This window comes from Micrasema longulum, unplaced genomic scaffold (assembly GCF_059751315.1).
Source record: "Micrasema longulum isolate JH-2025_06_02 unplaced genomic scaffold, ASM5975131v1 h1tg000116l, whole genome shotgun sequence".
Taxonomy (NCBI): Eukaryota; Metazoa; Arthropoda; class Insecta; order Trichoptera; family Brachycentridae; genus Micrasema; species Micrasema longulum.
Window position 1 is genome coordinate 88,476 of NW_028277322.1, and position 60,534 is coordinate 149,009.

At 34.0% G+C, this 60,534-nt stretch overlaps 3 protein-coding genes and 1 long non-coding RNA gene across 6 annotated transcripts; all 4 read left to right on the forward strand.

The window, feature by feature from the left end:
- The first annotated feature begins 10,999 nt into the window (after nucleotides 1-10,999).
- Nucleotides 11,000-17,160, forward strand: LOC148284478 (uncharacterized). Of its 2 annotated transcripts, XM_088239574.1 has the most exons (3): nucleotides 11,000-11,109; nucleotides 13,795-14,091; nucleotides 15,981-16,174. In XM_088239574.1, exons 2-3 carry the CDS (start codon nucleotides 13,830-13,832, stop codon nucleotides 16,028-16,030), a joined length of 312 nt encoding a protein of 103 aa, XP_088095700.1. In that variant the 5' UTR covers nucleotides 11,000-11,109; nucleotides 13,795-13,829; the 3' UTR covers nucleotides 16,031-16,174. The 2 variants fall into 2 exon arrangements, 1 of the variants encoding a protein (XP_088095700.1); XR_015824777.1 differs by lacking the exons at nucleotides 11,000-11,109; nucleotides 15,981-16,174 and adding an exon at nucleotides 17,022-17,160 and having other exon boundaries at nucleotides 13,954-14,091.
- Nucleotides 17,161-23,382: 6,222 nt separating this feature from the next.
- Nucleotides 23,383-32,803, forward strand: LOC148284479 (uncharacterized). The gene is made up of 3 exons (XR_015824779.1): nucleotides 23,383-23,512; nucleotides 29,480-29,776; nucleotides 31,422-32,803. It is a non-coding gene; the product is annotated as an uncharacterized LOC148284479 (long non-coding RNA).
- A 10,644-nt stretch (nucleotides 32,804-43,447) lies between these two features.
- On the forward strand, nucleotides 43,448-50,311 carry LOC148284480 (uncharacterized). 2 transcript variants are annotated; one of them, XR_015824731.1, is made up of 3 exons: nucleotides 43,448-43,568; nucleotides 45,759-46,025; nucleotides 49,052-50,311. XR_015824731.1 is itself a non-coding variant. In XM_088239442.1 (3 exons), the coding sequence occupies exons 2-3, from the start codon at nucleotides 45,794-45,796 to the stop codon at nucleotides 46,777-46,779; spliced, it is 321 nt and encodes a 106-aa protein (XP_088095568.1). In that variant the 5' UTR covers nucleotides 43,460-43,568; nucleotides 45,759-45,793; the 3' UTR covers nucleotides 46,780-47,921. The 2 variants fall into 2 exon arrangements, 1 of the variants encoding a protein (XP_088095568.1); XM_088239442.1 differs by lacking the exon at nucleotides 49,052-50,311 and adding an exon at nucleotides 46,691-47,921 and having other exon boundaries at nucleotides 43,460-43,568.
- Nucleotides 50,312-53,900: 3,589 nt separating this feature from the next.
- LOC148284481 (uncharacterized) lies at nucleotides 53,901-59,488 on the forward strand. Its single transcript, XM_088239458.1, has 3 exons — nucleotides 53,901-54,009; nucleotides 54,871-55,128; nucleotides 58,230-59,488. The coding sequence occupies exons 2-3, from the start codon at nucleotides 54,906-54,908 to the stop codon at nucleotides 59,129-59,131; spliced, it is 1,125 nt and encodes a 374-aa protein (XP_088095584.1). The 5' UTR covers nucleotides 53,901-54,009; nucleotides 54,871-54,905; the 3' UTR covers nucleotides 59,132-59,488.
- Nucleotides 59,489-60,534: the final 1,046 nt, after the last annotated feature.

Below are 60,534 nucleotides of genomic sequence, written 5' to 3' on the forward strand. Positions count from 1 at the left end.
AAAAAATAATAATACTAAACAAAAAAATAACTAACTAACTAACCATCACGCCATTTCCCCGGAGGGGTAGGCAGAGAGGATAGAACGCCACACCACTCTGTCCTGGCACACTTCCTTTGCTTCCTTCACATTCATACATCTTCTCATGCACGCACGTCGATTATTCCGACTTTTCACATGACCACTTTCAAGAATTTGTTGTACTTGATCATGCCATGTCTTTCTCGGCCTTCCTCGACTTCTACAACCAGACACATTCGCATCATAAATCTTTTTAGCCGTTCTTTCATCATTCATTCGCTCCACATGACCGAACCATCGCAAAAGACCTTTCTTAATTTTGTCGATAATGCTTAACTCAGCCTTGCATTCTGCTCTAATTTCGACATTAGGGCACCTATCATACATTGTTTTTCCGCACATTCGCCTGAGGAATCGCATTTCAACAGCACTCAGTCTACTTTCGTCCCTTTTTTTCCAACTCCATGCTTCGCTTCCATACATTAGGGTTGGTACCAGAACTCCATTATGAACTGCTAATTTAGCCTCTTGCGATAGACACTTATTTGCTACGACAGACTTTAAGGCACCATTAACTCTGTTACCGGCACTAACCCTCCTTTCAATATCCTTGTCCATATTTCCATCTCTAGTAAACATACTACCCAGATATACAAATTCTTCGACCTGTTTCAAACTATCTCCATTTACTACAATCTTACATTCAGTCATAGTTACATTTCTTTCAAAGACCATGACGTTCGACTTTTGCACATTCATTAGCAAATCACTCTCCTTGCACACTTCGTAAACCTTTGTAACCGAGGATTGCAGTTCCTCTTCGCTGTCAGCTAGGAGGACTGCGTCATCGGCGTACAGAAGGCAACTGACAGTTAGATTACTCAAAATATAGAACAATAAAAACCCTTGATTTCAGAGTCTCGAGTCATTTTCAATATCGAGTCTCGGGATGTTAGTACATAAATTTTAGTCCAGCAGTGTGACTCTGAACGCTTTCTGGGGAGTAAACCAGCGGCGGTTTCGGTATAATTTTTTTAGTGAGACTACAATATCATGTTACACCCCAATACTGCTAGATTTTAATAATTAATATTGATCAGTACGTTACTATATTAAAAAAATATGGTAATAAGAATAAGCCTGGGTACATCTTTTGAGTTTTATGGAGTTATTCAAGGTATTCGCACTCAAATCAGACTCATCATTTGAATGCATGATGGTCAAAACATTCCCCCAAGATCAAAACTCACTCACGCTTTGACGTTCGGCGAGTATGTTCTCTCTTAGCTTTTGAGGCTCGTTTACTTTCCGCCTAACCGATGAGAATGTACTCTAAATTAAACCTTTTGTACATTGAAAAAATACGTTTTTTGTTTGCAGCACGTATTGTCAGTAGAAATGCGACTAAATTAATAGACTTGTTGAAGTTGTTGTGTGCATTGTCTGTGCGTTACAAAAAACTGTCTTTGGGACAAAGGAATAGGGTTGGTTTTACGTTGATATGTTTTTATATTAAAGCTTTTTAATCAACGTGCCGCGTGAACGAGTGGAGTTGGAGTAAACAACGCGTTACTAGCACATAATAAAATGTCGGCCTCGTGGTGTAATGATCAGCGCGTTTGCCTGCCACGCAAGAGGTCTCGGGTTTGATTCCCGACATAGTTGACATGAAATATTGATTGAAAAGGGTGTTTTTACACTAGAATATATTTTTACACCATGTTGAAGGTATGATGTCCTTAACTTCCGATTGTGATCGCGGTCCACGACCAAGATACTATGCGGATCGTGGCGTAAGACTTTGTATCCATTGTAGAAATCTGCTTTATAAGCTAATCGAGCCCATATTTTATTTACAAAGCAATGTTGTGATTCAAACCAAGTAAACATGCCTAATATAGTTAAGTGGCCATTTGTCAATATGGTACTGGCAGATTACATTGTGAAAACGCTGAAAGAATTTGTTTGGCAACTCTATCACAAAGTCTAGACATTCAAATTCTCGTCGATCTGACTCGTTAATTCATCGATTTTTTGATCCACAGCAAAATTATTACGAGAGCGAAGTCAATAGTGATTCTAAAACGGTTAAATTTGATGGAAAATAATATAATACGAAAATACATGCGATTAAGGACAACGGATATTTCACTAAGTTTGTATCCTTTGTCCTTTGTCCTTAATCATATGCATGTTTTTATTCATTGTCCTTAATCGTATGTATGTTCGTATTTGCTGTCCTTAATAGCATCAATTATTGTATCATGTGTCCTAATTCACATATATGTTTGTATTATTTGTCCTTAATATTATGTTTGTTCGAATTCGCTGTACTTAATATCATGTATGTTTGTATCCTTTGTCCTTAGTCGTATGTATGTTCGTATTCGCTGTCCTTAATAGGATATATGTTTGTATTCTTTGTCTGTAATCGTATGTATTTTTGTATCATTTGTCCTTAATCGTACCTATGTTTGTATTAGCTGTTCTAAATAGCATGTATGCTTGTATTTTTTGTCCTCAATCACATGTATGTTCATGTTCGTATTTGCCATCTTCAACAGCATGTATGTTTGTATACTTCGTCCATAATCTGCAAATTAAAATATTATCAAAGTAGCGACATTATCGAGTCTTTTTTTTAATCAAAAACTTTGTTCCAAAAACGAAAAAAATTCTAATATACGAAGCCTATGTAAAAAATAAAATATGTTATATGCAACTACTACGGGGAACAGGAAATCAAAATGACATAAACAGACTACAAAGACAGTAAAATAAAATATTAAAGTTAGTATATGACCTACTCCTATCTAACAACAACTAAATTGCTTTTTAAACAAACTAAATAATTAAATGTAACTGAACTCTTTAAACTAGAATCCTTCAAATTTATTCATAAATTAGCCGCTGATGTAATGGTAGACGAAGAATTAAAACTTGAAAAAAAACTGTAGTAAACATGAACACAATACGAGAAAATCAGAAAAATATCATATACAACCTTCTAAAACGAGAAAAAGACAATCGAGACAAATAAACCATGGACTAAAATTATACAATAAACTACCAGACAAAACTAAACAAAAGACTCAGACAACCTTTACAAAAGATGTTAAAAATATAATTATGAACAGTAGAATGTGAATTTTAAAAGTACAAATATTTTGTTGAATGTATGCAACCCGTAAGGGTTTATCAATGAAAAAATTAAATTTATTTCAACAGAGAGGGAAAAAGTTTTCGAGAAGAAATTTGGAAGTCTAGGCATTTACAGGGCTTATGACCTGTCATTGGCTGGTTTAAGTGGCCACTTTACACACTGTGTAACATTCACCATTCTGCCCATGTTTGAACATCCACATTTCCTCAACTCTTCCATCTGTTGACTTTTGTGAAGTGAAAGAGCTGAAACCTTTATCACGCGGGTGAGATTCATCCGGCTGAACCAAATCACCTACTAGGCAACGCCTGGAAACAATTTTCCAATTTTTATACTTCTTCTTTTACCAGGTAGTAATTCAACAATGTTTGATTATGTCCAAATGCTTGCAGACTGGCTGGATTTCCTCCCTAGGGAGTTGTTCATATGTAAATTTAAATATGAACAACTCCCTAGGGAGGAAATCCAGCCAGTCTGCAAGCATTTGGACATAATCAAACATTAATTAAAAATTTTTTAAAAAAATAATTTGTTTGCAGTCGAAAATGTGTTCGCACTTAGGACCCTAAGATATTAAAAGATAGACTGCGTGCATAATATAAATCTCTTATATATAATACTTTTTAAATGGAACACGCCATTATTTTGTTAGTTTAACATGAATACGAACATCTTCATACATATGCTGGTTTGACAAATGGAATATATGTATGTTTTTCAACATTTGTGCCAATATTATTCCAAAATATACCCTCATGTATCGTCAATCGTTGCTCGCTTGCATCACAACTGATGACGCACGCAGCGTCTTATAATATTCTGCATTTGCCGTAACGTCTTCATCGTTCCTTATTCCGCACCCGGCGATGCATGGGGCACCGCATTTCTAAACCAAACATTACATAAAAGCGAGGCGATCGGTCTAACGCTTCAAGTGAAATACGGCAATTCAAAAAACCTTTACAATCTCGTTAGTCAGAATTTACCTGAGAGTAGTCATCGAGTCAAAAACACTCGTCTAGAGTTCTGGCTCTATTTCACTGTATCAACTGTATTCTTCATCGGCTGGAAAATAATTTTGAGAAAGGAGAAGTGAATCTCACCCTTATCAATAAAGGTAATGTATGTATGCGTAGAATTATAATATACAGAAGGAACGTAGAATAATATTTGAATACGACTGTGTCCAAACATTCTTCTCTTCCGACAGATGGAAAAATAATTTAATTTTTCAGAAATGCATTTGCTGCTTACACACGCATTTGCTAATTACACATAAAATGTGATCCCATCCTGTTTCTTTAAGATCCCAACATTATTTCTACACTTTAAAACGTGGCTAGTGTCTCAGACTCACGGATCAAAGGTCCGTGCTTCGAATCCCAGTCCACCTCGACTTGGTTTCCATTTTCTGACGGTGAGTTATTTACATCTCGGGGCGTCAAATGAAATATTTGGGTAAATCATACGTACGCAAATATATCTTTTTACCCTAAAAAAAAACGACACAAAACGGCATAGTTGAATTCAAATCGGGAGTTGCGTACTGAGCGACGTCTACAACGAAACTTATGGGTCGAAACGTAAAACTACTCTTTTAAGAGTAGTTAAGTCGCCTTCTGTTTGACGCGCGTGTGCGGTTTCTGGACTATTTTTAATTCTATGACAACAGGTGTACAATATGATAACCCTCCGAGTTGACTTATATCGACAAACATCGATAAATCTTCTATCGTCTTTGTCATACAAATAATTGTAGTTATTTTCTGTGCGCTGTTTGCTTGTTTCGATGACTTCCAATGAAAAAATAAGCATTTTATGCAAATTTTTATTTGCATTGAAAACATTAAATTTCGAAGCTATCTTTATATTGGAATAACTAAACAAGATATTGTTGAAATAATATTATTATTATTATTATTGAGTTTGTCAAAATTTTTGTAGACAAGGACTAAATTCAACTCCCTGGGAAGCTGTTAATATTTACATAAAACAACAGAGATTTACGTTTTAGAGAAAGTAATATAGAAGTCTAGGCATTTACAGGGCTTATGACTATGGCTGGTTTAAGTGACCACTTTACACACGGTGTAACATTCACCACTCTGCCCATATTTGATACGTTGTCTTGCCCGAACGTCGGCTTGACTTGTAAAAATACTTTTCATTGATAATTAGGTACCTAGGTATTTGTTTATGATTAAATTCCATAAGTAATAATTATTAATATTCAAATATTGAATCTAAGTAGGTACCTATTGTCCTTAAAATATAGCTTGATTAGAATGACATTTGTCAGAAAAAGTGACGACATAACTTTGTAGTAACGTCTAAGGAGTGATTTATTGACACACGGAAAATCGTTCGTATTTGGCGTGTTAATTAATTTTTTTAATACAATGCTTGACATATTATGGGAATTTTTCGGGATAGATCTTCCGGCTTTTCGTAGATTTCTTCGCGACTAAACAGTGTGGGATGAAGTTGGATTGGCATGGTTTAGCTCAACGTTTTTGATCTTTCGTTTTTTTAAATATATTGTATACTATTATTGTTTTGCCCTTGTTTGTCTTTGCTAAATAGTTTTATGTTCTTTTTGTTCAGTTTCTTACATTTATGTTTCTTCATGTAACTGTTGTAATTGGCTTAGGCCGTATATATATAATAAATAAATAAATCAAAATAAATATATAAAATCAGCTTTAAAACTAAAAAAAAACTAAAATAAACCTACAATAAAATAAATAAAATAACTTTGTTTTTAACCACTATTTAGTGGTTAAAAACTATATATATATTTATTTTATGTTTTATATTTATTTATGTTTTATATAAAATTAACCTAATTATTAACGACGTTCTTACAAGGTTGCATTATTTAGCAAAAACGTTAGAGATGGGACAAATTAATAATTGTAAATTGATCGAATAAAAAAATAATTAACTTGATCTTGTTCATGAAAAAAGTACAAATGTCTTATTTTTTGGTGAATAATTGTCTTACACACTATAATAGGCTTGTTTTTGCGTTTTTATATCAATTTTCGGAAACAGAGTTTCATGTTTGCGTGAAAAAATTGATAAAATCGATTTGATCGGTACATGATCAGTGATCAGTAATTTCTCCATTGACATTCGTTTGGCAGCTGTCATTTTAACTCATGTGTGGCTATGCGGTAACGGATGTCTACCTCGGGTAAAAAACATTTAATAACTCTCTTATTTTTTTAAATAACCAACTCATATTTTTTGTAATCCTTATATGGACTTTTTTACACAAAAATAAGGAAACATTTTTATAAAAAATGCACGGGCTTTTTCTATAAAAAACAATTTCTTCATTTTGTAAAATAAATTAAAACAAACGAAAGAGATGCCAGTATTATAAGTGGTTTATTAAATTTTATAAGAAAGAGCACGAGAATATAGCATATCAGAAGACCGACAAGGACACTATTCGTTAGGGGCGGAGCTTGAGTGACCGAGAAAACAATACCGAAAGAGCACGATACAGAATTATACCACTTGTGGGACAGAGAACACATCAGTCGCGTGAAGTTTTTTGTAGTATACTGTGCTGACGCTGTATTTAACACACCGTGTTCCCGAAATGTTTCTACAATTTATTCACAATTTATCTGATTTAAATTATTTTTTGACAATTCTTGATGGAATTTCATTGTAATGATGTAATATTTACATACATTTACATATAAGTTATTAATCAAAAATACTTGGTACACTTCCACTCATTTCCACACTTAAGATAATATTTTGATTTCTATAAATCATCCTTACATTGTATAATATTCACCAGTCTGAAGATGTCCATTAGAGGATGAAAGCGCTAATTGGTCAAACAAATAAGTGGAAGTGTACCCAAGGAAGTGTGCAAAGTTATTTCATTTAAAGTGTTCAAAAAATTTGTTCCTAACTAGTTTTAAAAAACGTGTTTACGTTGTCATTTTTGTGTATGTTTAATTATGATTTGATTATATCACGTATTACGTACTATTATTTTATTTCTTACAAGTTTTTTTTGCTATTTTTTTAGGTTTTATTTCAATATTATTCTAAGAATATGTTTTAACAGCGTTTTTATTTATTCTAATAAAATCTAGTATTTATTTGCAATAAAAATTTGATATTCTTTTTTGCATTCAAATAAGAGTTGTATTAGCATAGCATACTTTCTAGTCTCCCGGTTGATCTATTTCCGCTAAATTCAGTCGTAAGTGTAATTCGGAATTCAGTCGACAACCAGACGCGGGCGGCAGCGCTTGATGGCGGGATTTTAAAAGGAATGAACACAATTTCTAACTTTATTTTGCATAAATATGCTTTAATTTTATATTTTTTATGTAATATCTTTAAATAAAGATCATTTTTAACACATACCATTGTAAATAATTTGGTATTTTAGCTTACATTTCAAAATATCTCGACTTATGCTTGTGGTCACATTGTGTTACACCACCGGCTGCAAAGGGATTATTCAGCACAGTCTTTTAAGAGTTAATCAAGCTAAATTTTAAGAACTATAGGTACTTCTTAATGATTAAATTCCATAAGTTAAAATTATTTCAATATGCAATCTAAGAGGTGCCTAGGCATTTGTTTATGGTTGAATTCCAAAACATAAAATAATTAATTTTCAAATATAGAATTGTTTTTTCCAATGTCAAACTTTGTGATATCTGTGAATTTTGTGTAAGAATCCGTTTTTCAAAAATGTATCAAATGTCAGTTTAAATTATTTAAGCATTACTTTAGTTTAGAAGTTAATATGTAGAAATTAAGAAATTGTAACGAAATGGATCAATTCAGTATCCATTAAAAATAATTGATTTTTGTAAACATTAAAATACAAACTTGTTTAATATGCTAAAAAAACATCATTCTCCGAATTTTTCGGAATATGCATTTTAGTCAAATGCCTGGAAGTTTGATGAAAAACACATTCGCTCCCAACTTTTTCTTGATGAACAAATTGATAATACAAATTATTTACAGGCCTAAGTCGCGTAAGTTAGATTATTTTGCAAAAAAAAACATGTAAATTGGTCCACTAGTTATTGAGTCTATAAAGGACAAACATACATACATTTATTTGTATATATACCTATAATTCTTAAAATTTACCTTGATTAAAATGACAGCTGCCAAACCAATGTCAATAGTGATGGGAAATTACCGATCATTGTATAAAATAATCATGTACCGAGCAAATCGATTTTATCATTTTTTTCATGCAAACATGAAACTCTGTTTCCGAAAATTGATATGAAAACGCAAAAAAACCTATTATAGTGTTTAAATTTATTTCAACAGAGAGGGAAAAAGTTTTCGAGAAGGGAATATGAAAGTCTAGGCATTGAAATAAATTTAAATACGAACAACTCCCTAGGGAGGAAATCCAGCCAGTCTGCAAGCATTTGGACATAATCAAACTATTATAGTGCGTTTAAGCATTCGCCAAAAAATAAGACATTTATACTTTTTTCATGAACAACATCAAATTATTTATTTTTTTATTCGATCAATTTATACTGATCACTTTGTCCCATAGAGATGGGTTAGAGAAAAGGTTAGAGAACCTTTTTTTAAAATGGTGTAACCTTGTAAAAACGTCGTAAATAATTAGGTTTATTTTGGTTTTTTTTTAGTTTTAAAGCTGATTTTATTTTATTCCATTTATTTATATGTCAAGAATTGTATTTAAAAAAATTAACATGCCAAATACGAGCGATTTTCCGTGTGTCAATATAAATCACTCCTTAGACGTTACTACAAAGTTATGTCGTCACTTTTGTCGACAACTGTCATTCTAATCAAGTTATATTTTAAGGACTATAGGTACCTTATCATCAATGAAAAGTATTTTTACAAGGTAACAGCAGGCAAGCCGACGTTCGGGCAGGACCACGTATCAAATATGGGCAGAATAATGAATGTTACACAGTGTGTAAAGTGGTCACTTAATCCAGCCAATGACAGGTCATAACCCCTGTAGAAGTCTAGACTTCTATATTACCTTCTCTAAAACGTTCTTCATCTCTGTTGCAAAATGTAAATTTTAACAGCTTCCCAGGCATTTTTTTATTATATAAATAAAACACGAGTGATACTTTAATCCACAAATTTGAAATATCCAGTGACCGGTTTAAAAATAACTTTATTTAATTTACTTACATATAACTTTGAATTATGTATCCTTACCTCTGTTCTGTATAAATACATTTAACTTTTTAATAAAGATAGCAGTCTCGAAGATGTCGCGAAAGCGATGAAACCGGTCGCTGGATATTCCAAATTTGTGGATTAAAGTATCACTCGTGTTTTATTTATATAATAAATTACAATGAGCTTCCCAGGCAGTTGAATCCAGTCCTTGTCTACAAAAGTTTTGACAAACTCAAGATATTATTGATATAAAAAACAGAAAAGTTATGCCAATGTAAAGATAGCTTCAAAATTTAATGTGTTCATAAATATATAGATAAAAGATACGGCAAAATTGTCTTTAAAAAACTTACAATAAAACGTTTTTTCCGTCATCTCAACATTTCGTCATTTCTAATTACTATTTTTTTTCCATTAACGAAAATTTTCAACCCATTTTTTTCTTTTTAAATTCTTTAAGGATGTCAAACAATTTATTTTTAGTAAATTTCTTGACAGTTTCTGAAGAATCTACAGGAAATATGATAAAAATGGCTTTATTTGGAGTCTTAAATAAAAAAATGTCGGATGTAGATAAAAGATTTTATTATAGAAGACAATAATCTGAATTTTATTTCCATAAACAAAATACAGCTGCTCAAGATTATGCATGTCAACAAAAACACAAATCTCTGACAAATTCAAAAACAAATATAACTTCCAAATAATTTATAAAGTATTTTTTATTTTTTTAATTTCAAATGGCAGATCTAATATTTATATGAATTGTGGTACAATCGTTTTTTTTTCAATTAATAAAAAAAATAATTACAAAAATCCAAGCTGATATATTATAACGTTTCAGAGATCGGCCGCTAGATTGTATATATGAAATGCCGTGTAAATTAATACGTGTAAATTAATAATTAAAAAATCATGTTACAAATGGCAGAAAAAATATTTGTATGAATTCCGGTAAAACAGTTTTTTTTTCAATTTATAAAAATTATAATATCAAAAATCATAAGTTAGATATTTTAATTTTTCACAAATCGGCCGCTAGACATCAAAATAAATTCTAGTAAAAATGTTTTTTTTTTCAATTAAAAAAACAAACGAAAATCTTAGCTTATTTATATTAACGTTTCACAGACCGATCGCTTGATTGTATATATGAAACGCCTAGCGATCGGATGCCACAAACGTGTAATATTTAAAAAAAAATATATTTGTGTTCTTAAAGTTATTCTGAGTGACAGATTATTATTTTTTCATTTAATTTTCTGAGTAAATATTTATGTTTTTATGATTTATCCAAATTATTTATTTATCAAAAAATGAGAACCAAGTTGTGGTAGAGCGTGGTGCGACGCTCGGATCTTTGATCCTTGGGTCCGCGATATTAGCCGCGGGACCACAACCCGGTTCGTTATTATATTAAGATTACTCCTAACAGCAAAAAATAAATTGTGACGCTCAAAAGGGTGAAATTTCACAGTGCCCGAAATTCCAATAATTTAAATGAGGTCCGCCTGCTGGTTAATGTTGAATGTCAAATGCGGAGACAATCCGGTAGGCTCCGTCATAATTTTATACTCTATGTTTAACAGAGCGTTTTGTCTTGGTCTAATCTGTGATTTTATCTGTGGTTCTACTGTCATGTGCTGAGAGGTACGCGTCTCCGTTCAGTAGAAAATAAATACATAAATTATAGTATTGTCGGACGAGTGATCGTATATTTCACATACAAACCACCGCAAAAAGTAAGTAACAAATAACAAAATAGATTTCTAGCACCGCAAAAGGCCAGTGCCTCGATTATGAACGCTATATTCATCTGTATATAGCGAGACGGTATAATTAACTTCTGTACTATCTGTATCTACCTCGGCATATTCTACCTACTTGTCATATCGACATCATATGATCGAAACAAGCCAATGGAATGACCGCGAACAATTAGTCCGCGTTCCTTACGTCATTAACATTTAATATAATTCTCATTTATATTTTAAATAGGCTTCTGTAGTAAAAAGTGCTCACTTCAAAGCTCCAATAAATCCCAATTTAAGCAAAAAATGCTCGCTTGAACATGAATTTTGCATGACTTTTGGAAATTACATAGACGGTACGCTAAACGATTGTCTGTATGTATCTACCGATCGACTACAAAGCCGGCTCCTATAACGTCTCGATACATACACTCGAAAGATATAATAACTATTTTTTTTTTAGAGTGCTAACTATCTGACCCATATAACCTGTGTCTGACGCCTAGATACTCTTATTTGTTAATAAAAGAGAACCTAGCGACATTATTTTCACATCTAGGCGTTCGTTAAATTAAAGTGACGGTTACAGTCTGTCAATAAAGAGTAGAAACAAGGGAAGGCGCCACTGTTGTTTAAATGGCAATACTAAAAATAGAACACTTCTTCATGGACCAGGTAATTTATCAACAATATGTTGATGTGTAAAAATTGAAAAAAATACATTTTCAGGCGTTGCCTTAGTATGTAGGTGAAATAATTCAATTAGATGAATCTCACCCGCATAAATAAAGGTTTCAGCTCTTTAACTTCACAAACATCAACAGATGAAAAAAATGAAGGAATATATATGTTCAAATATAGGCAGAATGGTGAATGTTACACAGTGTGTAAAGTGGCCACTTAAACCAGCCATTGAAAGGTCATAAGCCCTGTAGATGCCTAGACTTCTATATTGCCTTCTTTTAAATGTTCTTCATCTCTGTTGTAATATGTTAATATAAACAGCTCCCCAGGGAGTTGAATCCAGTCCTTGTCTACAAAAATTTGGACAAACTCGAAATATTGTTGTTAAGCAAGTTCATTATTGTTCATTGTGATCGCTCAAATGCTTAGCATGTTTTTAACCACGTCGATAGTTATTTGTGATTGAGCTACTAGGTCGATTATCAAAAGCTGGCGCGTTCGCAAAACTTACACGAACGTATTGTGTAGTATCTGAATAAGCGTATGGTATGCACGACATACGCATTATGAAAATAATATGTCTGTTTCGCGCTCAGACGCGCTTACGAGCATGCGCAAGAGAAATACTACTATTGCTTTGAATGTTGCTAATGATATGGTAATAAAATATATACAGGATGCTTCTGCGTTCGTCTGAATTTTGTTGCGATTCTTAGTAGTAAAATGTAATAATATATATTAAATGTGTAGCCATGGATTAAAAACACTGGTTTATAAATGTATTTTTTCATTTAATCTAATCATGTGTAAGTCGATTATCTAAAGCTGGCGCGTTCGCAAAACTTACTCTAGCACATTTTTAATGTACAGAATATTGAATTAAAAACTTTCATTTTTATTTCAAGTTAGATGTGCCATGTTTTTTTTTAATCCCTTTTGGAAGAGCAACAAAAAAAACAATAAATTAAGATTTTTTTAAATTAAATAACGTGTTGCTCCCAAGAAAAATCTGCCCAAAATAGCTGCAGAAAACTATCTTTTTTAATAGGTTATTTGAAAATGAAGAACACCAAATATTTTTATAAATAATAAATGTACTTGTGTGAAAATAGACTAATATTTTTAATTTTCTTAACCCATTATATTTTTTCTATATATAACCCTCTAATAGAACACGGATTTTTTTAATAAGAAAGCATATTTGGGTACAATTTAATATAAAAAAATAATAAGTTTTTTTTATTTATTTATTTATGACAAAATACAAGGTTTTTAAACTTTACATATTACATTTTATTACATATTTTATTAGTACGAAATATTCCCAATCAGCAAAAGTGCTGGTATGAGGGGATATTATATATAATAACACAATAGTTTAAATAAAAATTCAATAAAATAACATCACATTTCACTCGTCACACGGGCTGCAAGAACTGCTTTATTTCAGTATTTTTTAAGTACGTACATGTTTTGTATATTTTTTAGATTATTAGAAAGTGAATTGTAAAAAAATATTGCTGTATACAAAAAACTGTTTCTTTTTCTGCTGGTCCCAGGTTAATAAAAGGTTTAAAATCAAGGTTTTTAAAATCAACATCCTGTAGACTTGAAGCGTAAAGCTAGGGTTTCCTAGGACAGCGGTGCCCGTATTTTAACGGCCGTAGTGAACGGTGATGCAGTGGACAGCCGTCGTAAAGGTGACTAGAGTGTGGTTTTCTAGGAAAACGGTGTTATCAACACCATTGAACACCGTTTTCCAAGGAAACCACTCTCTAATCACCTTTACGACGGCTGTCCACTGCATCACCGTTCACTGCGGCCGTTAAAATATGGGCACCGCTGTCCTAGGAAACCTTAGCTTTAGACTAATCATCTTACCTCAATGACACAAAAAAATCGAAATGTGTAACAATGCAATGCGCCATTAGTTGCGCACTCTCTTAAATTATTGATTTTATTTGTCATGTAAATATTTTTTATAATTTCCAGGATCTTTATGATCTTCAGATCTTATTGTAAGAACTATGGAATTCGCTGCAGTTAATATTAAGGCCGAACCGGAGACTGGCGATGCAGAAGGAGATATTCTCCGCACTGAGGAAGGGGCGCCGTGTCGCCATACGAGCGAGGAGCCGGGTGTCGCCACCGCGAAGGCCGAACCGGGGACCAGTGCCGACCTGCCCAGGATAACCAGTGATATCGTCATCTTCACGGAGATAGATATTGACATTCCTGACATTAAACAAGAATGTTTGGATTCCTCTCGTCACAATGCAATTGCCCCGAGTAAGTAATACTGCTTCCCACATTATCTACTCGGTGTATTCGTCTTTGGACTGTGGTTGATGGTTCGCAGAGGAACAAAACTCCTTTTGTATCAATCGTTGCCAAAATTGATGCGGCAGCGGAATTATATTGTTCATGCTATTTTTCGAAAATTTGAAGTTTATTAAAGTCAGCCATAGAATTAAGAATACTCCAGAAGGAGCGTAGAATCATATTTGAATACATCGAACCGTATCCAAAAATCTCCCACTATGCCCCACTTTCACCGCGCGCATTCGTGATGTCGCCGCGTAATGTTGCACGATGGGAAAAAATATAATCATAACACAAATGTAAGGTTAAAAAAAGCAATCTGATAATTTCTCTAAAATTTTATTGTGCACGCGGAAATATTGATTGACACAACAGAGTAGATAAGTAAAGGGTCATTTAATAAGAGTTATTGAATAAATGAACTTTGAACTTAAAATATAAAACAAATTTCATTTTACATAAAACGTATATTTTTATATCATGTGATATAATATTTTATGTTTTAAAGATAATGTCTGTCAAATGTCCACCGCAGAGTTGTTTAATCCGAGGTCCAATTTTCATTAGTTCTCTCATTAGATGAGCAAAGTAGGGAAAAAAGTTTACTACTCTGGCAACACTAACGAAATGTCCATTTTGATTTCTTCTACAATCTGACAGATGGAAAAATAATGCCATTTTTAAGTAATTCATTTGATGACAGACACATGAAATGTGATAGCATCCTGTTTCTTTAAGATCCTAGTAGTATTTCTACACTTTAAAAGGACACAACACGGCATAGTTGAATTCAAATCAGGAGTTGCGAGTTTCTTGGTAGACGTCGCTCAGTAGAGCGACGTCTACCAAGAAACTAATGGGTCAAAACGTAAACCTACTTATTTCTGAGTAGTTAAGTCGCCTTCTGTTTGATGCTCGTATGCGGTTTCTGGAATATTCTTAATTCTATGGTCACAGCCATGGGTTTTGAATAGGCACGCGTTTGTGATTAGTGACTTTCCTAAGACTACTACAAACAAACCGTCACGACGTTTCCCTGTAAAGCTAGGGTTTCCTAGGACAGCGGTGCCCGTATCTTAACGGCCGTAGTGAACGGTGATGCGGTGGACAGCCGTCGTAACAGTGACTAGAAAATGATTTTCTAGGAAAACGGTGTTAAATGGTGTTGATAACACTGATTTCCTAGGAAACCACTCTCTAGTCCCCGATACAACTGCTGTATACCGCATCACCGTTCACTACGGCCGTTAAGATACGGGCACCGCTGTCCTAGGAAACCCTAGCTTAAGAGTAAGCAAAGAGAACGCTTTATTACACTGCCTTTGCATGTATGTATCGCTTCCTTTACATACATACATCTTCTCATGCACGCGCTAATCATTATCTTCGGGTATCAGCTGGATTTGGTCATGCCGTGTTTTCCTCGTTTTTGCTCGATTTCTGCATCCATCAACATTCGCGTCGGAAATCTTTTTAGTCGTTCTTTCACTGTTCATTCGCTCAATATGCCCAAATCAACGCATACGTAACACATTTCTTGATTTAGTCGGTGATGCTTATCCCGGTCTAACATGATTAAAAGCAAAAAATTTTTTTTTTTAATTAAAAGCACGATGTAGACTCTACTAAACGTTGGTAAATGAATGTGCCAATAGCGCTGGCGGCTGCTCGTGGCAAGCGCATAGAAGGACGCTATTGGTCGCTGTGGAGATCCGTCGTGTTGTCGGGCTTACCTCATGGGCGCTGGCGAAACGCTTGTCATCGCGTCCACAATTTGGTTGCGCTTTCAGACGCTACAAGCTGCCGGAAACAGTACACGTAGTAATTAATGCACGCGTTTCTTCGTATTTTTACAGTTTGTTGGGGCCATGTGGCCTTGCGGAGCGGTGCGGTGAAAAGGAACTAACAGACCGGTTTGGATCTCAGTAGAAAGTTATAAGAATCTCCTGCCTTCCGGATCTATCTTGTGGTTTTGACTGGAGGCTGGAGATGGCCCTGGGACACTTCACTTCTTACTTTATTCGTGGTGGTTTTGCGTAATGCTGTAGCGGGAGCTTTACGCTGTGCGGAGCGGTAAGCGGCGGCGATCTAGATGACTCGGTGCTCAATTTTTAACTAAACTATTACTGGGCGGTGAGGGACAGGTACAGGTGCGAGTGGGATTATTATGTCGATGTGGGTAATATAAATATAAATAAAATTATACATAAAAATAAATAAGTATAATATCGGCGCAATCACAGTTTTATTCAGACTCTATGGCAGTAAAATATGTATCGATTTACAAAAGCCATGTTGCCTATCCCACACCACCGTACAGTACCTGTTTATCTTCCTGTTATTAGACATTAAGGAGCACATTTGATCTAAATAATCAACACCGCGTTTCGTTTGATTGTAAAATAATATCAAGTCTGATTGACTTGATTGATCGCGGCATCTTCAACACGTGACGATAAGCTAAGATAGCTTAGATTTTTAGTGTCCCATCCTACGTGAGTGTGGTTTTGTAAATAATGATTTCTCCAGAAAACCACACTCACGAAGGATGGAACACTAAAAATAAAATAAAATACTTAAACTCATTAAAATAGCATTATATCAACTCATTAGTTTACCCAAAGAAAATTTGTTGAAAATGATCCTCAAGATAAAAATATCTTTATTTAATTTACTTACATATAACTTTGAATTATCTATCCTTACCTCTGTTTTGTATAAATACATTTAACTCTTTAATAAAGATCAGTCTCGAAGATGTCGCGAAAGAGATGAAACCGGTCACTGGATATTCAAAATTTGTGGATTAAAGTATCACTCGTGTTTTATTTATATAATAAATTACAATGAACTTCCATCAAGAATTTTCACTAACAAAGTTAAATGTTTTGTTTTAGGTTTACAATCCGGTTTAGAGTGTCAAAACAAATGTCCAAAGAAGAAAAAATTGACATTGCACTTATTACTTCATAACGGTGAGAAACCCTTCCCGTGCTCAGAGTGCAAATTCAAATGTTCTCGAAAAAGTGCTTTAAAATCTCACATGTTAACTCATACCGATGAAAAACCATTCTCATGTTTGGAGTGCAAATTTAAATGTTCTCGGAAAGGTGCTTTGAAATCTCACATGTTAACGCATACCGATGAAAAACCATTCTCATGCTCAGAGTGCCAATTTAAATGTTCTCGGAAAGGTGTTTTAAAATCTCACGTATTTACTCATACCGGTGAAAAACCATTTTCATGTTTGGAGTGCAAGTTTAAATGTTCTCGAAAAAGTGCTTTAAAATCTCACATGTTGACTCATACGGGTGAGAAATCATTCGCATGCTCAGAGTGCCAATTTAAATGTTCCAGGAAAGGTGTATTCAAATCTCACGTGTTAACTCATACCGGCGAGAAACGATTCTCGTGCTCAGAGTGCCAATTTAAATGTTCTCAGAAAGGTGTTTTAAAATCTCACGTATTTACTCATACGGGTGAGAAACCATTCTCATGCTCAGAGTGCCAATTCAAATGTTCCTATAAAGGTAATTTAAAATCTCACATGTTAACGCATACCAATGAGAAACCATTCTTATGCTCAGAGTGCCAATTCAAATGTTCGTATAAACGAAATTTAATATCTCACATGTTAACGCACACCGGTGAGAAGCCATTGTTGTGCTCAAAGTGCAAATTCAAATGTTCTCACAAAAGTACTTTAAAATCTCACATGTTAACACATACCGGTGAGAAACCATTCTCATGCTTAAAGTGCCAATTTAAATGTTCTCAGAAAGGTGCCTTAAAATCTCACATGTTTACTCATACTGGTGAGAAACCATTCTCATGTTTAGAGTGTCAATATAAATGTTCTTATAAATGTAGTTTAAAAGCTCACATGTTAACTCATACGGGCGTAAAACCATTCTCTTGCTCAGATTGCCAGTTTAGATGTTCTCAGAAAGGTACTTTAAAATTACATATGTTAACACATACGGGTGAGAAACCATTTTCATGCTTAGAGTGCCAATTCAAATGTTCACAGAAAGGTGCTTTAAAATCCCACATGTTAACACATATCGGTGAGAACCCATTATCATGCTCAAAGTGCAAATTTAAATGTTCACAGAAAGGTGCTTTAAAATCCCACATGTTCACACATATTGGTAAGAAACCATTCACATGCTCAGAGTGCTTATATAAATGTTCTTATAAATGTAGTTTAAAAGCTCACATGTTAACTCATACAGGCGAGAAACCATTCTCTTGCTCAGATTGCCAGTTTAGATGTTCTCAGAAAGGTACATTAAAATTACATATGTCAACACATACGGGTGAGAAACCATTCTCATGCTTAGAGTGCCAATTTAAATGTTCCTATAAAGGTAATTTAAAATCTCATATGCTAACTCATACCGGTGAGAAACCATTCTCATGCTTAGAGTGCCAATTTAAATGTTCGCAGAAACGTACTTTGAAATTTCACATTTTAACTCATAAGGATGAGAAAACGTTTCATGTGTAGTAAAATACTTGTAAGTAAATAAATAAAGGTTAATTTAAAATCTCACATGATAACTCATTCTCATAATTTGTGATTAATATTATTATAAGGATCTTTAAATCAGGGAAGGGTACGAGATGAGTAGGTAAACGCTAGGAGGTAAACTGCAAAGTCTGTAACGATTGCAGTTAGGCCTTAACCAATCTTGGTGGGCGACTCTGCAGTTTCCGAGGGTACACCGACCAGTGGGAGGAGACGTCAAGGAGAGGATAAAATACCCCGCGAAACCAGCAGGAGTCATTCGGATATCTTGTTAGAGAGATTCAACGCAAATGAGGGTGACTTGCAAGGAAAAAGACGCCCAGGAAAAAGGAAGCATCGCCCTGGATGCCCAAAAGCGCCACATCCCATGCGCCTACTCCGATGCGTTTCTCTCACATCCTAAGTATGTAGTTTAAGTCTAATTTTTAGTTAGGTTAGTCACTGTTTAATGTATTTATAAATGTTTTTTTTAATATAGCTTAAATAGTCACAGCTTATTTCTCTTATCAATCTATTCCCCCCCCCCGCCTTATTTAATTTAAACTGAATGTAAATTAGCTGGGGCCCAATTAAGTCGGACTTTCTGTACTAAACAGCTGGACCAGTCTGAGTGGCCTTTATCCCCGAGGCTGGAGATAAAGGCCACTCAATGCAATGGCGATGGAAGCAATGTTATGCCTAAATCATCTACATATTATAACGAATAAATTTAAGTAGGTGCTTCGTCACATATTTTTATTTGGGTCACACCGGCGTTTTCTATGAAGCGCGAAAGAGCGCGTCATTCTTTTTTCTGTTCTATGGTTTTGAAAGAGCGGGTCGGACGTGGTCCGAGATAAGGAACCGGAATCCGGTAAAGCTAGGGTTTCCTAGGACAGCAGTGCCCGTATCTTAACGGCCGTAGTGAATGGTGATGCGGTGGAACGCCGTCGTAACGGTGACTAGAGAGTGGTTTTATTTTTCAAGGATGTTATCAACACCGTTTTAGTAGGAAACCACTCTCTTGTCACCGTTACGACGGCTGTCCACCGCATCACCGTTCACTACGGCCGTTAAGATACGGGCACCGCTGTCCTAGGAAACTCTAGCTTAAGTGCATAAATATAACGTTTGATATGTTCCATTAAAATACAGACGGGTGTCAAAACAATAAATCTTATTTTAGAAATCGGGTTGCAAACAGAACAACCAGTGTGTAATAAAATCTGAACGCGAAGTTTGTCCTTTTTTCTTTTGTCGAGCGGAAACAAAGGGAGACGTTCACATTGGTTGTCGCTGAAAATAATTATAAGAGGCACATCCGCACTTAAAGACTCCAGTCGAACCCTAATATAAGTGGCGTTATAAAAAAACCCTTTTCTAAACAATGTTTTTTAAAGTTCTATTCTTCAATATTTGGGGAACAATTATAAACATTGCCTTAAACACCAATAAATGTAGAAAGTCACAGGACATTAAAACGGAGAAATTACGCTAAAGAATGGTCGCATGTAGAAAGTCTCGAAACATTATGATTTAGGATCCTGTCATTGTTCGGAGAAAACGAAGAGACACTTTTAACTGCTTCTATATTTTGGTAAACAAAAATTCCGAATCCTAATCAATGCGTGCATCACATTCGAAAATTAAATTATACCATAATTAATATTATGTTAATAAAATTTGTATAAAACCACTCACCGACTTATCTGTCTACCGGTTTCGAGACGTAACCCGTCTCTTCGTCAGGACAACAACACTACACCAACATGCAAATACCACTACACACCTTCACCATAGTAGATTTGCAAATATATAAAATCGGCATGCAGGTAAGACACATGCTTCACTACGCCACCACCGAGGGTTGATGACTTAAGAAGCTAATATTTCAAAAGGATCGGAAATCGGAAAAGGAGGAAAAAGGGAGGGGGAGGGTTTATTTTTAAATATTTTTTTAATAATTTATTATTGTACTAAGTGCGTAAAGCGCTATTGTCACGTTATTCTCAATCATTGAAAATTATTCTCGTGGACAATCACTAATAGAAAAAAAAGTGCGAAGGTTTTCACGGATTCACGAAAATTCACATTTCACCACCCACCCGCTCTAGGGTGCAGACCGTGCGGTAAGAAACATGTACAGAACAGGGACAATATTATCATTAAATTAAGTATGAGGCGGCGATATATTTACTAATGCGGATAATATCCCTAAGTCTATAGGCCTCGGTATAACGAAAACCACCACAAGAGGATCTAAAAATATAAGACTGGAAAAGAAATCAAAAGCAATGTCCCAGAACTGCCGCATGTACGAGGGAATAAAACTATTTGAAGAAATGCCAGAAAGCATAAAAAATGAAATTAATGTAAATATATTTAAAATTAAATGTAAAAAGTATATATGTGAAAAATATTAGGTAGTAAATAGTGTAAATAGTGAATATAATTAATGAAAATGTACATATGAAACAGTTAATATTATAAATTAGGATACTAAGTGTATAATGGTGATAAATAATGTTAGAATAAGTATAGATGTAAATATTGTGTTGTAAATATATATTAGACTATGTAATACATAGAACTAAATAAATAAATAATAATAAAAAAAGGTAACAAATAATGTCTTTATTGAGGAGGTGGCATTTTGTGTTACATTATACCGAAATTTCTCTTCTAGCTAGTTATTTAGGAGGCCCCAGGAAGGGCCACTGTGTTTTGAAGGAAAACAGAATAAGTTTCATATTGAGACTGCGGCCGTACGCTCCAGATCCTGTTTTGGAAAGGAAGAAGATCTTAGTGATCATGGCAAGTGGGGGAATTATTTTTAACCCCCTCATATACCAAAAATGAGTATCCTCTAATTTTTTATAGTATTTGCACTTTCTAGAGCATATAAGACATGCTCAACGGATGCAATCCCGGTTCTAACGGGCTTGTTTCTTTTAGATCTGGAGGTTCAGCGACGATCTGCAAATTTCCACCTAAAAAGAAGGCGTTCCTCTGTTATTGGTGGCGTCCGTCTACTCTCAACTGAAGGAATATCTCAATCGAATATGAAAAAAATGACTTTAAATGCTCTTCTTAATGCTTGACAATCGCGATGGGAATCTTCCCCTTCAGGGAGGGTTACCTTTCTTTTTTCCCTTCAATCCGTCGGCGCTTAGAATCTTCTTGGCTTATCCCCGATCACTGGACTACGCAGTTTTTATCAGGTCATGGTAAATTTAATCAAAAATTATTTGTTTTTAATATTTTTGACTCCCCTTCGTGCTGCTGCGGATATCCTAACCAATCTTCTGAACACATCCTGTGGTCTTATCCCTTACCCCTTCTCTATGATTACCTAATGGAGCTTCTCGCTACTATCCGTGGCCCTGTTATAGGTCCTGTCGGATTTACAGATCTGGTGGCTTCTAAAAAGAATTTCGAGGCTTTTAAAAAGTTTTGTAATCATTTTGGCGAATTGATCATGTCCAATCAATTTAATCCCAGTCAGTGAAGAATTCACTTCCCTCTCTTCTCTATCCAATGAAGTACATATTATGTACATCTGGATTACTTTCTTTCAGCACAAATATACTAAGGCTACCAGATTACAGAGAGCTCCTTGGGGTAGCTTTTCTCGTTTGACAACGAGCAAATTTTCCGTGTATGTGGGCACCGCCAAGGAGACTTATGTCCTCAGATGTGGTGGGCAAGCAGTATATGCGCGCTCGTTGAATGCAACTCTGATGTAAATAAACAAACTCAAGTAACAAGTAACAATGTATACGTTTTCGTAGCATTACTTAAAAAAATATTTGGATGCCCAATTTAAAAAAATGCCTTTGTCCATTTTTGTAGTTCTGGGATATTTCAAGTTTAAGTGTTTCTTTTGTTCCTGAAATACAGAATTTCGGAAAATACGTATTGTAAAGTTTTTCTTCTTCTTTATTTTAAGATAAAAAAAAAATACAAAATTGTTACATGTTTAGTTACAAAACTATTGCTTGGATTTTTTTTTAAATTTGTTTTTTAATGAATGAGTTGCATATTTTTTGCCTTGCTTATTATGTACAAGGTAATAAGTAAGTAAGTAACTGCAAAAGGTATATTCTTTCTAATTTTTAACTAAAGTGTGAGGATCTGGTGGTGGAAACTCATATAGGAGAAGCCGGACTATTGACAGGTATAAGCAGATCTTCCGTTCAAAAAAAGTGGACTTAAGCCTAAGTTCAGGACTTGAGGATTTTTCAAAAGTATTTAAAAGACTAAGGGATTTTTTTAAAGGAAAAAACACTTGGATTAAGATATTTTTAGGACTTACGGATTTTTTAAATCGAAATAATATTCATTAAATCATTTTTCAAATCCAAAATTCGATATGGGTATTCTTTAATCAAAGTTAATTAGGTAAATGAATAGTTCACAAAATGCTCCACACGGCAGTGCTGCCAACTCAAAACCGATAAAATTAGACTTAGGCATTTTTTTTAATTGGGCATCTATTTTACTTCATAGAGCGCGTCCATGTATTAATATGTCAGTCAATGCAATATTGTCATTTGTATTGTATTGTTCATATGTAAATGGACCGTTAGCTAGATGTATGTTTTTAGGTTAACAGTTTTTATACTGTAACAATGGGTATAACAATTATTATGCAGCTTTTAAATGCTCAATTTAAATAAAAATCAGGAAGGTCCCGTCTTAAATTTATGGTCTGTGTTTTTATCCGAGCGTACCATTTTGCCTAATCTGTGATTTTGTCTGTGGTTCTACTGTCAAGCATCAAGTGGCTCGCGTTCCTGTCCCGTGGATAAAAAATACGTACATTACAGAATCGTTGGACAAGCAAACGTTTATTTCACATACAAATCGCTGCAAAAAGTAAGTAACAAATATATATATTATACACGTAGCACCAAAAAACCCGCTCCTCGCGCCCCAGGGTGTGCAGCGTTGGACACGGCATATTAAAGCCGCCGTAAGTTACATATTATTCCTCTTCTTATTACAGGAATAAAGTTATAAGGCGATATTAATTGGAAGTCAATTATATTCGGCCAGTCGGATCTTTAAAGCACACCTTGGCCTTAATGCTATTACGTTAATTCCACGGGTCGATTGTTTTCCACGGATAATTCGACTTATGTGTGCGGGCGGATGGAAAATAAAGTCGTGTGCCTGAATAAATGCCAAAACTGTGTTTTGGACTCGATAGCAACTCTAAAGAAGAATGAAATCGAGTGGTGAACAGTCGGTCTCTCAGAGTAGTGATTGGCGCGTTTGCTTAATATGCTTTTGGTCCTGGGGCCTTATGGTGGACTCGTTCGGCACTAGAATCGTATGCGACTTCCGTAATTCGACGAGTGACAGCATTCTTGAACCACCCATACGAATGCAGTCGATTGAAAACCAATCGACTTTATCTCGAGTGCCACAAAGCACTCGACATTGACAATCGATTGCGACATCGTTACTTCAGCTGTCAAAATTCCTTCTTGTTAAACGCTCGGCATTCATGTTTGAATGACGAGTAGGTATTTTGGGGGCAACTTATAAACCTGGGCACATCGATACATGACAGGAAAAATTTTATTGTCTTTGAATTTCATAGAGTTTTAACCATCGAAAAAAAGGAAGATTGGAAATTCGATCAACTGAGAGCTGAAATTAGATGTGTATTATTTTCATAGATTGTCTATTACAGGAAAATTCTTCTTCTTTCTTTCTACAGAAAAATACATCCGAAAAATACGCATTTTTATTTTTTGTAAAAAAAAATATATAGTAAATTAAAAGAACTAATAAAATAAAATATACATGAACAATAATATTATGGAAAATACAAAAATAACATGTAATACTTTTAAAAATGTATTATTAGGTGTTACAAATATAATCTATAAACGGGATAGCGATTAAAAATAATTGAAAAAAATAGCGATTAATACATTAACATATTAAAATAAGAATTATACATAAACACGTTCAAATTATAAGTATAAATACACAAAAATAAGAATTATACAAATACAAAAAATATATTATAACTAGGCGGCTACCTACACTGATATATTTCGAAACACCGCGCATCTCGGCTTCGCCGTGAATTTCTTATAAAACAATTTCGTCACGTGACAAAGTTGCCCCTGAGTAGCGCCTGCTAACGTCACTTAGCAAAAACATCCTCGTTTTTATTACAATATTTCGGCTACGCCATGAATTTCTTAACGTCACAAAGTCGCCCCTGAGTAGCGCCTGCTAACGTCACTTAACAAAAACATCCTAGTTTTTATTACAATATTTCGGCTACGCCATGAATTTCTTATAAATAAATTTAGTTACGTCACAAAGTCATTTCCTGAGAAGCGGCTTCTGACATAAATTAACGAAAATATCGTCATTTCATTTTTATCATTCTTATTGTGCTTTTTCTGATGCGCAACAAATAAAAAAAAATACAGCGCTCCATATTGTAACCCAACCTAATCAAATAGTTCTTAAATAAAACCTTTTGAATAAAATAAATAAATTGGTTGTAAATCGTCGATTTCATCTAATCTTTGAAACGTATTTAAAAATAAATATAATATATCAACAAATAGTAAAATATGAAAATACCGAACGTGGTTTTATTATTGAATTACTCTGCACAATTTATGGTCATTATTAAGTTTTTTGTCTATTGGAAATGTTAACTAGTGTTGTAGTGGTCAAACTGACATTTGGAAAACAAAGTGACCAACATATAAATATTTAATTCTATGGTGACCAATCAAACTTATGTACGAATTTCAAAAGTGATAATTTTATTTAACAAACCAAATAACGGATTCTATTCAATTGGAACTGTAAAAGATGGTTATGATTATTAAAAATATTTTTCGGCACTGTACACATTTTGGAAATCATTTTCGATTAAATATCACGGTAAATAATTATTTTGTTCTAAAAATATAAGATTAGGTACGTCTTTAATTACGATCTAGAAATTAAACGTCAAAGTTTTCGCCTTTGAAAAATTGTAATCGACCCGTGTCAAAATACAAATAATAACATAATATCGCTAATAGTAATTAAACCTCGATGTGCTAAAGATACGAATGGCCAAATTATATTATTTATTATTATTAGAATCATTGACATGACATGTATTTCAACCATAGCTACATTCACATTGCTTTATGTCTAAATAAGATGCATGCGAGTTCAACTGTTATGTTTTTCTATGGTTATGCCCACTGCCATCTGTCATGTATCAAAGTGCCCAGGTTTATAAGTAACGCCCAACAAATATAACTGTACTTATTTTCAATCCATTATCAAATGAAGTTTCACTAGAAACATGGTTTTAAAATTATTTTATCGCTTGTCAATGTCGAAATACGTTTTTGTTTTTTTTTAAAAGTTTTATTGATTTTAACAAATCAGTAACGTATATAATTGTATTTTTGCTCCCGCAAAGCCGAAGCTTGTCTGCGGGTTACATTACATTTTTTTTTTAATTTATAAATAAGTACATAGTTTAATAATAAATGAAGAATAAAATATATTTATAAGCACACTTAAATTTCACTTGCAGTTTTTAATATTTTTTTTGACTATTTTTTAAAAATGAATTTAGGTTTTTTCCCCACGATTTTCAGCTGGTATTAAATTGTACAGTTTTGGTACTACACTTCCCATTGTTCTATCTCCATAGTAGTTCCTGTGCCGATACTTGTCGGGTCACGATCTGGTGGGTTACTTTGGATTTATTTATCTATTATTTAGTTATTAATTTACATGCCCTACGGGCTTTTACATATATTAGAAATTACATTCAAGTGCAGCAGTGAAACATAAGTATGTAAATTAAGATAAAATTAAAGATAACATAAGAAAAACTAAAAGATACAATAATAAGTTAAAATCAGGAAATGCAACAACATAGGTATATGGGTACATAGAAAAATATTTAATAAATTTACATATGAAAACATACACACATACATAAACATGTATATGCATACATACACACACATATACATACATGCATGTACATATATATACATACACATACATGCACATACATATGCATACATATAAGTTTGTACATTATTATATAGATACATGAGAAAAAAAATAGTAAATAAAGAACAATATTAAGAAATTTTAAACAAATGAATTTATAACCTTTTGAATACTTAACCTATATTTATATAAAGACAAACGAAATATATCAAGTTCACCATACTCGTTACCTAGCCGCTGGCCGGTGTAGTCTAGGTGAATTGTAACAATAATTGTGACTGCTGGGAGATTCAAAAAATTACGTTAGCTGCCGAGTATTTCGAACAGGTACTTTTAAGCTGATAATACTAGTTAATTCCGGGACGTCCAATACGCCATTTGCTTACGCAGTACGCCACTGCAATCGAGGAAATGATCTGTCACTATCTTATACTGACACTGTTTGTTAATTGGCAAAACGTTAACAAAATCAAATAATATTTTATTGTTGTCTTTTGCCTCAATCTTTATTTTTACAGGTACGATAATTTTTAAGATTTGTACCTGTAAGTTCAAGACTCTGTCGGTATAAGATTTGAAACTTAGTTCCCATATTCTTAATCCATATTGAATTATTGGGTCAACTAGCCCTAAGTAAACTAGTCTCAGCACTGGGTATGGTGGGTATGGTTTTAAATGGTACATGTTAAGTAAGCAACCTATTAGCTTATTGTAAACTGTTTATACCCGTTCTTCCCAATCAAAAGTCTAAAGAATCTATAATAATACCTAAATACTTATATTTTGATACATGATCCATTTTTGTGCATATATATTATATACAATATGATATATTTCTTATAACATGTAGATGTGTGTTATGTCAAGGCAAATAATAATTATCAATGTTGCAGTGTCTCAGTAAAACATTTTCTTTTCCTTTTTTCATAATATTCCGTAAATAAAATATTCAACAGAAGAAGTCCGACGAGAAACAATAAAATTTTACGTGCGGCAGCAGAGCCATAGGCCATAGATAAATTCGGATTTGTTAGTGTTGACACTTTCTCATTTGTCTTTGTAATTAAATTGACGGGGGTGTTTTTAAGAAAAGCATTATGACAAAGCAATCGAGATGCCGCATCGACTATTGTCGAGCGGGTGACAGAATGTCACATCTTTCTAGCATAAGGAAGGTCGTCAAGAAATACTGGTAAAAGGTTTCTGGATTTGCGCCTGACCTTTCCTTCACGTAACAGATATTATATTGATTTATTAACGGACATTGTTTATGTAGACAATTTATAGCTATTCAATTTAAAACATTAAAGAAAACAGAACTGATGTATTGACAAACATAAGGGACATCGAGTCAAAATCTGAACTATCTATTTAGTGCTCGCTTAAATCCTTGTAAACTTAAACCAAAAAAGTTCAGATCTTGTCTTCAGTTAAAAATACGATAAAGACGGGTCGGGTCATTGGTGAATTAAGGCCATAGCTTGTTCTATGCTGATCGGTGAACAGTACTTCATTGTTTCTTAACCTACGAGTCGGAATATTGAATTTTACTTGTCCCAGTAATGATGGAACATCGATTATCCTATTTAGTATGCCGAACATGTATATGGAATCAATTTAACGTTTTTATAGACTAGAAATATATAACATGGACTCTTTATCAGCATAAGAATAATAACCTCTCTCTAGTCCAAGCATCCACGCTACTTGTGTAGTGTGTTAAGTGGCCACTTAAACCAGCCAATTACAGGTCATAAACCCTGTAGATGACTAGACTTCTATATAACCTTCTCCAAAATGTTCTTCATCTCTGTTGTAATATGTTAATGACATAAAGTGTCAAAAGCTTTTGAAAAATCGATAAAAATTACAGTGACATGATGCAAAATATTTAATTTGTTTAAATTCATTTCAGCAGAGAGAGAAAACGTTTTTGAGAAGGGAATATGGAAGTCTAGGCATTTACAGGGCTTATGATCTGTCATTGGCTGGTTTAAGTGGCCACTTTACACACTGTGTAACATTCACTATTCTGCCCATGTTTTAACATCCACATTTCCTCAACTCTTCCATCTGTTGACTTCTGTGAAGTAAAAGAGCAGAAACCTTTATCACGTGGGTGAGATTCATCCGGCTGAACCAAATCACCTGCTTGGCAGCGCTTAAAAACAATTTTCCACTTTTTTATAATTCTTCTTTTACCAGGTAGTTTATTCAACAATGTTTTTAGTATGTCCAAATGCTTGCAGACTGGCTGGATTTCCTCCCTAGGGAGTTATTCATATTTATTCATACTTAAACCAGCCAATGACAGGTCATAAGTTATGTAAATGCATAGACTTCCGTATTCCCTTCTGAAAAATATTTTCCCTCTCTGTTAAAATGAATTTAAATATGAATAACTCCCTAGGGAGTAAATCCAGCCAGTCTGAAAGCATTTAGACATACTCAAACGTTGTTGATTTAATTTGTTATTTATGAAATCTGCGAAATCCTGCAAAAAGTCGCCGCAAATCTTTTTTTTAAAAACCGCATTGATAAGGATCTTTGAAGTTAAACTTTAAAAATAAATGAACACGTATTTTTCTAAAATTTTTGACGATTAGATTTATTTTACTATCGACATAAATAATTTTTATTATTTCCAGGTTATTTACTTTCAAATTTAATTGTTATCCCTGGACTGGCACTAAAAATTGTATGACTGATCATCATACCACAATAAAACAAAAAAATCAAGATGTGTAACAATGCAATGCACCATTTGTTGCGGACCTTTCCGCACTCCCTTGAATTATTGATTTTATTTGTTCTGTAAATATTTTTTATAATTTCTAGGATCCATATAATCTTCGGATTTAATTATAAAAACCATGGAATTCGCTGAAGTGCATATTAAGGCCGAACCGGAGACTGGCGATGCAGAAGGAGATATTCTCCGCACTGAGGAAGGGGCGCCGTGTCGCCATATGAGCGAGGAGCCGGGTGTCGCCACCGTGAAGGCCGAACCGGGGACCAGTGCCGACCTGCCCAGGATAACCAGTGATATCGTCATCTTCACGGAGATAGATATTGACATTCCTGACATTAAACAAGAATGTTTGGATTCCTCTCGTCACAATGCAATTGCCCCGAGTAAGTAATACTGCTTCACACATTATCTACTCGGTGTATTCGTCTTTGGACTGTGGATGATGAATCGCAGAGAAACAAACTCCTTTTGTATCAATCGTTAACTAAATTTGTTGCAACAGAGGGGGAAAATATTTTTGAAAAGGGTATATGGAAGTCGAGGCATTTACACGGCTTATGACCTGTCATTGGCTGGTTTAAGTGACCACTTTACACACTGTTACACAACATTAAATATTTTCATTACCTGCATACATTAAAACGCATGGCGTGTTGGTTTTATATTTGTGTGCAACAACTTTGGCGAAGATGTATAGTGGGTTTTGCGTATTGCTTTAATTGGTGTCGTGACGAAGAGACAAGTACCTCTCGAAACCGGTAGACATTGAAAAGTCGGTAAATGGTTATATACAAGTATTTAATAACATTTATCCATAGTGCATTTTTGTTTTTCTGATACTTTACCAATAATTTCAATGGAATTCTACAAACTAAGTGTATTCACAATAAACATGTAAGCAAATGTGTTTAGGTATCTGCCTGTCATTTAGTTTGATCCGAAACGTTTTATCTCAATTATTTTTAAGCTTTGACAAAGGGACAGTCGTGTCCATAAGCCGGTCGGGATATTAAATAATTTATTTATTTCATTAGGTAAACAAACAGTATGTACAAAAATATTGCCAATTTTTTTGTATATTAGTGTAAGAAACTCACGCACACACCAAAAAAATTGTTTACGCTTAATACAATAATTTTAATTATGTTCAATACAATAAATATAAAAGAAACGAAAAGAAAAAATATATATATAATAATAAAGTTAAATATCTGCTTCTCCCAAAATTTCTATAATTTTTGACCTAAATTTACATACATTGTCACAAAAAATGTCAGCCTCAATAAATCAAATATTATATTGGTCGCATATTCTAGGTATTGTAGATTGTTTAAAATAGTTCGTTGACGCGTTTTCAGTGTAAAACAGAAGATTTTGTCTTGTCGGTCTAGATGGCACACGGAATGGAAGTCTTTCAAGTAGGTTAGGAGAATCAATTTTATTATTTATTAATTTGAATAAAAATAACTGGTCTAACATTATGTTTCGATTTTTAAGAGAGTTTATTATTTGGTACTGCATACTTTCAGCATGATTAGAGAAGTTAATGTTTAACCGGTAGTCGCCATGCTTAATTTTTGTTTGTTGGACCCTTTCTAGCCTATAAATACGTAGGTACATTATAGTAAGGTGACCAAATAGGAGTATAGTATTCTAGCTGGGGACGAACAAATGTTTTGTAGAGCGTTTCATATGTCTCTGCGTGTTTTAATGGTTTCGATACCCGCATAATAAGTCCGACCATTTTATATGTTTTTTTAGAACCGATTCAATATAAATATTAAACATTAGTTTCGTATCAATAATAACACCTAAGTCGCGAATTTGACTATCTGTTATAGAGATCGGGTTAATTTAAATTTAATTTTAGATACTTAACAGAACCTTAAAACGTAATTGTGTTTTTTTTAAATTCCATTTAGTCCATTTTTCAACAAAGCTCGTTTTATCCTAGAAAAACGTTTCGATTTCTTTTTTTTTCACGTGTTTTTTATAAGATTTACATTTAAATATTCTTTTTTTTTTCAGGTTCAAAAGCAGAACGGAAATATTTCACCTGTTCACTGTGCCAATATAAATGTCGACGAAAGAGCAAATTGGCATTGCACGTGTTAATTCATACCGGTGAGAAGTCATTCACGTGCTCAAAGTGCCAATTTAAATGTTCACAAAAGCGTTATTTGAAATCTCACTTATTAACTCATACCGGTGAGAAACCATTGTCATGCTCAGAGTGCCAATTAAAATTTTCGTTTAAAAGTAGATTAACATCTCACATGTTGTCTCATACCGGTGAGAAACCATTCTCATGCTCAGAGTGCCAATATAAATGTTCAAGTAAATCGAATTTAAAATCACACCTGTTAATTCATGGCGGTAATAAACCATTCTCCTGCTCAGATTGCCAATTTAAATGCTCATATAGAAGTAAGTTAAAAGAACACCTGTTTACTCATACCGGTGAGAAACCATTCTCATGCTCAGAGTGCCAATTTAAATGCTCACGGAGAAGGAAGTTAAAATATCACCTGTTAATTCATACCGGTGAGAAACCATTCTCATGCTCAGAGTGCCAATATAAATGTTCAAGTAAATCGAATTTAAAATCACACCTGTTAATTCATGGCGGTAATAAACCATTCTCCTGCTCAGATTGCCAATTTAAATGCTCATATAGAAGTAAGTTAAAAGAGCACCTGTTTACTCATACCGGTGAGAAACCATTCTCATGCTCAGAGTGCCAATTAAAATTTTCGTTTAAAAGTAGATTAACATCTCACATGTTGTCTCATACCGGTGAGAAACCATTCTCATGCTCCGAGTGCCAATATAAATGTTCAAGTAAATCGAATTTAAATTCACACCTGTTAATTCATAGCGGTAATAAACCATTCTCCTGCTCAGATTGCCAATTTAAATGCTCACGGAGAGGTAAGTTGAAATCTCACTTGCTTACTCATACCGGTGAGAAACAATTCTCATGCTCAGAGTGCCAATTTAAATGTTCACAGAAATGTCATTTAAAATCTCACATGTTAAAGCATACCTATGAGAAACCATTGTCAGGCTCAGAGTCACAATCTGAATTTTCTAAGAAAGGTGCCTTAAAATCTTACATGTCAACTCGTACGGGTGCGAAACCATTCTCATGCTCAGAGTGCCAATTTAAATGTTTTTATAAAGTTACTTTAAAATCTCACATGTCAACTCATAACGCTGAGAAACCATTCTCATGCTAAGACTGCCAATAGGCATTCTCATGCATAGACTGCCATTCGTTTAAATATAAATGTTTAAATAAGAATTCTTGAAAAACCTGAATTAATGCTTTATAAGTTTCGTTTTACATCGAAAAACAACAGCAATACAAAAAAATATACACAGCATTATTATTAAATTATTAAAAAAAACATTATTAAAAAAACATTTTAAAGAGCCAAGTCAGTTTTCCACATAAATACAATTATAAAAATCCAGTTCAGTTAGATTTTAATACATTTAGTAGTGCAAGTGTGCGAGTTTTTGTCTGTAAGGATGTGTGAGTAAGTGAGTGAAGTGCGGTTTTGGTAGGTATGTGAATATGTGTGTGAATGTATACGGGTGTGAGGGTGGGTTTATAGACAGGGTGACTGTGAGTTTAATATAAGTGAAAAGAAACATCTTTCATTTATTACTTACACATGAGGTGTCTTCACAATAACAATTTCTCAAACAAACAAACCATCACGCCGTTTCGCCGTAAGGGTAGGCAGAGAGGATAGAACGCCACAACACTCTATCTTTGCATACAGATCTTGCTTCCTCTACATTCATACATCTTCTCATGCACGCGCGCCGATTATTCCGACTTTTGACATGTCCGTCTTTAAGTATTTGTTGGATTTGGTCATGCCATGTCTTTCTCGGTCTTCCTCTATTTCTGCATCCATCAACATTCGCATTGTAAATATTCTTAGCCGTTCTCTCGCTGTCCATTCGTTCTACATGTCCAAACCAGCGCAGAGCTCCTTTCTTGATTTTGTCGATAATTTATTTTATTTATTTATTAACGGACATTGTCCATGTATACAATTTATAAGGTTTAAATATTACAATACAAGAATAGTTTAAAACATTTAAAGAAAAAAGAAAGAAGCATTGACAAACATAAGGGACATCGAGACAAGATCTGGACTATTTATTTAGTGCTCGTTTAAATCGTTGTAAACTTAAACCAAAAAAGTCCAGATCCTGTCTTGAGTTAACAATACGACAAAGGCGGGTCATTGGAGAATTTAGGCCATAGTTTGTTCTATGCTGATCGATGAACAGTACTTCATTGTTTCTCAATCTACGAGTCGGGATATTGAATTTTACTTGTCCCAGTAATGATGGAACATCGATTATACCATTTAGTATGCCGAACATATATATGGAGTCAATATTAGTTCTACGTTTTTGTAGACTAGAAATATTTAACATTGACTCTATTTCAGCATAAGAATAATTATCTCTCTCTAGTCCAAGCATCCACGCTATTTTTCGAAGCAAGCGATGTTGGACTGATTCAATGTGATTAATGCGATTGACATAGAATGGAGACCAAACCACTGAGGCATATTCAAGAAGAGGGCGAACAGTTGAGCAATAAAGAGTTTTGATTGTACGGACATTAGTAAAATCAGAGGATATTCTGTTAATGAAGCCAAGTAATTTCAGTGATTTATTTACTGTATTATCTATATGCTCGTTGTGTGTCAGTTTATAGTCCAAAACAACTCCTTAATCTCTGATGGACTTGACTACATTAATTTTGGAGTTTTCTAATAGGTACTCGAAGGAAATTGGTTGTTTTGTTCTATAAAATGACATTATTTTGCATTTTTTAATATTTAGTTCTAATTTATTGACTTTACACCATCGGTTAAAAGAGTTAATGTCTGATTGAAGAAGAAAGCAGTCTTGTAAAGTTTGAATTATTTTGAGAATTTTGTTGTCGTCCGCGAAGAGCCAAAAACGAGAGTAAGAGAATGATTTAGCAACATCATTAATAAACAAATTGAAAAGCAGGGGTGCCAAATGAGCACCCTGAGGTACACCCGATGTAACATCAATACTGGTTGATAAATAGTTATTTATCCGAACATTTTGTGTCCTACTAGTTAGATACGATTTAATAAATGATAGTAATGGATCTCTTATTCCCAAGGCATGTAATTTATACATGAGAATTTTATGATCTACTTTGTCAAATGCCTTAGAAAAATCTGTATAAAGAACATCAATCTGCTGACCATTTTCGAGTGCTTTGACAATAACCTGGGTATAATCTACCAGGTTAGAGGTGGTTGATCTGGCAGATCTAAATCCATGCTGTTCATCGATCAGTATATTCTTAAACATGGGCGTGATTTTGCTAGCAATTATAGCTTCAAACATTTTAGGGATACAAGATAATGTTGAAATAGGCCTATAATTGCTAATATCAGATTTATCGCCTGATTTAAAAATAGGCCTTATATAACTTATCTTCCATAAGGATGGAAACTCACCAGATGATAGAGAGAGATTAAACATGAATGAAATTGGTTTAGAGAGACTGAAGCTACAATTTTTTAATAATAAATCTGGAATACCATCAGGCCCAGTGGTCTTTTTACTAGTTAATTTGTTCATAGAACGAAAAACATCATTATTAGAAATCGTGCAACTGTTTAAATCTATAGTATTTGAATATTGTAAAGGGATAGCGCAGCATGAGGAATTATTATTTGCAAAAACGGATGAAAAATGAGTTGCAAAAAGATTTGCAATGTCGGCACCATTAGTTGCTCGTCCGTCATTGAGGAACATAATTGACGGTATATGGTGATCGCTACGCTTATCCGAAACAAATCTCCAAAACTTTTTCGGGTCATCGTTTATCATCTGCTCAGTATTGCTAATAAAGACACTGTAACAGATTCTTGTCTCTGCTTTTACCATTTCTCTCAATTGGGAAAATATTTGGTAATTTATTAGGTTGCCAGTTGATTTATATAATTTGTGATTTCTTTTGTTTTCAAATATTAAGTTTTTTAAATACGGACTGAACCATTTTGGAAACTTTGGTCGGATAAAGTTAGCTTTGGGGATGAACATATTTATTGCTTCATTCAAACATTGGTTGAAGTTAATTACAGCCTCATTAATATCAGTATAAGAAAAAATAGTGCTCCAGTCATAGGACAAGAAATATAGGTTTAACCCATCATAATCACCTTTATCAAACTTGTAATGCGCATTATCGTTAGGCTTAAGTGGGTCAATATTAAAGGCATGCGTAACATTTAAATCCAGTGGTGGATGATACTTGTCGATGGGCAACAAAGGATCAATAGATTCTAATACAGAAATGTTAGGTATAGTACTGAAAATCAAATCTAAACAGTATCCTGAACAATTTTTTACGAAATTTAATTGATACATGTTCATGTAAGCAAATGAATTTACTACCACCGCTGTTTGAGGGGTATTGGGGCTTTATGTTTTAACTCCACTTCCATCATTAATCCAAGATACTTTAGGCAAATTATAATCTCCACATATCAGCACAGAAGCTGCATCAGTGGAAACTCGCTCTACCAATTCTGTGTGGGCCTTGTAAGTATCAATAGACGAAGAAGGTGGAATATAAACACAACCAATGATCATTTTTTTGGAACCAACTGAAACACATAATATAATTTGATCTGCAATATTGCTAGAAGACTCAACGGTGTAACAAGAATACAATTTATTTACACATATCATGACACCACCGCCTCGTCTTTTATTTGAAGATACTGAACGATCGCAACGAAATATATTATACTCAGCTAGTCCTAGTTCGGTTGACATGATATTGTCAGATAGCCAGGTTTCCGTAAAAAATAGAAAATCGTATTTACATCCTGTAGAAAGATTACATCTCAAGGTATTTAACTTAGTGTTTATGCCTCGAATGTTTTGATAGTAAATAGAGAAACTACGTTCGAGATTCCGACGTTTTAACTTTGGACTAAAAAATTTATCCGTGACAATTCTTTTGTTTCGGCAGATTGACGGGCAGGACAATCTCTAGTTCCCGTTACGTGGGTGGCGGGTTTCTTAAAGAATTTGCACGTGGCACATATCGGAGACTTGTCAGGGTTGGGGCAGGCATCACGGTTATGTCCGAGTTTGGCACAGTGGGAACAAGTAGGTGAGTCAGCAGTGCATCGAGATGCTATGTGGCCATAAAGTTGGCAATGACCACATCTCAAGTAATCGACCCAGTCTCTGACTTTGTGTAGCTTCCAATCAATGGCCAACTTGGAGAAAGAAATTAAGGAATGTCGCACAGAGGGAGGAACTCTAAATATAAATGTACATGTCCCTGTTCGAGGGCCAGATTTATGTGACATTGTGACTTGTTTCTTTAGATCCTCGAGCGGTATACCTGTCTCATCATGAGTCTGCAGATGTATCGCATTAATGACGTCATCGGGGGAGGTGTTTTGTTCCAATCCATGGATGGCAATGCGTGGGAGCCTATAAGTCGCCACCGTTGCTTTTAATCCAGCACCAGATATTTCAGGGTTATTAGCAAGCTTTAAAGCTTCTCCGTGAGAACTTGGGTGAATGACTATTCCCCCACTTTTAATTTGCTTCACTCCTGTTATTTTAACACCTATTGCAGTAGGATTCAGTGCGATCTTCATTTTTTTTAGAGTTGATTCTGATGTATATGATGTAGATTTATCTTCCGGAAAAACAAATACAGCAGGCCGCGCTGGGAGTGCTGGCGCTTTGTTGATTGTTATCGGGGGCATCGCATATTTTTTGTTTGATTGTGAGTTCGTTGATGTTATAGAACTCCAAGTAGGTCCAGATAACTTATTTGATTTCAGCGCTTGATCGATTGATAATGCTTGTCTCAGCCTTACATAATGTACGGATCTCAACATTTGTGCATCTATCGTACATAGTTTCGTTTTCGCAAATCACCTAATCAATTTAAATAATGACTTATTAAAGATACATGAGTAAAAATTTTACAAACTAATAATAAAGGGTTTAAAAGTAAATAATATGGAAATATTTCGCATAAGGAAAGCTTTAAATAATAATCCTCCTTTGATCAATAATCAAACAACCTTTCAATATTATGTCCAATTCTTTACCATCTTATAAGTCCACAATATCAAGTTTATTTGTAGCTGCTCGTCAAACTATTATTGACAATTCAATTTCATAAATTAAAAAAAATACTTACTTGTTTATTTTTATTACCTTATACTTGTTTTTTATTTTTTACTATTTGATCAAATTTCACTGTAGTATTGGCAAATACGCATTTAATACATACATATTTTTATTTCTTATTTTTTCGTGATAATATATGCTCGCTTGTTTATTAATTTAACTTAAAAATGTCTTTCTTGCTTACCTTACACTTTATTTATTGTTTGCCTTACAGAATTTATTTCATAAGCTTATATCTTTGCATTTTTTGTTTATATACTTACTGTTTTTTCTTGCATACCTTTGTCATTATTATTGTTTTTTTTTTACTTTGTAAAACTTTTTACCATATCCTTTTTAACTAATTTCACAATTTTTTTCTGTATATTCTGTTTATTATTTAGTATGGTGGCATGTATTTCATTTTTATTTTTTGTAAATGCCTTTTGGGCGTTAATGAACAAAATAAATAAATAAAAAAATATAGCTCATAATACGATGTTTTATTTTAATGGTCGCTCTATACTCTTATCCCCTCCCTCTCTTTTTTCAACTATTTCTCCCGAAACAATAAATATTTTCATTACCTAAACAGTGTATGCAACTGTTCCTTATTTGAATGCATGGCGTGTTGGTTTTATATTTTTTTGCAACAACTATGACAAAGGTGTATAGTAGGTTTTGCATGTTGTTTTAAGCGGTGTCTTGACGAAAAGACGGGAACGTCACGAAACCGGTAGAAATAGGAAAGTCTGTAGGTGATTAAAAAAAATAAAATTATATCATTTATCCCCAATAACGAAATGAAATTCTACCAACTAACTGAATTCGCAATAAATATGTAGGCAGGTGTATTTGAGGTATCTGCCTGTTTGTTTTAGTTTATTAGAAGATTTACATAACTTCATTCTTTTTTTTTCTTTCAGGTTTAAAATCAGAAAGGAAATATTTCGCCTGTTCAGAGAGTGAATATAAATGTCAAAAAAAGATCAAATTAGCATTGCACGTGTTAACTCATACCGGTGAAAAATCATTCTCGTGCTCAAAATGCCAATTTAAATGTTCACAAAAGCGTTATTTGACATCTCACTTATTAATTCATACTGGTGAAAAACCATTCTCATGCTCAGAGTGCCAATTTAAATGTTTAAAAAAACGTTATTTAAAATCTCACATGTTTACTCGTACGGATGCGAAACCATTCACATGTCTACTCATACCGGCAAGAAACCATTCTCATGCTCAGAGTGCCAATTCAAATGTTCTTATAAATATAATTTGAAATCTCACATGTTAACGCATACAGATGAGAAACCATTCTCATGCTCAGAGTGCCAATTTAAATGTCCTTTTAAACGTAATTTAAAATCTCACTGTTAAGTCATACTGGTGAGAAACCATTCTCATGTTCAGAGTGCCAATTTAAATCTTCTTCTAACCGTAATTTAAAATTCCACATGTTAACCCATGCGGATGAGAAATCGTCCCCGTCGAACTGAACTGGCACAGTCAGTTGGAGAGGCTGAAATTTTGACCAGCTGTGCTTTTTAATGGCCAGTATCGACTGGAATGAGGTATACGACACATTGGATATAAATGAGGCGGTGCAAAACTTTTATTGTATTGTTGAAGGAGTACTTAATTCTTGTTTTCCTTGAAGGTCTCAGACAACTGGAGGAAGGCGATATCCAAAGTGGTTTTCTGGGGCTATTATTAGGGATATTCAGGTTAAGCATTCCTACCATAAAAGATGGAAAGCTGCGGGCTGTCAGAATGATTATAAAATGTTTGGTAGATTAAGATATAGCGTTAAACGTGACATTTGATCAGCGTACCGGTCATTTATTTCCAATATGGAAAACAATATTCTCAAAAATACAAATTGTTTTTGGGATTTTATTAAATCTCAAAAGGCAAACGGCGGGAATATTGACACCATGACATGGGGTGATCAAACTGTTCGGGGCGCAGATATTGCGGAAGCTTTCGCAGGTCACTTCAAAACTGTATACAGTAGTGAACCTCCGCTTCTTGACGTTAACGCTGCTAAGCGGTGTACTACGCAAAACGGTGTACAATCTATTGTTATTCGTAATATCAATGAGAAAGACGTAGCTACTATCATAGATAGATTGAATAATACCAATGCTCTTGGCCCAGATTTTTTACCGACGTTCTATTTTAAAGGATGCGTAGATTTTTTAAAGGGGCCGCTTTGTTTTTTATTTAATTTTTCATTAAATACAGGAGTCTTTCCAGAAATTCGGAAGATATCTAAAGTTACTCCTATACACAAGAGTGGCTCTAAGTCATCCGTAGAAAACTATAGACCTGTAGCTGTACTTTCAGCGCCAGCTAAGGTATTTGAAATTTTAATAAGTAAAATCATCGCTTCTCGAGTCGAGCCATTTATAATAGATGAACAGCATGGGTTTAGGAAGGGTCGCTCGGTTAAAACAAATTTAATGATATTTACAGACTATATTACGGCTGCATTAGATGCAGGACATCAGGTTGACTGTTCATATAATGACTTTGCCAAAGCCTTTGATACAGTCGATCATGATGTTATGTTAAACAAGCTGAGTGAGATCGGTTTCTCGGATGGAATGCTAAAATTAATGGTGAGCTACCTCCGAAACCGAAATCAATACGTGTCACATGGCTTGTTTGCATCAAAAATTTTTAATACTTACTTACTGAGGAACACCTGTTCCCCAGGGATCCAACCTGGGCCCATTACTGTTCTCTATTTTTATCAATGATATTAAAAAAGTTGTAGTCAAATCGCGTTTTTTATTATTCGCGGATGACTTGAAGCTATTTTTGAGGGTTGAAACTTTGGATGATTTTCGTACTCTCCGGGCGGATATAATAAACGTAAACTTCCCCATTCAGAAATGGGGAAGACGAAGTAAATTATTGTTCAATATTTCAAAATGCTCAGTTATGTCTTTCACCAGGGCTCACAAAACGCTTTTCTTCCGCTATAGAATGAATGACCAGAATCTTATGCGGATTGCGAAGGTTAAAGATCTAGGCATCACTTTTGTGAGTTCCCTGACATTTCATGATCAGATCGAAACAGTTTGTAGTAGTTCATTGAAGATGTTAGGATTCGTCTTGCGTACTGCTAGGGTTTTTGGTAGTACACGAGTACTGATAATTCTTTATAACTCGTTGGTGCGAAGTAGACTCGAAAGTGGCTCGATGATTCGGGGACCGTGTGAGTTGAAGTACTCTCTTATGGTGGAGAGGGTTCAGAAGAAATTTCTTCGGTTTCTCTACATGAGGGAGTGCGGATATTATTCATGGCTTTATTCCACTGAGTTCCTCCAGGGTATGCTTGGTTACAGCAGTTTGAAGACTAGAAGGAATGTGTATTTAACAACGCACTTCTTTCGATTGTTGCGCGGTATTATTGACAACTGACAACCCTGAAATTATGCTGAGCATTAGCTTTTATGTTCCTGATAATTACCTTAGACAGCGTCAACATAGACTGTTTCACATTCCAATATACAGGACCAACCTGCCAATGGTTATGCCTGTTGGAAGGGCTATCTCTATGTTGAACAATATCACTTTGGACATTTTTCACGTCTCTGAGGGAGTTTTTCGTTACAAGATTCTCTTACTTTTTTAACATATTATGCTTTGGATACTATGTATACTAATGTGTTTTTTTTTTTAATATACCTAATTTTACCTAATTATTTCTATATGTATGAATTAAGATATTTTATTTTGTAATGTACATATATATGAATAAGTTAATGATAAATGATAAATAAATAAATGCCTATCAAAAAGGTATGTTCGCAGAAGTTGCACTTCTTGCATTAACAGACGTAGTAGAGAAGGCATTTGAAGACAAAGAGATTGCCTCTTGATGCTACCATGGAGGTGTTGCTTACGTCTATCGCCCCTTGAATGGTCTCTTGTTGTTGATGATGAGTTGCGTAAGCTAAATGATACACAGCTCGTTACTCGAGGGTATTCCGACGATTTGCTGGTCTCAATTATCGTGGGTAACTGCCCGAGTGCTGTGTCGAGTCTCTGCAAGTAGCCCTAAAGAAAACGAAATTCTGGTGTAGCAAGTCAAAGCTTTCTGACAATGCCAACATAACAATTATAGATCCATTAACCAAAATGACGAAGTAAGCTGCTATTTAGTCTCCTACTCTTTTTGATGAGACTTTAACAGACCAACAAAAATTATGTATCTAGAAACAATCGTAAACCAGATACCGGGTTGGGACCAACCCACACAAAAACCTTACTGGGCACTGGCTGTCGCGTGGTGAGCAAGGGAACTAAACCCAAAGTCGGCACTTTAAATGAATGGCAAGGCTTGTGGTCACCTGTGGATGCATAGCTTGGCAAAAAAAACCAACAGATGGTATGTAGCGGTGCGTTATCCAGTTCAAAAAGTTAAAACGCCCTCCAGCACAGTCACATGAGCAATGTGCTCTACGCAATGCCACATCGATGGAAGCGATGTAATGCTTAAATCCTATACATATATAGAGGGGGTGGCGGATACTATGGCGGTCAATTGTATACTTACAAAAAAACCATGAATAATCGTCCGAAGTACCTCATTCAGAGTTTTTTTAACTCTTAAAAGACTGTGGTAAATAATCCCTTTGCGCGCGCTTTATTAGTGGTAACACGATGTTAACTCGATATTACCACTAATAAAAGACGGAATATTCTGAAGTTCAGACGTTAAAAAAAAAAACACGTAGACATACTATTTAATAATTCATTCTCCATAATTTTCGTTTTAAACAACACCCGCTGCAGACCAGCGTCTCTGTCTTCCTTGTTATTTATTTATTTATATATACGTCTAATGGGCATTTTTAAAGACACATTTTTCCATAAATAATATTTTTTTTAAAGTAGAAAGACACAATGGTATATAGTAGACTCGGTGGGAGTGGAAGCGGGAGAGAGGTGTTTATAATTGAATTTGATTTAGTGATCGTTTGAAAGAAGACAACTTGTTATCAAAGAGATCAAGACTGGTATGTTTGTTGGCAGACCTAATTATGACTTTTATCTTCGCGCTTGTATAAGGTATTTGTATATACGTGTTGCTGAATTAGGGGACATTCATTCTTCGCGTGGAAAGGATAAATATTTTTTGCAAAATTATTTAAATTTAATTTTTCAAATCGGGTGTGGAAATGAACATTGGAAGATTGCGAAAAATACGAATTCATCTTTTATAAAAATAAGAGAGATATATCAAGTTTTATGTTCTATGTCGACTAGTGTGACATCACAGCCAACCAAGAGTTACAATGTTTTTATTGTAATAATGAGGATACGAACATTAGAACAACTGTAAGACAGCGAATTGATTTGTATTCACAGGGACATATAAAAATACATTTCATGTTCAAAATACAGTTTCTGTTAATTATCTCAGAAAACTTTGATTTAATTTGTCCCTAAATTTTTCATAATTCATTTCTTCCTGTAGATTTTGTGGTAAATTATTGAAAAGCTTCCTCTCTGTATAATAATATATTAATACATGACTCTATATTCTATTTCCAGGTAGTAATAAAATTTTCAATGCAATATTGTTATTTTTCCTATAAAGCAGAACTGTCAAAAGTCACATAGGTCGCAATTCGATGATTACGTGTATGTGCGTAGGTTTTTATTTTGTTTTATTCAACTTAAACGTAAAAATGAATATAACAAATGTGTAGCTGTTAAATGCCCAATTAAATGACAATCAGGTAGGTCCCGTCTTAATTTTATACTCCACGATTTTTTAACCGAACGTTCCATTTTGCCTAATCTGTGATTTTATCTATGGTTCTATTGTCAAGCACTGAGTAGCGCGCGTCCCTGTCCCGTGGGTTAAAAATACATAAATTACAGAATTGTTGAACAAGTAATCGTATATTTCACATACAAATCGCCGCAAAGGTAAGTAACAAACAGATATTTGATATGTAGCACCATAAAAGACCGGTAGTTACCGTGATTAATTAATTATTTGAGAAAAGTCAAGTCACACACTTTGTAAGGCAAACACTTAACACAGCTAATGACCGATCTTCAGTTCTTTACGAGCCGAGACCTCCATATTTTCAAAAGCTTATCTCTATTTAAATACCCTGCTAAACTTTCCTTAACCCCAGAAGACTTATCTATTTCAACTAACTAACTAACCATCACGCCATTTCCCCGGAGGGGTAGGCAGAGAGGATAGAACGCCACACCACTCTGTCCTGGCACACTTCCTTTGCTTCCTTCACATTCATACATCTTCTCATGCACGCACGTCGATTATTCCGACTTTTCACATGATCACTTTCAAGCATTTGTTGTACTTGGTTATGCCATGTCTTTCTCGGCCTTCCTCGACTTCTACAACCAGACACATTCGCATCATAAATCTTTTTAGCCGTTCTTTCATCATTCATTCGCTCCACATGACCGAACCATCGCAAAAGACCTTTCTTAATTTTGTCGATAATGCTTAACTCAGCATTGCATTCTGCTGTAATTTCGACATTAGGGCACCTATCATACATTGTTTTTCCGCACATTCGCCTGAGGGATCGCATTTCAACAGCATTCAGTCTACTTTCGTCCCTTTTTTTCCAACTCCATGCTTCGCTTCCATACATTAGGGTTGGTACCAGAACTCCATTATGAACTGCTAATTTAGCCTCTTGCGATAGACACTTATTTGCTACGACAGACTGTAAGGCACCATTAACTTTGTTGCCGGCACTAACCCTCCTTTCAATATCCTTGTCCATATTTCCATCTCTAGTAAACATACTACCAAGATATACAAATTCTTCGACCTGTTTCAAACTATCTCCATTTACTACAATCTTACATTCAGTCATAGTTACATTTCTTTCAAAGACCATGACGTTCGACTTTCAGAAGTACATAAAGCCTTAACATACGTCTCAGAGTCGTACATATATAAATGACGGCCTGTAGACTAAACCATGCCTATATTTGTTCTGTTTTTGGAAGGAATTTTGATTGACGTAATGAAAAAATCAAACCGATCATTATTTTAAACAAATGCAATCATTTATCTTTTGCAACAAAACCTAAAATTAAACATGGAATCTAAAAAAAAATGACTTTTTAAAAATCAACTAAAATATTTTTTTCTTAGAATAAACATTTTTTTAGAATATCAAACATTGTTTAAAAACAGTATTTTGTTAATTAGAAGTTTTAATACAGTTATATTCAAACATCAATTTAGTCCTTACAACATACTGACTTATGCGCTAATTAAAAATAATAATCATGGTTTAGTAACAAAATTGCAATTCACATTTTTTCTTTTTGCACCACAACAGGCCAGGAGGCCTAATTACAGTGGTGAATTACATCACAGAGCACCCAGGCTTGAGAAAAGTCACATTTTTAATTTTTGTGTTCTCACTGGGAATCGAACCCGGAACCTTCCGTGCGTGAGTCAAGCGTCTTGACCACTACACCACGAAGGCCGCACTTACACTACATACACACATAGGTAATAGATTTCTCTGGATCATGTCTCTAGTCTGCCTAACTAGGTACAACCTGTTTTAAGGCAGACATTTTATGCAAAAATAAACAATAACATGACTGCATTTCTACTTTAGAATGTTTTTTAGTAAGTTTTCCGATTTTTCTCTACCTAAATCCAGTAACCATTTTGTTACAAATTGCACGCCAACACCCAAAAAGAGCAGTATTTACGGCTCTGTTTCTCCTATTTGAAGCTCACTATTTGTATCAGTCGGCTTTACGAGAATTCTGCTTATATTTTCTTATAAAGATCTCTTCAAAGTCGGAGTTTAAATCGTTTTTTCATCCAAGGTTAATTAAATCTGCGCTTAATCGCTTCGCGAATGCTCCTCTGTTCGAGAGTTCCTATTGTGGACATTAATTACAGCAGAATTGACCGATGCCATGTTTGAAATGCCGGAGCATTCTTCCATTGATCATCTATTAGATTTGAGGCTGCGCGACATCGAGCTGCGGTTAGTGTACCAATGCAGTGCCCTATGCACCATTAGTTGTGGAACTTTCCGCACGGGCGTAAGAGGGATCAAACTATTGATTTTGTTATGTAAATATTTTTATAATTTCCAGGATCTATATAATCTTCAGATTTAATTACAAGAACTATGGAATTCGCTGCAGTGAATATTAAGGCGGAACCGGAGACTGGCGATGCAGAAGGAGATATTCTCCGCACTGAGGAAGGGGCGCCGTGTCGCCATATGAGCGAGGAGCCGGATGTCGCCACCGTGAAGGCCGAACCGGGGACCAGTTCTGACTTCACAAAGATAGATATTGACATTCCTGACATTAAACAAGAATGTTTGGATTCCTTTCGTCACAACAAAATTGCCCCAAGTAAGTAATACCTTTTCACACATTATCCACTTAGAATTTTATCTTTGGACTGTGGATGATGGTTCGCGGAAAACCAAAACTCTATGGAAGGCGAGGCATTTAAAGGACTTGTCCTGTTGTTGGCTGGTTTAAGTGGCCATTTTACACACTGTGTATCCTTTACCAGAGTAAAAGAGCTGAAACCTTTATCATGTGGGTGAGATTCATCCGGCTGAACCAATTCACCTACTAGGCAACGCCTGAACACAAAAGTCAACAGATGGAAGAGTTGAGGAAATATGGATGTTTTAACATAGGCAGAATGGTGAATGTTACACAGTGTGTAAAGTGGCATTTTAAACCAGCTAATGACAGGCAATACGGCCGGTTAATGCCTAGACTTCCATATTCCTTCCTCATAAATGTTTTTCCTACCTGTTGCAACAAATTGAGATCTGAATAACTCCCCAGGGAGGAAATCCAGCCTGTCTGCCTGATTTGCTAAAAATATTTTTGAGTTTTCAACAGAATTAAGGCGGCAGCGGAGTTGTATTGTTCGTGCCTATTTATCGAAAATATTATCACAATGGAGGTTTGTAAAAGTCACAGCCGTGGGTTTTGAATAGACACGCGGTCATAACTTATGACTTACCGACAAATAAACAAACCATCACTCTTTTTCACAGCGGTGGTAGGCGAAGAGGATAGAATGCCATATCACTCCGTCTTCGTGCAGATCTCATTTCCTCTTCATCAATTCAACGCAGTTATGTAGAAAGCAGCCAGTCCGCATTTTGGAAAAATAAGACATTTGTGTGGTTGTCACATAAGTGATTATTTACAATCAAGTACCTTTATCTTTATGTATATAATTCCTCTGTATGTGTGATGTCACTGAACTCCTAAACGGCTTAACCGACTGACGAAACGTCGGAATGAATCCAACTTACACGGGATAACCTAAAAATATACATTTTGAATACAGTGACCGTGAAAAGCTACGCACCTCTATGTGGAAGACACGAATAAAAATAATAGAAACATATTTCGGCTTCTTAAAAAACTGTTGCCCTAAAAATTTTTTTTGCGCGACAGAATCAAAAGATGACGACAAGAGTGATTAAAATTAATGTGACTTTATTTTCTTAACTTTGTGGTCAAATGTTTAATTAAATATTATTGAATATTTGTAAAAAAAAAAACATTAATTGACCCACTTTTCTTTGTCTACTGGTTTCGAGACGTACCCGTATCGTGGTCAGGACACCAATTAAACCAGCATGCAAAACCCACTATACAATAAATGATTTTTCCAGTTCCTTAAGTTCACATTGGAAGAACATAAAAAAATGTTTATATTACTGTTAAAGAACATATTTTAATTTTTTAATTTATTTTTTTTCAATTTTTGTTTGTTAAGATAATCAACAGCAATACAAAAAAAAATACACAGCATTGTAAAAAAACATAAAATAAAGACAATTCAATTTTCCACACAAATACAATTATAAAAATCCAATTCAGTTAGATATTAATACATGTAGAAGTGCAAGTGTGCGAATTTTTGTGTGTAAAGATGTGAGTAAATGAGTGGAGTGTGGTTTTGGTAGGTATGTGAATATTTGTGTGAGGGTGGGTTTATGGACAGGGTAAATGTGTGTTTGATATGAGTGAGTAGAAACATCTTACATTTATTACTCACACATAAGGTGTCTTCAAAACAATTTCTCAACAATTTTTCCGATTTCGCAAATCACCTAATCAATTTAAATAATGACTTTTATTAAGACACAGAAATTAAAAATCTTACATACAAATAACGAAGGGTTCAAAGTAAATAATATGGAAATATTTCAGACAAAAAATCCTTTTAAAAATGATCCTCCTTTGATCAACAACTAAACAACCTTTCAAATAGCCCACTAAAATGTATAATTACGATGTTACATCTGTTTCGTTTTTTGAAAAATATATGTAAATCAATAAACGTAGTACTTTATATAATTGGTACACATATTATTTATATTTTTATATATTTCATTGCTTTATATTTGTTTTATTATATATTATACTATATTATTTATGTTTAAGTAACATGTATTCTTGGCACATATATTTACTTTATATTTGTATAATAATGATTTTTAATTTCTTACATTTAATTAGCTAGGCATTTATAATAAAGAAGTTTTAGTTTTTTTTAATGTTATTGTTTTATTAGTAGATAACTACTTATGCTCTAAAGATAAAAAAATCTCCATCTTGGAACAGGCTGCGCCATGTAATTGGAGACTATCATAAACAGAGAACACTCCGTTTTCATTTTACATTAATTGGTTTTATATAGATTCCTATAATAAAGAAGTTTTAGTTTTTTTTAATGTTATTGTTTTATTAGTAGATAACTACTTATGCTCTAAATATAAAAAAATCTCCATCTTGGAACAGGCTGCGCCATGTAATTGGAGACTATCATAAACAGAGAACACTCCGTTTTCATTTTACATTAATTGGTTTTATATAGATTCCGTGTTATTAAGTATGTATATTATTATTTATTTTTTGCAATAAATTTATAAATAAATAATAATAAATGGTCGCCCTATACCCATTAAACTCACGCCTCTCCCTTTATCCCCTCCCTTCTTTTTTTCAACTATTTCTCCCACAGCAATAAATAGTTTCATTACCTTTACAGTGTATGCAAGGGTTGCTTATTTGAATGCATGGCGTGTTGGTTTTTTTTGCAACAACTATGGCGAAGGTGTGTAGTGGGTTTTGCATGTTGTTTTAAGGAGTGTCTTGACGAATAGACGGGTACATCACGAACCCGTAAAAATAGAAAAGTCGGTAGGTGGTTTCAAAAAAATATTTAATAACATTTATCTATCATATATTTTTATTGTTCTGATACTTAAACAATAATTAAATGAAATTCTACCAACTTACTGTATTTGCAATAAATACGTAAGCAGGTGTATTTTAGGTATCTGCCTGTTTGTTTTAGTTAATTATAAGATTTAAATAACATTGTTCTTTTTTTTCAGGTTTAAAAACAGAAAGGAAATATTTCGCCTGTTCAGAGTGTGAATATAAATGTCAAAAAAATAGCAAATTGGCATTGCACGTGTTAACTCATACCAGTGAGAAATCATTCTCGTGCTCAAAGTGCCAATTTAAATGTTCTTTTAAACGTTATTTAATACCTCACATGTTAACGCATACCAATGAGAAACTATTCTCATGCTCAGAGTGTCAATTTAAATGTTCTTCTAAAGGTAATTTAAAATCTCACATGTTCACTCATACCGGTGAGAAACCATTCTCATGCTCAGAGTGCCAATTTAAATGTTCTAATAAAGGTAATTTAAAATCTCACATGTTCACTCATACCGGTGAGAAACCATTCTCATGCTCAGAGTGCCAATTCAAATGTTCTTTTAAACGTTATTTAAAATCTCACATGTTATCCCATACCGGTGAGAAACCATTCTCATGCTCAGAGTGCCAATTTAAATGTTCTTCCAAACGTTATTTAAAATACCACATGTTAACCCATGCGGATGAGAAACCGTTCTCATGCTCAAAATGCCAATTCAAATGTTTACGGAAAGAAAAGTTAAAATTTCACATATCTACTCATAGTGGTGAGAAACCATTCTCGTGCCCGGAGTGCCAATTCAAATGTTCTTCTAAACGTAATTTAAAAAATCACTTGTTTTCTCATACCGGTGAGAAACCATTTTCATGCTCAAAGTGCCAATTCAAATGTTCTTTTAAACGTTATTTAAAATCTCACATGTTAAGTCATACCGGCGAGAAACCATTCTCATGCTCAGAGTGCCAATTTAAATCTTCTTCTAAACATAATTTAAAATACCATATGCGGATGAGAAACCATTCTCGTGCTCAGAGTGCCAATTCACATGTTCTTCTAAACGTAATTTAAAAAATCATTTGTTTACTCATACCGGTGAGAAACCATTTTCATGCTCAGAAGGCCAATTCAAAAGTTCACGGAAAGATAAGTTGAAATCACACATTTTAATTCATGCTGGAGAAAAACCATTATCATTCTTAGATTGAGGAAACGCGTTTTATAACATAGAGAATTTAATTCGTCATTCGTATAATCATATTGGCGAGTAAGTTCTTACCGTAAAATCACTTTAAAAAATGTTTTATTAAACCTGAAATTTATCGGTGATCCTTAATATTCTCTTTAGATTTTGAGTATCATACTTTTTGATAAGTTAATGTAACCCCACTTAGAATTGTGATATTTAAATAAATCAAATGAACCCAAATATTTTTGTTGTTAAAACATTACTCGCGAACTGCATTTGCGTTTTAGGCTGCGCCCGTTTTAGGACATTTTTATTTATGTATTAAAAGGTTTATACAAAAGTTACAAATAAGTGTAAATAATAGTGATAACACAAACTCAACAAAATCCCACGAAGGCATGGCCTGTGTCTGGGTATAAATTTTATTTGCAATTTCAATAAAGTCTACTGTAAAATATGATCGAAATAAGGAATAAGTTCTAAAATCGGAACACAAGTTTTTGTCAATAAAATGAGAAAATTATCGTAAAATTATGTGCCCATCACTAAAAAAAGAAGCTCTTTACATATGATATTTTTTATTTATAATTTCAACAAAAAATTCAAATAATAAATCTCTATATTGCCCTTATGAAATGCAATGAACAGTTTTGGGGCTATAAAAAATCAGTATCTACCAAGTCTGGATTTACAATAAGGGAGTTCAAGTAAATTATTCAATCTTTGACTAGATCTATTTAATTTTTTGGGAAATAAATGTTAGCGTACATACGTTAAACATATTTACGACATTTCTGGCGGTAAATTTCTCGCAGCTTCGATAGTTTAGCTTCCTGAAATAATTGGTTGGAAGGAAAAATTGAAGTTTTATGGATTTTGATCATTTGTTTTTGTACGGTTTCTTAAGGCTCAATATAATTATTATAGGCTCCTCCCCATCCAATTATTACATTAGAAAGATAAGACTGTACAAGGGCATGATGAGAGATGTAAGTCACATCCAGGCGATTACATTCTTGAACATTCGTATCAACGGTGTAGAAACATGTGCAAGACGTTAATAAATAAAACCAAAGAAGACTTTTACAAGATCAAACTATCAAATGCTGCCGGAAATCCGATCAAATCTTGGTCAACAGTCAGAAATGAGATAACTTTTAATGAACAAAAACATAGCCTCAATATGAAATAAATTCTGATTGACAGCAAAAAAGTCCAAATTGATGATGAAAACGTAAAAATGGTAACAAATTACGTAAATGACTATTTCACTAATATTGGACAAATCATAGCACAGAAAAAACTCAATTCCCGAAAGAAAATTGAAAAGGAACTCTTAATTAGCCAAACATTTATCACCCTGGATGCCCAAAAGCGCCACACCCCCTGCGCCTACTCCGATGCGCCACCTACGTCGCACTGAGGTTTCAAAGTCAATTCTAGCGGGAAATCGGGTTATTTATTCACTATTTTTAATTCCAATTATTTTTTACATAATATCTTAAAAATAAATGGAGCATCATAAACCAAATCAATTACCCATGTGGCAACAATGCTAACGCGATGCGATGTTGCCAAAGTTGCTAATTAAGGCACCAAACTTTCTTCATTGTTTTAATAGCGTTTTCATTCCCAAGTTTACAACTCCTTTTTAGCAAAGCCTTAGCATTATTGTTTGATTTTACACTATGGATATTTTGATTGAAGATAATTCACTTTATTATATTATTTCACGGGTTTAAGGGGAAATAACGAAACAATGAATTGTCGAATTATAAAAGTTTAACATTTGAGTTTGTGAAGGCCTACAAAAATATCCCCGAGATACCCGATCAATATTGTTATTTTATTTTATTGAGTGATATATATGTTATAAAATCCATAAGAAATTAGCTGGCAGAAATCGCCCATTTAGAATGTATGTTACTTTTTATTCCAGATTGCTCAATTTCTCGAAGAATCTTCTTTGACATATGGCAAAGGGGAAATAATAAAACTAAAGGAAAAAAATGTTTTAGCTCATACTTTTCAATAACTTCAACTTAAAACAATTGATAAAGAGACCGTTATGTCTATAAACAAAAAAATGCGTCTTTTTGGCACATTAAGATCGAAATGGGTCGGAAGTAACAGAACACGACAAATATTTATGAAAAAAAAGTGGTTGAATGCTAAAATTTATTTTCTTGAATTGATTTCTAAAGAGATTTCTTATATATCAGAAGTACCATCTATTTCTGGAAATACCAGCAGGAAGAAATCTTTTGGTAATCATACGAAAAAAACCAAGCGAAAAGTAGTTAAGCCTATACTGGAGTTGGTGTCTGGCGACGATTTAATGTACGCTGGACAAATTAGTTAATGATCTGCGGGAAGCAGAGATGCTGCAAAAATGATTGAGGAAATTACGTTTTCTCCAAAGAGAGCAACTAGAATTAAAAAAAGCATATAGAAACTCTCCTAGGTCGGCTAAAATTTACTCATCTGAAAAAGCACTAGCTTTGTTGACGCAAAACTTACTAAACGACAGTATATGCTCATTCAATTCAGTTTTAAATCGGGTTGTGGTCCCGTGGCAAGTGGTGCGGACCCACGGATCAGAGGTCCGAGGTTCGAACCCCACTCGACCCCAACTTAATTTCCATTTTCTAATAGTGAGTTATTTACAACTCGTTAAAAATGACCACCAAAATTGAAGTATTTTACATAGTTAGTATATCACAGCTTGGCAAAAAACCAAGAGATGGTATGTAGCGGTGCGTTATCCAGTTTAACATGAGCAATGTGCTCTACGCAATGCAACATCGATAGGAGTAATAATAATAATTCCTTTTTCATAATTTTATGCGAATAAACATACAATTTAGCCATGTTATAATAAAATAAATAAAAATCACGAGTACGCCTCACGTTTACATGCGTGCGTCCCCCATAACTGTCATCAACTGACTGAAGACTGAACCCGTTTTAGACAACACCCGCCGCAGAACAGCGTCTCTGTCTTCCTTGTTATGACTTTAATCTTCAGCCTCTCTCTTGTGTAAGGTATCTGTATATATGTGTTGGTGAATTAGCGGACATGCATTCTTCGCGTATCAAGGATAAATATTTTTTGTATTAACATTTAGCATAATTATACAAATTTTATTTTCTAAATCGGGTGTGAAAATAAACATTGGGAGATTGCGAAAAAATACGAATTCACCTTTTTTAAAAATAAGAGAGATATGTCAAGTTTTATGTTCTATGTCGGTTTTATTTTGTTTTATTCAACTTTAACGTAAAAATTAATATAACGTGTGTCGCTCTTAAATGCTAAATTTTAATGACAATTAACCAAAAATAAAATTGTGTAAAAACATGATCTGGTCAAAATTAAGTAAATAAAATTGCAGAGCCATCTGCAGGCGATTACTAGTAATTAATTTGACTCGGATAGAGTCTTAGCTAGATAAATAAAGTAATTTGCTTTAATACTTAACCTCAATATCAAATACATAGATGGCGCTCCAAACGCGCTAGCGAAAGCTTTCCCTGTTTCATGACATATATACTAAAACCAAAAATGTCACCGATATGGATATTCGCTAATAAGCGGAATGGGGAATGTTGTAGAATTCTACATAAAAGTGGCCACTTGAACCCAACCTATGACAGGTCATAAGCCCTGTAAACGCTCGAATATCCATAATCTTGAAACAAAAATTCTACCCATCTCTGTAGTGATATAAATAATGACAATTAGGTAGGTCACATCTTAATTTTATTCTCTATGTTTTTTTAACCGAACGTACCATTTGCCTAATCTGTGATTTTATCTATGGTTCTACTGTCAAGCACTGAGTAGTGCGCGTTCCTGTCTCGTGGGTTAAAAATACATACATTACAAAATTGTTGGACAAGTAAACGTATATTTCACATACAAATCGCCGCAAAAAGTAAGTAACAAATACATATTTGACATGGAGCACCAAAAAAGACCGGCATTTGCGGCGACTAATTACCGCCAGGCTTGAGAAAAGTCAAGTCGCACACTGTCTATTGTTTAAAAACCGTATTTGTCAATTAGATAATTTTTTAATACAGTTATATTCAAACATCAATTAAGTTCTCACAACATACTGACTTCTGCGCTAATTAATAATAATAATCATGGTTTATTAACAAAAATTACAATTTCTTTATCTACAATATACACACTTAGGTAATAGATTTTTCTGCAAAAATAAATAATAACATGACTACTTACTTTTTAATTTATTTTGAAGTTATATAATATTTATACCATTTTAGAATGTTTTTTAGTAAGTTTTCCGATTTTTCTCTACCTAAATCCAGTAACCATTTTATTACAAATTGCACGCCAACACCCAGAAAGAGCAGTATTTACGGCTCTGTTTCTCCTATTTGAAGCTCACTATTTGTATCAGTCGGCTTTACGAGAATTCTGCTTATATTTTCTCATAAAGATCTCTTCAAAGTTGGAGTTCAAATCGTTTTTCCGTCCAACGTTGACTTAATCTGCGCTGAGTCGCTTCGCGAATGCTCTTCTGTTGGAGAGTTCCTTGTTCTTGATCCTATTGTGGACATAACTTACACCAGACGCGACCGATGCCATGTTTGAAATGCCGGAAAATTCTTCCATTGACCACCTATTAGATTTGAGGCTGCACGATATCGAGCTGCGGTTGGTGTACCAATGCAGTGTCTTATGCACCATTAGTTGTGGAACTTTCCGCACGGGCGTGCGAGGGATCGAACGATTGATTTTATCATGTAAATATTTTTATAACTTCCAGGATTTATATAATCTTCAGATTTAATTATAAGAACTATGGAATTCGCTGCAGTGAATATTAAGGCCGAACCGGAGACTGGCGATGCAGAAGGAGATATTTTCCGCACTGAGGTCGCCACCGTGAAGGTCGAACCGGGGACCAGCACTGACCTGCCCAGGATAACCAGTGATATCGTTACCTTCACAGAGATAGATATTGACATTCCTGACATTAAGCAAGAATGTTTGGATTCCTCTCGTCACAAGGATATTGCCTCAAGTAAGTAATACTACTTCACACATTATCTACTCGGAATTTTCGTCTTTGGACTGTGGGTGATGGTTCGCGGAGGTTCAAAACTCCTTTTGTATCAATTGTTAATTATGTTGCAGCAGAGAGGGAAAATATTTTTGAGAAGGGGATATGGAAATCTAGGCATCGACAGGGATTATGACTGTCATTGGCTGGTTTAAGTGGCTATTTTACACACTGTGTATCCTTTACCATAGTAAAAGAACTTATATGTGGGTGAGATTCATCTGGCTGAATCAATTCACCTACTAGGCAACGCCTGAAAACAATTTTTGTCCTTCATATACCGGGTAGTTTGATCAACAATATTTTAAGTAAATCCAAATTTTTGCAGGCAGGCTGGGTTTCCTGATAAAAAATAAAAATTTGCTACTCGTTGCCCAGTAGGTGAATTGGTTCATTTGGATGAATCTCACCCACATGATAAAGGTTTCAGCTCTTTTACTTCACAAAAGTCAACAGATGGAAGAGTTGAGGAAATATAGATGTTTTAAAATAGGCAGAATATTGAATGTTACACACTGTTTAAGTGACAACTTAAACCATTCAATGATAGGCCATAAGGCCTGTAAACGCTTAGACTTCCATATTCCTTTCTCAAAAATGTTTTTCCGCTCTGTTGCAACAAATTGAGATCTGAAACACTCCATAGGAAGAAAATCCAGTCCGTCTGAAAAAAATTCGATATACTTAAAATGTTTTTGAGTTGTTAACAGAATTAAGGCGGCAGCGGAGTTGAATTTAAGTTGCCATTTATCGAAAATATTATCACAATGGAGGTTCGTGATAGCCGTGGGTTTTTAATATACACGCGGTCATAACTTATCACTTACCTACAAACAAACAAACCGTCACTTTGTTTCACAGCGGTGGTAGGCGGAGAGGATAGAATGCCATATCACTCCGTCTGCGTGCAGATCTCATTTCCTCTGCATCAATTCAACGCAGTTATGAAAAAAACAGCCAGTCCGCATTTTGGAAAAATAAGACATTTGTGTGATGGTGACATAAGTGATCTTAACAATCAAGAACCCTTATATTTATATATATATATATATAATTCCTCTTTACGTGTGATGTCACTGAACTCTTCCTTAACGGCTTAACCGACTTACGAAACGTCGGAATGAATCCAACTTACACGGGATAACCTAAAAATATACATTTTGAAAACAGTGACCGTGAAAAGCTACGCACCTCTATGTGGAAGACATGAATAAAAATAATAGAAACATATTTCGGCTTCTTAAAAAACTGCAACCCTAAAAAGTTTTAAGTTTCAGCGCAACAGAATCGGAAGATGACGACAAGAGTGATTAAAATTAATGTGACTTTTTATTTACTTAACTTTGTGGTCAAATATTTAACAAAATATTATTGAATATTTGTAAAAAAAACCATTAACCGACCGACCTTTTTTTGTCTACTGGTTTCGAGACGTACCCGTATCGTGGTCAGGACACCAATTAAACCAGCAAAACCCACTATACAATAAATGATTTTTCCAGTTCCTTAAGTTCACATTGGAAGAACATAAATAAATGTTTATATTACTGTTAAAGAACATATTTTAATTTTTTAATTTAATTTTTTTCAATTTTCGTTTGTTAAGATAATCAACAGCAATACAAAAAAAATACACAGCATTGTAAAAAAACATAAAATAAAGACAATTCAATTTTCCACACAAATACAATAATAAAAATCCAATTCAGTTAGATATTAATACATGTAGAAGTGCAAGTGTGCGAATTTTTGTGTGTAAAGATGTGAGTAAATGAGTGGAGTGTGGTTTTGGTAGGTATGTGAATATTTGCGTGAGGGTGGGTTTATGGACAGGGTAAATGTGTGTTTGATATGAGTGAGTAGAAACATCTTACATTTATTACTCACACATAAGGTGTCTTCAAAACAATTTCTCAACAATTTTTCCGATTTCGCAAATCACCTAATCAATTTAAATAATGACTTTTATTAAGACACAGAAATTAAAAATCTTACATACAAATAACAAAGGGTTCAAAGTAAATAATATGGAAATATTTCAGACAAAAAATCCTTTTAAAAATGATCCTCCTTTGATCAACAACTAAACAACCTTTCAAATAGCCCACTAAAATGTATAATTACGATGTTTCATCTGTTTCGTTTTTTGAAAAATATATGTAAATCAATAAACGTAGTACTTTATATAATTGGTACACATATTATTTATATTTTTATGTATTTCATTGCTTTATATTTGTTTTATTATATATTATACTATATTATTTATGTTTAAGTAACATGTATTCTTGGCACATATATATACTTTATATTTGTATAATAATGATTTTTAATTTCTTACATTTAATTAGCTAGGCATTTATAATAAAGAAGTTTTAGTTTTTTTTTTTTAATGTTATTGTTTTATTAGTAGAGGACTACTTATGCTCTAAAGATAAAAAATCTCCATCTTGGAACAGGCTGCGCCATGTAATTGGAGACTATCATAAACAGAGAACACTCCGTTTTCATTTTACATTAATTGGTTTTATATAGATTCCGTGTTGTTATTAAGTACGTATATTATTATTTATTTTTTTGCAATAAATTTATAAATAAATAATAATAAATGGTCGCCCTATACCCATTAAACTCACGCCTCTCCCTTTATCCCCTCCCTTCTTTTTTTCAACTATTTCTCCCACAGCAATAAATAGTTTCATTACCTTTACAGTGTATGCAAGGGTTGCTTATTTGAATGCATGGCGTGTTGGTTTTTTTTGCAACAACTATGGCGAAGGTGTGTAGTGGGTTTTGCATGTTGTTTTAAGCAGTGTCTTGACGAAGAGACGGGTACATCACGAACCCGTAAAAATAGAAAAGTCGGTAGGTGGTTTCAAAAAAATATTTAATAACATTTATCTATCATATATTTTTATTGTTCTGATACTTTAACAATAATTAAATGAAATTCTACCAACTTACTGTATTTGCAATAAATACGTAAGCAGGTGTATTTTAGGTATCTGCCTGTTTGTTTTAGTTAATCATAAGATTTAAATAACATTGTTCTTTTTTTTCAGGTTTAAAAACAGAAAGGAAATATTTCGCCTGTTCAGAGTGTGAATATAAATGTCAAAAAAATAGCAAATTGGCATTGCACGTGTTAACGCATACCAGTGAGAAATCATTCTCGTGCTCAAAGTGCCAATTTAAATGTTCTTTTAAACGTTATTTAAAACCTCACATGTTAACGCATACCAATGAGAAACTATTCTCATGCTCAGAGTGTCAATTTAAATGTTCTTCTAAAGGTAATTTGAAATCTCACATGTTCACTCATACCGGTGAGAAACCATTCTCATGCTCAGAGTGCCAATTTAAATGTTCTAATAAAGGTAATTTAAAATCTCACATGTTCACTCATACCGGTGAGAAACCATTCTCATGCTCAGAGTGCCAATTCAAATGTTCTTTTAAACGTTATTTAAAATCTCACATGTTATCCCATACCGGTGAGAAACCATTCTCATGCTCAGAGTGCCAATTTAAATGTTCTTCCAAACGTTATTTAAAATACCACATGTTAACCCATGCGGATGAGAAACCGTTCTCATGCTCAAAATGCCAATTCAAATGTTTACGGAAAGAAAAGTTAAAATTTCACATATCTACTCATAGTGGTGAGAAACCATTCTCGTGCCCGGAGTGCCAATTCAAATGTTCTTCTAAACGTAATTTAAAAAATCACTTGTTTTCTCATACCGGTGAGAAACCATTTTCATGCTCAAAGTGCCAATTCAAATGTTCTTTTAAACGTTATTTAAAATCTCACATGTTAAGTCATACCGGCGAGAAACCATTCTCATGCTCAGAGTGCCAATTTAAATCTTCTTCTAAACATAATTTAAAATACCATATGCGGATGAGAAACCATTCTCGTGCTCAGAGTGCCAATTCACATGTTCTTCTAAACGTAATTTAAAAAATCATTTGTTTACTCATACCTGTGAGAAACCATTTTCATGCTCAGAAGGCCAATTCAAAAGTTCACGGAAAGATAAGTTGAAATCACACATTTTAATTCATGCTGGAGAAAAACCATTATCATTCTTAGATTAAGGAAACACGTTTTATAACATAGAGAATTTAATTCGTCATTCGTATAATCATATTGGCGAGTAAGTTCTTACCGTAAAATCACTTAAAAAATGTTTTATTAAACCTGAAATTTATCGGTGATCCTTAATATTCTCTTTAGATTTTGAGTATCATACTTTTTGATAAGTTAATGTAACCCCACTTAGAATTGTGATATTTAAATAAATCAAATGAACCCAAATATTTTTGTTGTTAAAAAAATTACTCGCGAACTGCATTTGCGTTTGAGGCTGCGCCCGTTTTAGGACATTTTTATTTATGTATTAAAAGGTTTATACAAAAGTTACAAATAAGTGTAAATAATAGTGATAACACAAACTCAACAAAATCCCACGAAGGCATGGCCTGTGTCTGGGTATAAATTTTATTTGCAATTTCAATAAAGTCTACTGTAAAATATGATCGATATAAGGAATAAGTTCTAATATCGGAACACAAGTTTTTGTCAATAAAATGAGAAAATTATCGTAAAATTATGTGCCCATCACTAAAAAAAGAAGCTCTTTACATATGATATTTTTTATTTATAATTTCAACAAAAAATTCAAATAATAAATCTCTATATTGCCCTTATGAAATGCAATGAACAGTTTTGGGGCTATAAAAAATCAGTATCTACCAAGTCTGGATTTACAATAAGGGAGTTCAAGTAAATTATTCAATCTTTGTCTAGATCTATTTAATTTTTTGGGAAATATTTATTAGCTAACATTTGTTAGCGTTCATACGTTAAACATATTTACGACATTTCTGGCGGTAAATTTCTCGCAGCTTCGATAGTTTGGCTTCCTGAAATAATTGGTTGGAAGGAAAAATTGAAGTTTTATGGATTTTGATCATTTGTTTTTGTACGGTTTCTTAAGGCTCAATATAATTATTATAGGCTCCTCCCCATCCAATTATTACATTAGAAAGATAAGACTGTACAAGGGCATGATGAGAGATGTAAGTCACATCCAGGCGATTACATTCTTGAACGTTCGTATCAACGGTGTAGAAACATGTGCAAGACGTTAATAAATAAAAGCAAAGAAGACTTTTACAAGATCAAACTATCAAATGCTGCCGGAAATCCGATCAAATCTTGGTCAACAGTCAGAAATGAGATAACTTTTAATGAACAAAAACATAGCCTCAATATGAAATAAATTCTGATTGACAGCAAAAAAGTCCAAATTGATGATGAAAACGTAAAAATGGTAACAAATTACGTAAATGACTATTTCA

What these genes read in the sequence shown, in the direction of transcription:
- LOC148284480 (XM_088239442.1), top strand. Translation starts at nt 45,794, where the DNA reads ATGGAATTCGCTGCAGTGAATATTAAGGCGGAACCGGAGACTGGCGAT. An exon ending in TCACAACAAAATTGCCCCAA is followed by an intron (nt 46,026 to 46,690) that starts GTAAGTAATACC and finishes TCTTTTTCACAG; the next exon opens with CGGTGGTAGGCGAAGAGGAT.
- LOC148284478 (XM_088239574.1), top strand. Translation starts at nt 13,830, where the DNA reads ATGGAATTCGCTGCAGTTAATATTAAGGCCGAACCGGAGACTGGCGAT. An exon ending in TCACAATGCAATTGCCCCGA is followed by an intron (nt 14,092 to 15,980) that starts GTAAGTAATACT and finishes GTATTTTTACAG; the next exon opens with TTTGTTGGGGCCATGTGGCC.
- LOC148284481 (XM_088239458.1), top strand. Translation starts at nt 54,906, where the DNA reads ATGGAATTCGCTGCAGTGAATATTAAGGCCGAACCGGAGACTGGCGAT. An exon ending in TCACAAGGATATTGCCTCAA is followed by an intron (nt 55,129 to 58,229) that starts GTAAGTAATACT and finishes CTTTTTTTTCAG; the next exon opens with GTTTAAAAACAGAAAGGAAA.